The sequence below is a fragment of the Rhinopithecus roxellana genome, chromosome 7, assembly GCF_007565055.1.
Source record: "Rhinopithecus roxellana isolate Shanxi Qingling chromosome 7, ASM756505v1, whole genome shotgun sequence".
Lineage (NCBI taxonomy): Eukaryota > Metazoa > Chordata > Mammalia > Primates > Cercopithecidae > Rhinopithecus > Rhinopithecus roxellana.
In genome coordinates this window covers 10,297,142-10,368,586 of record NC_044555.1, presented here as the reverse complement: position 1 = coordinate 10,368,586, position 71,445 = coordinate 10,297,142, and the positions used below count along the sequence as shown (strand labels likewise).

Here is a 71,445-nt window from a genome sequence, read left to right as displayed (position 1 = left end):
AGAAGGCACCCGCTGGGCATGGTGGCTCACGCCTGTAATCCCAGCACTTTGGGAGGCCGAGGTGGGCAGATCACCTGAGGTCAGGAGTTCGAGAGCAGCCTGGCCAACATGGGAAAATCCCATCTCTAATAAAAATACAAAAATTAGCTGGGTGTGGTGGTGCAAACCTGTAATCTCAGCTACTCAGGAGGCTGATGCAGTAGAATCACTTAAAACCAGGAGGTGGAGGTTTCAGTAAGATGAGATCACACCACTGTACTCTGGCCTGGGTAACAGAATGAGACTCCATCTGAGGGAAAAAAAGCAAGAAGGGGCACCATCTATGAGGAAGTAGGCCTCACTAGACACTGAATCTGCTGGCACTTTAATCTTGTGCTACCTAGCCTCTAGAACTGTGAGACATAAATTTCAGTTGTTTATAAGCTACTGAGTATGTTATAACAGGCCAAATGGACTAAGACAGAGCTGAAGCTAGTTAGGCATGGAAAAGACACTTCTACAGGTGACTTGAGTCAGCTCATGTCACTGCTCCCACCTCAGGAGTCTTTACAATGTACTTACAATTATCTACAAGGCCCTGTTTCATCTCCCTAGCCCCAACACTACCTCTATGATATCGTCTCCTAGCATTGTCCCCCTCACTCACTCTACTTCAGCCATACTGGGCTTATGTTTGTTCCTCCAATACATTATATGCTCTCACCTCAGAGCCTTAGCTCTTCTCTCAAATGTGACCTACTCAGTGAGTCTTCTCTAACCACTCTATTTTAAACTTCAACCCCTGTCTCTCCTCCCCTACTTAATTTTTCTCCTTTGTACCTATCATCATTTGACACACTATTTTATTTTCTGCCTCCCTACTCTCACAAAAGTAAGCTCTGTGAAGGTAAGGGTTTTATCTCTCCTGTTCACTTCCATATGCTTGGCATGGAGAACAGAGTCTGATACAAAACAGGCACTCTAATATTTATTGATCCAAAGAATACCACCTCTGCCTTCAGATCTGGAAGGGCTATGATGGGGTAGATAGCAGACAAGATCTGTGTGGCACCCAAGGACTAAGCTAGGCCAATTCCAGCTCAATATAAGAAGGGGCATCTCAGGTATTAAAACTTCTCCAGGAGTCTATGCCAGCTGCAGTGAGCAGGCAGAGGACACATGGTGTACGAGGGGACTTCAAGCATCAAAAGGGGCAGGGTGAGAAAAGAACTGCAGCTCAAAATTCTATATTCTCCAACCCCCACTCCCCACATTTACAGTGAGGAAACTGAGACTGAGAAATCACCCAAGTTCCCAAGAATTATAGGAAGAGCAATGACTAAAATCTTAGGGTCTTGAGTTCTAGGATAGTGAAATCACTTTTTTCCCCAATGAGAAAGTCTTCTGTGGCAGAGTAATTTCTAGAAATATTTATGTTTGTGTATGTTGTCTCTCTATGTCCCCATTCCCCATTTTTCTGCTCCATGGAGGTAATCAGGCCCTTGACAGACCTCTTACAAGAGGGATTTTGCAGTGTAGAAAGAAGAAGCAGACTGAAGCCACTAAATCTATCATTCTTTTATAAAACCCCCCAAACCACAGTGAAGACATAATATCCTACAGGCAAAGGAAAGATGGAAGAGACTTCTGAGAGCCCAGAGAGAGAAAAGAAGAAAGATTCCTACCATTCCCAGCCCCAGCTGGGAAGGGAGAGTTCCTGAGTCTGGGACTGTAGGAACCCTTAGCTGTAGAACCTCCTCCTCAAGGAGACGGTGGACATAGTCCTAAGGTGCTCAGAGGGAGGAAGAACCTAAGATCTCAGGGCTCTTACTACTATTAGTGTAAAAAATGAGGGTGTCAGTGACGACTGGAACAGATGGGAGATTAGTTGCCCTTGACCTGGTTTTTGAGCACCACAAATAGTCCCTGGATTCCAGTGGCACCCTTGAGGGAGTGGGGACTCCCAGTCATGACTGACATGGAATTTCCCACTTCCCTCTTTGGATGGGGAGTCTGGGGTCAGAATTCAGTTACTTCAAAGAAAACAAACAATGACTGTTTCTTGCCATGACACATCTGAGTCTGAAGATGCAGATGGATGCCCATTCCGTTTTCGGCCTCTTAAAGGACATAACATTACTTAGAGCATCCACTTCCTGTTGGTGATGGGTGCTACACAGGAGCCCTTGGAAAGCTGCATGAAGTGCCCCATGGGCTGGAAGGAGCAGAGAAAATGTGCTCGGGCATCCAGAGGGAGCAAGTGGGAAAGTAGGAGAGAAACTGAGGGAACAAAGAACAGCCTTCAAGAGCCCATCAGACAGCAATTATTCCCCCAAAGAAAGAGACTATTTCCCACTGTGGCTATTAAGTGATTTACAATTAAGTAGCTCCTCATGAGGCAGTGCTCCAATTGATGATAAAGGTCTGAGTGGCGAAAGCAGAGTGGTGGGAGGCCCTGTCTCCAGGCATGTAAGTGCTTATGTCTATTGACTCACTCTGCTATTCATCATCTTTCCCAGGCCACTTATCAGAAGATTTAAGTGAGAGTAGTGTTGAGCTCACCTGAAGGGAAACAATTCTCAGAGATCCAAGGCTGGGGGTTGGGAGGGGGATGGGAGTCCCACCCTGGACTCCACCAGGGCCACAGCCACCAAGCTCCCCTGCTGACTGGGGGTGGGGGCCTTGGAGCTTGGAGGCTGGGCTGGGCACAGTGGGATAGGGAGGCAGCTAGCAGTCCCTTTCAGCTTTCGGATGCTCTGACCTGAGGCCAGCTGCTGGGACCATTGCTGTGAGCCCTAATGTTCAGCTGACAGCTTCACTAAAAGTGCAATGGTAAAAGCACAAGATTTGGAGTCCAGTGAGCTAGTTGGGTGAATTTTGGAAAGGGTCTTCACCTCTCTGAGTCTCAGTTTTCTCATCTGAAAATAGGGATAACAACAAATGTCAACTTCATAGGGTTGAGGATTCACAAGAAAATGTAGTGTTTAGTGCCCCGCACATATCAATGATATTTTTCATTCTGTGCTTGGAGAATTATTAGCAGTAAACTTTCTCTTCTACCAACTCTTCTACCCCAGCCTGCCCTACCATCTTTTCCACACTGCCTTGCAGTCAGTATTCTGTATAATCATGAACAAGTCACTCTACTTCTCCATGACTCTATTTATTCATCTATAAAGTGGGGATGAAATTACCTGCTCTTTTCATCTACTTTGTAGGGCCATTTAGAAGATAACAAAGATGGAAGGAGTTTGCAAACTACAAAATGTCACCCTCAGGTCACTTGCTCTTACTGGCTAGTTTTGGCTCCCAGAAGCCAGGCAGCTCAGCTAAAGCCTAGGAGTTATTAAGCAAAGGAAGAACATGATCAGTAGGGCCCACAGCCCAGTCAACCTCCTTGGGAGTGGGGCAGTGGGAAACTAGCAGCTTGCCCACAGCAGTTTCCAAAAGGCTTACAAAAAGCTCTCTTATGTGTTGGATTTACGTCTGCTTTAAACATTAACTGGGAACAAGGGCAGACCACTTGCTAGGCACAACCCCAGCCCTCAAGCAGACCATAGAACAGTGCTGGAGCTGACCAAAGTGAATTTCTTGATGATAAAAGGAAATTCTTAAGAAATTCCCTCCATTAACACCACCCACCCCTCCGGCCCCCCACCCCAATAAGCACTGCAAAGCACTCCTCAGGGGACCACAGCAAAGGCAGCCATCTGTCATGGCAGAACAAGAAGAGCTCTTGTCTAGTAGGTTCAACACACCAGCATCATGTGGGTAAAACAATAAATACTCCCTCCCAGGCCACCTGAGTCAGAATCAGGGTGAGAAATCCTGCACTTAGGTTGTTGAAAACGTCCTGAGTCATTTGAGGTAGCCCAGTCTTCTGACTTACATATGGGAACTAGTCAAGTAAAGTCTAGCCCAAGATTTGCCAAAGATGAGATTTGCCCATGGCCCAGTTGATTAACTGGGGGCAAAAACTGGGCAGAAACCCAGGCCTCTCAGACTCCAGGACCCCTATGAATTTCTAATGGATATAATGAGATTTTATGGACTTTCCCAGAGGTTCTTGCTCCAAAAGTTCCTTTATCACCCATGCCTGCTCCTTCCCTCCCTGGACAGCCCAGGAGAGTTAATCCAATTTCTATGAAATATCAACTCCCCTCCCATAAGTTTCTCTTTTTTTGTCTTACTAACTTGCTTTTAATTGGCTTTGCTTGATTCATGAAATACCGAGGGCCACCAAGCTTCTTTGTCGGTCTGGGAAGGGGCCCTAAGGATCCCTTCAATTATATCCATGGCAGCACTGCCCACAGCACTTTCAAGCAACTGTGGCTTGCTTAGAGATTGCAGTTGGGGGGAACTCAGGAATGCATCTACAGCAGGTGCCAGATGCCCTTGCTTGCCAGGGACCAAGGGTAAGAATCTGGATTAGAGAAACCAAAGCCATGTGCACAATCACCTTCTCTTGGTTGGTGGCACAGGTAGGCATTTGTGTGGTAACAGAAAGTGGCAAGTGATTCCTACCTAGGCTAGGACAGGCCTGGAAATCAGCACATGTCCCCAAGGTGACTGATTGTTGCTGTGGTATACCACTGGTGCTCACTGGATAAGATGCCCTGCAGTAAGTGGCAGAAGCCACATTCCCCCACCCAGCCCAACAGCTGAATAGGTGGGGCAGGCAGCTATCTGGCCAGCATCTCTGCCCATAGGCCTGGATAAAAGATGCCATTCCTGCAGCTTGGCCTGCTGGTCCCACCATTAGACATAACCTTTTGATTGAGCCATCAGCAGGAGGTACACATCTTTGTCTCCTGGCTGGTAGGGAGACCGCATACTTGCAGAAATTGAGGCTAATTTTAGAAATGCTAGCCAGCCCCTGGCAGTGCACAGGGACTTAGGGGGCAGGTCTTAGGGCATAGAAGGTGTGATAGAGAGTTTACCAATATGGCATCTGACTGGGATGTAAGGCATGGCTTGGATGAAAAACTGCAATTTCCTCTACTTTCAATTTCAGCCCTGGCTTCTGTTTCCCCTGCTAGGTTCTCCCCACTCAACCTCCACCCACCACCTCCTTGGTTTCTCAATTTCTCTCCAAGGGCAATCTCAACAACCATGGGTTACAGGCACGCTACTGTGGAACAAACCACAAGAATGCACATTAGTGACTGAGGGGTTCCCTCTTGAACCCAGAAGTTTATTAGCATTCAGCAAAGAAGTATATGTTGTTACAAACAGGCAGTGCATCCAGATATCCAGATGTCAGTGAGAGCTAGAAGTGGAGAGGTCAGAACCCAGGTGATTCTGTGATGTCTCAGGGTTGGAGAAGAGGAAGCTCAGGTACAGCCAGGGGCCACACTCCCCTTTCTGCACTGGGAGAGAAATAACTCTTACACCTGGGGTGATGATGTACTGCAGTTCCTAATTTCTTCCCTCCTTCCTCCAGCCATTTTATTTAACATGACCTAAATATACATTCCTGTTTTATTCCCCCACCCCCACCCCCATATACAGCAGGAAAAATAAGCACCAATAATAATAACAATAATTAAAGTCCCACCTCTCAATAGATCCAACCCTCACACATATACATACCATGTGGATTTTCTTCTTTGGAGTGACTATAGGATTGGAAAGTTGGGGATCAGGCCAGCAAGCCATCACCCTGAAAGTCACTGTTCCCCAAAGTACCATCCACGTGTGAGCTGGAGCAGGGCAGGGGAGGGGGAATGGTGGTAGGGGAGGAGATTCCCCCAAAGCAGCAAGAGGGGTGAAGGAGTTCCCCAAAGCCTCTTCTGGGCAAATGTCACAATCAACTGAGCTCCTAGGAAGTCCTATGCAAGGGTTTCCTCAACAAGGTGGTAAATTCCTGATAGTGCAAGCATCATTGTCATCTGTCTCCCACAGCTTCTCGGGGAAAGGGGACATGGTTGAAACCCCCTGCCTTCCCCATTGGGTGGAGAATGTCCCCAGAATGCTCCTTTGGAGAAACTCAACAAGACAAATAGCACAACATGGGCAATCTGATTTCAAAACAAAAGCACAAAACATAAAGGGGGAAAAAAAAGGCACATGAGTACTCTCAGAAGGTCCAGACATGGGGAAGGAGGGTTCAAAAGAAAGAAAAACATAAAATAAAGCCAGAAAATGACAAGCTGTCTACCAGGTCCCACACGCCTGAGTCACCTGGCGTTTGTCTTCAGTACCTGGGCATCTTCTGCTGTCCCTATCATGAGGGGAGGGAATGGACAGTGTGATACAGCTAACGCAGGGAGAGGGGAAAGAGGGAGGGCCCTAGGCAGTTGAGATGCCAGCCCTCTGCACAAGCAGCAGCAATTTTTGTGTCATCTTTGTTTTGTTTAAAACTGTAAACAGCACCGCTTAAAAATAAATCAGAAAAGAACAATTGATAAACATTGTTTTCCATGAATATAAAATGCAAACAATATAAAAATAGATAATTGACTTTTGATATATATATATATTAAAAACAACTTGAATGCAACATACACATGGGTAAACTTGAAGTCTCCCTGCTAAACCCCATGCCTCCCTCTAGCAACTGGGCCTGGGGGCTGAGGGCAGGTGGGGTGGTGGCACTGGCACAGGTAAGGAAAGCTGCTGGCAGCAGGATGAAGGGTACATACCCAGCCTCCTGAGTGTGTGAAGCTACTTCCCTTCTTGGCATAGGACTAAGGAGGGAGAGAGACTGGTGTTTACTGAACCCATTATCCGGGCAGTCTTGTGGCCTGGTACCCAAGTTGAGGCCAGATAGGTAGGGCTGGCTTGAACTGGGCCCCAAGGCAGTGCTTCCTCGGAGACTCTAAAGCACCAAGAAACTGGCATCCTGGCCCTGGGAGAGGCCTACTAGGTAGCCTTCTCTAGCCACATTCACTAGTTCTCCAAGGATCAGTCTCATCTGGGAATTCTCAGGATCACAGCTGTCTGGCACTAGGCCTATTGGGTAACAAGATGAAGGCAGCTGCTTTCACTAAGTCCCATTTTCCCTTAAAGTCACATCCAAAAGCGTTATTCTAGGACCTTGCAATGGAGACATGGTGTTCATTTAGTCATAGTCTTGGAGGTGTGGACATGATATCAACAGTTTTAGTGGTCTGGGGCGTATTTGCTGCCAACCAAGTCAGCACTGGTCTGTGTTTGCAAACAGGCCTGAAGCTTGGCTGGCTCTCCCAATGTCACCCTGTGCTGTCATCACCATGGGTCCCCAGACAGGTCTTCCTTCCTCCTCTAGGCTGCAGTTGGATTTCAGCCATAAACTGCTTAGCTCTAGAGATTCAAAGGAACCTGCTTCTGTAGCCACATATCTTGGCTGCCCCACTTCAGGTGGTAAGGATCCTATCTCTGGGCTGGCTAGGGCAGTGAAGGGACTTGCAGGCAGCAAGGCTGTCCAAACCATGAACTCTCACTCAGCCCCAGGCCCTACTCTGTGGTGTGTGACCTTCCAAATCCCATCAAAGTGTGTCAGGGCTATGCCAGTGCCCCTCAGAGACAATGCCTCATGCTGCCTTCCTGACCCTGAGGGCAGCTCTCAGCCCTTAGCCAAAGGTTGACCACCTCCTTTTTCTCTTCCCAGATAGGCTGGTGGCCCTTCTCCAGCAGGGTCTGGAGGCTGGTGATGGCTCTACTGCCTGCTGTGGCTGGCACAATCCACATGTAGACAGGAGCTCAAGCTGCCCTGAAAGAAGAGGCAAGAGGTGGGTTTTTCCCTGTTGTAAAGGCATTTGGTGAGTGTTTACTTCCTGCCAAACAGCCAGGCCAATTTCAGCCCCACCATTCCAGAGCAGCTTTGGTAAGAGGCCAGAAAGTTGGAATTTGGGCACTTCTCTCTTGGAATGCTGTGCTTGGGGTACCCTCTCTCATTCTCCAGCTCCACAATAGATACATTTCTTCACAATGTATCTGTAGCCAAAGTCAGCTTGAAGAGCTGGTCTGGGTCCCTTGAGTGGTGGTGTTAGTGCCATGCAAATTCATGTGGTGCTTCCAGGGGTGCAGCTTCTACCAGCCAGGTCTGCTATTTGTGAGTAAGGGCCAACCCCAATCTGAGAAATGGTGACAAAGACCAGCATGGACACATCCCCTGGCCAAGAAACAGTTTGCCCACAAAGTCACCTTGACTTAGAGGGCAAACACCATCTGTTTCCAAGCTAAATTGCTGTATCTCAGGAATGGCAAGAACCCTGTTGACTTCTTCTCTCAACAGGCATGGAGATGGGGGGATGTGGGGGCGGGGGTGCAATAATCATAATTTGAGTGAACACAGCCAAGCAAAAAATGTTCCATATGCCATTTCCAATAAAGACATGTAAAAGGAACCCTCTCCTATAGGTGACTAATGAGAGGTTGGGCTTGGCAAGATTAGCCTGCTCCAGTGGCTTCCTGACAGCAAGCTCTTCCCCACCAGTATTTCCAACCTAGTTTAACATGAAAACTGCATGGATGCAGGAGAAGGGAGGGTGCCATTCATTCCATAAAGGGCTGCAACTGCCAAGAAGCCCTGTCCTTTGATGATGCTGAGGACTTGGCTAATTGGAAGATAAAAGCTCTTTAAAGGGCCCAGAACAGCAGCTGAGATGCCTTTGGTATCCTATCTTGGGAGTGCAAAGCTGGGGCCTTATTGCAGAGTTCAAATGATGGGGTGGGCAAGGCTTAAGGAACTTTTTGTGTTGGGAGGCTTGAGAAGGGAGTAGTTTTCCCTTTTAAGAAACTGAGATACCTCAAGCTCTGCAAAGTCTGAAATCCCCTCTCTTGCTGGCTGTGATAAAAGGACCCTCATTTTCTATCTTTCCCCTACACCCCACAAAAACCCCAGTCCCTATAGTCAAGCCTAATTTAGGTTGCTTCTCTTCCCTTATCTCAATTAAAAGACCAAGTTCCTTGTGATGAGATTATGAAAACTTCGTTTAGAGGAAAAAAGAGCAAAAATTCAAAAGTTTCTGCAACTCAGGTAGTCACAGGCTTAAAAGAAAGAAAAAAAAAAATCCTATCATTCCAGAGCTCAAGACTCTATGGCAGTGTCCACAACAGAACTTTGTTTTGTCTTCTGTTTGCAAATGGATGAATTTTATCGCTCCATCAAGGGGATTAGCGTTTTTGTCTTTAACCCAAGCTATGGCAGGACAGGTTAAAAGGCCCCCATCTGGTCATGATGCTGAAGTCCACAGCGATAGGCTATGAGACACATGCTACTTGATCCTAAGGACAGCTAGCTGGGATGAATAGCTTATAGTCATCTGATATAATGATGGCAGCTATGCCAAGGCTAGAAGGAATAGGGGTGGGGAGGAACTGTACCATAATTTCACATTGCTAATAGCAAATAAGCCCCACTTCCCCAAGTGGGAGGCAATGCAGACTTGGCTGCTAATTAGTGGTTCATCATTCACTGGGGGAAATGGGCAGGGGGCGCTAAAGGTTTAGCCTGTGTCAAGGATGCATGCTAAATATGTGTGCGTGTGTATGTTTGTGTGTGTGTGTGTATGTGTGTATATATATATATATATATACACACATACACACACACATATATATAATCACTAACTTGGCAACTGGAATAGGCACAAAATTACAGCATCCCAAACCTGGCATGGGGTCACAAGAAGAAACCTCAAAAGCAAAAACTGGAGTGCAGTAGCAGCAGCAGCCTCCCTGGGCAGACGCACTTGAGTTGAACGTGGCCATAGATGGCAGAAGAGGGAAGTGGGAAAACCAAGGTGAAAACTCATAGGAGTTTTCCTTAGCCCAAAGGGTTTTCAAGTTAAACAGCAACCCCCATCCCCCCACCCCTCTGCCCAACCCCTGATCCCCATTCACATGCTCAGGCCCCGTGCCCCTACTCCAGAACTGATGATAACTACTTGGCTAGGTTTCCATTCATGGCAGTGGAGGAGTAGCTGGTGGCAAGAGAGGTACCTTGCTCGGACCTCTCCTTTGACAGGTCAAGGCTGGAAAGTCCATAGTGAGTGGGCTGAGGCTGGGGGTGCTCAGGCTGGACCCTGGGCAGCTGAGGAATGCCATGGGTGATGCCCACAGGCTTGGCCTGTGGTAGAGGGCTGGGGCTGAAGCCTTCAGAACTGGAAGAGCAACTGGGCTCATCAACAGGCAGCAGCACATCTCGAGGCCTGGCCCTCACACTCTGGGAGGCCTGTGGCTGGAGGTTATAGCAAGGGCCCATGGGCAGGTGTAGGTGTGAGGGACGAGCTAGCTGAGGCCCGGATTCCCCAGGTGCCCTTGACTCTGGCACTGATAGTGACACTGACGTGGTCATAGGAGGTATGCAACAGGTTGCCTGCTCATATGGAGACTGGCTGGAAGGTCTGTCCAACTGGTTAGGGCTTACCCAGGCAGGACCTGGCCCCACTGGAATAGGGCAGGGAGCCCAAGCAGGCCAATCATAGGCCCCTGGGGGTTCAGTATAGAGGGAAAGGGGACTGTCTCGGCTCCATTCTCCTTCTTCCTCCTCTTCGTCTTCTTCATCTGAATCTTCCTGCTGGGCCTGCAGCTCATCAGACTCCAGGTAGCCCTGGGCCAAGTGGGAATTGGAGAGCTCCATCTCCAGGGTCTCTGCAGTGTCGAGAGAGCGGCTTCTCCTGTTGAGGGCCATAGCAGCAGGTGGAGGTCGAGGGTGCAGGCCAGGCAGTCCCAAGTGTCGAGGGAGGCTGCTCACACCCCAGGGCAGGCCTTGGTAGAATCGACTATGGTAGTTGTTGAAGGCATGTTTGTGATAGTAGCCCAGCTCAAAGGCTTCCAAGGAGGCTGCAAGATCTTCATCATTGTGGAACTCAGGATTCTCTTCACACTTGCCTTCCCCATCCCGTTCCACATCAGCGATGTCAAAGGTCACCATGGGAGGCAGCTCAGGGAGGTTTTGAGTGAAAGATGAGTCAGAGTCAGAGCTGTACGACATGCTGGAAAAGAGGTTCCCATTGCTGGTGAATTCTACCAGGGCCTGTGAGAAACTCACAGTGGCATTCCCTTCCTTCTCAACCTCCTCTTCCTCTGGATCTTCAGGGGGTGAATAAGTAGGGTAGGCCCTCCTGGGAGATCCTCCAAAATTTGCTTCTTGCATATCTGGCTCAAACATGGCATCACTCTGGAAGAGCTGCATCAGGCAGGTACTTTGATCTTTCTTGGAGCAGGTTCCTTCATAACGCTTCTCCAGAGGACGGAAGTCCCTCCAGTCTGGCTCACTGCTCGCAGTGGTGGGAAAAGCTGAGGTAATTCCCCGGTGGGAAATCTGAGAGGTCCCTGATAGCCCTGCTGCCAGGCCCATCACTGATGGGCCTAAGGGCCTCATCTGATACTCTAAGACGGGCTTCTCCTGCCGGGCCTGGGCCTCTCGGACTTGAGTCTCTCTAGAACGAGCCTCTCGGGCCTGGGGTTCTCGGGTTCTGGCCTCCCTGCCACGAGCTTCCCAAGTGTGGGCCTCCCTGGCATAGGCTTCCCTGCCATGAGACTCTCGAGTATAGGCCTCCCTGGTGTGGGCCTCCCTGGCACGAGCTTCTCGGGCACGTGCCTCCTGGGCCTCAAGCTGCTCCCGCCGAAGCTCCCAATACAACAACTGTTTCTGGATGGTCACTAGCCGTTCTTCCTCTGTCTCCATTGCCCCAGGTGGCCGGGAGGAAGAAAAGGGCTCAAAGTTTAAGAAGGGGTCAAACATCTCAGAGCTTCGACCATGGAGGTCATAAAGGCAGTCATCTCCAGGTGGAGAGTTCTCAAGGCTGTCATCTGGCTCATAGAACTCATATAGGGCATCTCCACTGTAACTGTCTCGGGGTAGACAATCCCTGTGGACAAGCCCCAGGGCCTCACCTGAATCATCCTCAAATCCAGGTGTGGTGGAGTCATAATAACCTTCATCACTATTGGGGGCGGATTCTTGCTGGTCACTCTGAGGAGTCAAAAGTTCCCCAGGGGCTAGGCCAGGATAAGACCTAACTGGGTCAAGGAGCATGTAGCCGTGGTGGCCTGGGGATGTGGTGGGATGGTAGCCCAGGTTCATATCGGGCCTTGGATACATCTGAGCAGTTGCCCACAGATATTCTAAGTCATCATCTTCTTCCTCCTCCTTAACCTCCTCTTCTTCCTCCTCTAATTCTACCTCTTCTTCCTCTTCCTCTTCCTCCTCGTCATCATCATCTGGCAAGGCCATCTCCTCCCCACCTCCTTGGTAGGTCACCAGGCAGGAACTTCGCTTGGTCCCATCTCGGTTTGCTCTCTGGCCCCCAGAGGCCATGCTGTCTGTCATACTGTCCATGTCCTGTTCTGCTATAATGTCACCACAGCCTGTCAATGAGTCAAAGCTTTTCAGGGATGTCACATCCCCAAACAAGAGGCTCAGCTGGTCCCCCACAGGGCCATTGGGTGGGTTTACCTCTCCTGCTACTACCTTCTCCCCTGTTTCTGGGCTATGGGGTTCCTCTAGGCTACTGGATTCAGGGGCAGGTTTGGGTTGCACATGTGCTGAGGCACAGGCCTCCATGGGTTTTTCTGGATCTTTACAGGCCATTTTCTCAGTAGTTGGTGGAGAAGGCTCTGGTGTTGGAGAAACTTTTGGCCCAGAGGCATCTTGGGGGTTAGCATTTTCCTTTCTAGGGGCTTGGAAGGTCTCTTCAGAGCAGGGCACCTGAGGGGCTGCGCTCACGTGCTCATGAGGCCTGGCTTTGACCCTCTCAGGCCCCTTGGCCCCTGGCTCACTTTGTTCAGCCCCAGTGACCTTGCTCTTCCGGTGACGGCGGATACTGCTAAAAAAGCCTTTTAGGCCTTTCTTTGGCTTAGGCATAGAGGGAAACTTCTCAGCCACAGCTTTCTCTGTGGCTCCAGCCACAGACGTGTTACATCTGGAGCCTGTCTCCAAAGCCCCATGGGCACTCTGAGAGCTGGGAAATCGGCAGGGTAACTCAGGCAAAGGCAGGGAGAAGCCAGTTCCATCACTGACAACATCTTCAGGGCCATGGGCTGCTTCACTCAGCCCATCGTGGGTCTTGCTCTTGCTGAGACTTTTCTTGGAGCTGCCTTTCCCAGAACCTTTGCTCCGTCCCCCTCCAAAGAAACTAGGCAGAGTACAGATACCCTTCTTGCCACCAAAGAGTTTCATGGCAGTTTTCTTCAGCCTACCTGGGCCGGATGAGGATGGCTCTGATGTTGGTCCTTCTGTCGCCTTAGCTGCCTTGTTCTTGGCTCCTTTTTCTGTCGTTTGTTCATGGGTACTCCCAGAGGCTGCAGCTCCTTTGGCCTGAGCAGCTTCATCCTTTTGGGTCTCCATGATGATGGGGACAACTGAGGTACGTCCAGCTGGAAATTCAGCCTCAGGCTTCCAGGCACTGTTATAACATTATCAGTCAGGAAGCATCACAGTGGGGTCTGAAGGAGATAGGAGAGACAAAGACAGAGAGACAGATACTAGTGAGCAAGCATCCAGGCTGGGTTTGCTTTCACCGGACATCAGGCTTGAGTGGAACGAGAAAGAAAGTAAGGGAAAATGTGGGGCAAATCTTAATCCACTCGATATGCTTGGCTTGCTGGGCCAGCTCCCTCTGGGCCCCAAAGCAGTAAATCTCTACACTGAGCAACAAGAAGCCTTCCCTCACTACCTTCTTGTTGGGTCCACTCCCTTCAGACCATCCTAAGCTCAGGGGACCACTGGCAGGGGGACCTGCAGTTGTGTGAAAGGCCTAGTGGTGCTATTGGTTGTGGGAGGTATTATCAATTATCAAAGGGGATGAGGATAGGGAGAAACAAGAAAGGAAAAAGGGATGTTGGCTCCAACATCACCGAATTTTTGAAAAGTATCTGGCAAAACAGTCTATTGAGTCCTCACAGGGTTCTGTTGGATTCAAGCTTCAGTTTCATATTAGTCTGGGCTCTCACTGACATTTCATCTGAGACTGAGAAGTGGCCCTGAAGTTTCACCTTCCATCCATAGCTTCCTAAATTGCCTACAGAACCATGCTCAGGCTTCAGAATCTCAGAATAGGAGTCTCACAGATCCGAAAACTAGGTTTGCAATCTAGGATCTGCTAAGACAATGAAATGGGAGCCTCAAGAAAGGTACTCTCTGGGCTTCAATATTCGCCATCCAAGAGGCCTACCAACATCTCTCCCTCAGAGAGGTGATATGAGCATGGGTCTAAGCCAGACCCTCTATTGGCTGTCCTGTTGGGAAGATATTTTAATGTGGTCATCAATGGAACCCCAAATTCCCCTTGAGAACCATGAAGTGGACTGTTTCTCCTCTACTCTCCTCCTCTTATTATTTTTGTCCCCATCTAGCTCCCTATCTAGGAAGGGAACTTCTTGAAGGCCTTACGTGATTCATATTCCTGGTGTGTGAGATAGGTTCCCAATAGCTTTTTAAATAAATAAATCTGGTGCAAGCCACACCCTTCTGGTTAAGGCTCTCAATCCTCCAAATGCCCAAATACCAACAAAGATGGAATAAAAACAAGACCTAGCCACTACCCACCACAATATACCTCTGCACCTCTGGTCATCGGCTAGCTCAGTGACCAGCCTGCTAAAACCCAATGACCCCTCCCTGGGAAGTCCCTCACCAATGTGTCCCCTCTCTGTAGAGTGGCACCAGGAGATGGGGGATCTGGGAGGAGAGGAGAGAGGGGAAGGGGAAGGAGAGGGAAGGAAGAGGAAGAGAGGGGGAGAGAAGCAAGCACCCTTGGTCCAGGAACAGCTGGACAGTACACCAGGCCTGTGATTGCTTGCCACAGTAATAAGATTCACACATTCACCTGAAGTGGAAGATTGTGGACCAGCACTGAGCGTGGAAAGAGGCTGGCAGCTACACTCTAGCCTTGGAGCTCCTGCTTCTGTCTGGCAAACATTAATTTTGTGCCGGCTACCTTGCTTGGCTTGACACTTGAATCATCAGTGTGATAAAGAACACGCTACATAACTGAATATTAAAATTGGAGCAAGATAACAGCTGGTTATCCAGAAAAGAAAAGAGCAGGTGAAAAGGAAAGTTCATTTGAACCTCTCTCTGCAGAGATCTGCATTGCCATTTGCTCTGGTTAGAGATTTTTCTGTGACATATTTTGACATCACACTATTCCAACTCAGCCCTGCAACTGATAGTCCCACAATAGACAGCGCCCCCTCCCACCTCCAAATACACACACAATCATACCTAAACACACAATCACCCAGTTTCCTGCCCCTGGGTCTAGTGGGAATAGGGGTCCTATCATGTCTGAATGCCCCACTTTACACAGCACATTTTTACCTCAGCCTTAAAAATTACTGGTAAGGTTATCGTCACGGTGATGGGGATAGGGGAGTTGGGGTGGCAGTACTGGAGTTGTTTGTGAAATTCTATTCCTCTCTGGAATTCAGTGCTGCAGGGCAGGCCAAGAAGGGAGAACTCCCAGCCTTTGCTTCTAGGGAGCTCCTAGGCTAACAGGGAGAGTCCTACATGTAACAGTCTGTTAGAAACTGGACCACACAACAGGAAGTGACCAGCAGGCAGGAGAGCGAGGTGAGCATTACCTGAGCTCCACCTTCTGTCAGATCAGCGGAGGCAGATTCTCACAGCAGCGTGAACCCTATTGCAAACTGCACATGCAAGGATCTAGGTTGCACTCTCCTTATGAGAATCTAACAAATGCCTGATGATCTGAGATGGAACAGTTTTATCCCAAAACCTTCCCCCTCTCCATCCGTGGAAAAACTGTCTTCCACAAAACAGGTCCCTGGTTCCAAAAAGGTTGGGGACTGCTGCCTTAAAGAATAGCCCGTTATTTCTTAAGCTGGTTGGTGGAGTATCATTCTTTATACCTTGTAAACATATTCAAAGATAAATGTGAAAGGGAGAAAGACACTTCTTGGGCAGTAAGGCTGGACCTCAAGGAAAACCTCAGAGTCAAGTGAGAAACTTTATGGACCTAGACATCCTTGTGAATCAAAGGCTGACTTGTCCTGCTGGGTTTGGGGCTGGAGTTCCTGGGAACAGAGTGAGTAGGCAAATTGAATCACAAAGAAGGCTGCTTTCTGGAGCCTTGATGCCCCAGTTGGAGGACAGTCTCTTTGGGCTTTCCCTTGCCCTTGCTCCTATGCTCTGTGGAGTAGAGGCCAGCCCACCCACCTCTCTCTGTATTGTCCCCTTTCCTGCCACAGGGAGCTGCAGTTTGTTGTGGAAGGAGCCATGGACCACAGGGCTGGGGTCCAGGCCATGTCAGCCTCCCATCTGCCAAGGGACCCTGAATGTGCCAACGTAGCCTGCTGAAACTCAGGTACTTGTGAGCTATTTTGGGATCAAAACAGCTCCTCTACCTATCCTTCTACCTGCCCACTACAGTGGTGTGACGATTTGATGTGATAATAGGCACAAAAAAAGCACTTTATAAACTGTATAGTATAGTGCAAATGAGAAAGGCTGTCATTACTGTTATTATTACTCCTTCTAGGTCAGATCCCAGTTTCTTAGGAAGCAACTGACCATGTGTTAAAGGCTGTTCATTTGGGAAAGCTATTCACTCACTGTGGGAAGCTCAGGGACTTGCTGCCTTGGTCCACGCTGAGAGGGAGACACATATGAGGGGATTTTAAAGAGGTGGGTGTATCTACACAAACTCCTCTGCTAAGAGGTTTGAAAAGTCCTCTGTGTGTGTTGTGGGAGATAGATGAATTAGGCAGGGTGTCCCTGGGATGGAGTTTCTCTCCCTCCAGTTCAGGCCCTTCTCCTAACCAAGTCCAGGGTCATCTTTGCTGGCAGGTACCAGCCTTAAACTGGTACTCTGCGTTCTCTCTCCCAGAGCCATGTACCCCTATAGCCATTCACAGTGTCTGCCTATGTTACCCAGAACACTGGGAAGGAAGGTAGCAGGGTCACCCATAGCTGGTAGCTCCCTGGCCTAGCCCCACCTAGCTACCTCTGCCCTAGGCCTCTTCTCCATACTCTGTGCTATCCAAACAGGTGCCAAAGCTATCCTTCCTCAATGGGTTATGCTGCCTTTACTTAGGACCACAAGAGTTCACCAGGAGAGTCAGGTGGGGCAGAAAGCAAAGGAAACAGCAAAGGACAGACTCTGCAGATCCCCTAGGCTGGGACTGGTTTTCCCTGGGGGTGCTGACAAGAAAGTGACACTGCCAAATGCAGGGCCCCACAACCCTTATGTTCCTTAACCAGTGTGGCTGAGTTTCAAGTGGGTTGGGGGTTAAGAGAACCCTCCCAAGCCACTCTGTGGTCCCTTGCAGGGGCTGCCTGCTGTAGTTGCTGCTATCATGGCAGAAGGCAGACTGTGGTAGAAAGTGCTGGGGCCATTCCAGCTCCCTGAGCCAGATTTAGCCCATTCTGGGGCCAGTGGAAGGCTGGCTACAAAGGAAGAGCTTCTTCCTTCTCCTCTCCACTTAAAACATAGGCAGGAGGCCAACCACATACCCGCCCTAGAGACCCTTCTCAAGGAGAAGGGACAGCTGCAACATGAGCCTTGCACATTCTGCTCCAAATCAGCTTCCTGGGGCCAGCTTGGCCAACTTAGAGAGGGCTGAATTGGGGGAAGAAACAGAAGCATGTGGATTTATGCAGTAGCTCCAGAGACATGGCCTTGACTAGTCATAGTTCCTCAGGCCTGTTCTAAGCAGTCTTCCTGAAAGCAAACCCACTTCAGGCCTACCTGCCCTTCTGTATGTTGGGGAGGGTTGGTTAAAGAAAAAATGGTGAGGATGACCCTCCAGAGAGCTGGCCAGTTCTGCGCTGGAATCAACTCTGCCCAGCTAGGGAAAATCCAGGAAGTTTTTTTTTTCCCATGTTTATGCCTCAGTTTCCTTAACTGCAAGATGAGGCCATTGAGAGTGCCTACCTCTTAAGGCTATTGTAAGAAGTAAAACCAATCCACATAATGTACCAAATCAAGTGCATTACATAGCAGAAGCTCAAAACATTATAGTAACTAAATTTTATTCATATTTTATTCAAATTATGGTAGAACAATTTCTAGAAGTAAAATCATCTCAGTCAGGTTCAGCAGGGTGCTCCCTCGGGCTCTGAGGGTAAGTCACCAAACCTCCTTGGGGCTCAGTTTCCCCAAATGGCAAATGGTAAATGAGGATAACTGTATGGTCATGTCATAGGAGGCTTTACTTGCTCATTTAGCCAACTTTCAATATTCAGGAACCTAAAAGAGTCAGCTAGCTACTGGCTAGCAGCCCAGGATTATGTGGGACTTTCAACTAGCCAGGTTCTCTAGCCCAGGTCAAACTCATCTAAAAGTACCAGCATCAAAGGAAATGCAAATCAACAGATATTCTTCACACTCAGGGTATTTACCACTTTATAAAGCACTTCCTACTCCCACACCCCCCATTTGCCCTCCTCAACCACCCCATTAATCAGGCCTGGTGGGGGATGGCAACTCCTTGTCACAGAGAAGGAAACTGTGCCTAGACTTGGGAAAAGACTTGTCCAAGGTCACATAGTGAAATGGTGACAGAGCCACACTAGCTCCCAGGACTGTTGAGTCTCAATTTCATGCCATTCTGCTGCACCGTGCAGGCCACCAATCAAAGGAGGAAGACTGAGTGAGAGAACTGCAAAGATTCCCCTCACACCAGCAAGAACTATAATCTCCCACTCCCATCCCACCTCTGTCCCAGCCCTGCTAAGCCTTCTTTGCCACATTTCCAGTCCTCACTGGTTGCCACTGTTTGGATCCTACCAAACACCTTCCAGAAAGCCTGGTGACATCAGAATCTAGGGGCCAACAACCCAGCCTGTGGCTGCTCTCCTCATCAGCAACCCTACTACCACTCCTCTCAAACTACAGGACATGTCACTCTACTCCCCTTTTCCTTAAGAGATAGGTTTGAGTGGCCCAAAAACCAGAAACCTGCCAACATGGACAAAGATGCAGAATTTGAGCTATTTAAAGAAAATGACTTATCAGATCATCTGGAACTTGAATGATCCATTTCTAACACCCATAGCCAAGTACTGCTCTCAAAGCTATTTGGTCAGAGCCTGAAGGAAGGGCTGCTTGGCTTGGTACCCTCTGATGGAGTTGCAGAGGCAGCTGGCAGAGCCCCCTCAGCTACCCCTTCATTCACTCCTCCCCTACTTTGCAGCCTTCCTGCTGAGGGGCACCTCCTGCCCAGGGGGCATCTCACCAACTCCAGATTCAGCAAGACCCCAAACTGGGACTTCTCTCTCCTGTCCCTATTCCCCCACCAGCCCCCCTCAACTGACTTGTTCACATACTGAGAGCTTTGTGTAATTCATCCTGACAGGCTTTGGTCTGTTCATTCATCTCTCTCAAATGGACCCTCCTTCATCTTACAGTCACTACATCTAGCACATAGCAAGAGCTCAAACAATGCTGATTCAACTGAATTCTAATTCAGCTGAAGTTTCTTGGTCCAGAACTGGAATGCCAGTCTCACCTTCTATAGGCTGTGTGGTTTGAGAAAGTGACCTAACCTCTCTGACACTCAAATGCCTTATCGGCAAAATGAAGAAAATGCTATGTACCATGCAGGATTTGGTAAGGATTAGAGATGACCAATGTAAAAGCAAACTGGTAACTACATACTAAGCAGATATTCAATAAAGGACTCTTGTGATGAGGCCACTTGCAGGCACCTTTTCCCCTCCAGCTCCTCAATTGCCACCCCACATTCTCCGAAGATGACACAAGCCTCTTAGCAGAGCTCCCTCTAGTCCCTCCCTGTCGTAACACCCCCTGGCTCCCCTCTCCCATCTCATTCATCCTGTACATTGTTGCCAGGTTCATTTTCTTACAACTCCTATTTCAGCACATCACTCCTCCACTTACCAAATTATTCTGCACTGCCTATAGGATAAGGGCCAAACCCCTATGTCTGACATTCAAGACTTGCTCTCCCTGAGTACCCCTTGGAAGTTTCTCAGCCTTGTTTCTCTGCCTCTTGGCCCCAGCCCCAAATACACAGAGGTTTGCCCAGTCTGGGAGATGTGGTCACCCAGATACCACCTCTCCCTAGAAATGGGCTTTCCTGGTGAGTCCTCTCAGTGCCCCAGGTTTGTCCTCAGGCTCTTGAGGTCCCCTCCCTGCCCAGCTTGCCTTGAATGACAAGGGCTTTGGGAGCCACTTACTTGCCACTTCCGCGCCCAAACTTTCTTAGAGAGAAGTGTATCTGAAGTGGGTACCATGCCTGCCTGCATAGGCTTCCACTAAGTCAGTACTAGCCCAGCTAGAGTGAGATCAGACAGGCACCAACCCTTCCCCAACCCCTGTTCAAATGAAGAACAGGAGAGGAGTTAACTCCAGAGAAACAGATGTGACAGAGCAGCCAAGGAAAGCCTACAGAGGAGCAGCTGGGTCAAGTGAACAACAGATACCTCTGACTTTCCTATGTGTCCACTCCCTTCTACTAACCATGCCCTGTATGAGAGGCCAAGTGAGGAAACTGAGGCTTGGGAGGGGACTAGGAGAGTGTAATTTGAGGAAGAACTCTGGAACTGAATTGGGGACCAGGAGCTTTGGACTTCTGAGTAAACTTGAGCAAATCCTTTCCCTGTTCTGGACCTCAGTTTCTTCATCTAGAAATGGGAGACTGGACCAGGCAGTCTGCTTGCTCCAGGTTGCTCTGAGAGGCTGGGGGAGGAGTGGTCCTGTGCCCAGTTTTCTAATGGCTGCTGAGTCAGAAGGCATAGCAGGGGGCACTGGATTGGCTTTGGGGGTCCTCGGTCTTACTGGTAGGCCTGGTTACCTAGCTGGTTGGACCTAGTTCACCACTTCAGGACAGAGGTGCACTGTGGCCCAGCCTCACTCCTTGCACCACCCCTCAACATTTTGCTCTTTCAAAATGCACTGAGTCTGGCCTGTGAATATTTCCAACATATCCAGAAAGGAGGGGGCCCAGAACTGATCATGCCGTTCCTCATTCCCCTGAAAAGAGCCACAGCCCCCAGCAAGAAGGACTGAGCAGATGGAGAGGGAGGCTTGAGGCATGCTCACTAGGGATGGAGGGTTAGTATCCACTTGGAAGCCCAGCAGGGGGAAAAACTGTAGTAGATGAAACTTGGGAGCTTCATAAGGGGAACCTTTCACTCGTTTCATGTCTCTTTTGCCTTTTGGTCTTGGTCTGCAGCTTTGCCAGGACTGAATATTTCAAAAGGAGAGGAGGTAGTTGGAAGAATTTGGCAGTCTAATGATCCCCTCCTAGTATAGTGGAGGTGTTAAAAATTCCTTAAGGGCCAGGCATGGTGGCTCACACCTGCAATTCCGGCACTTTGGGAGGCCTAGCCAGGTGGATCACTTAACCCCAGGAGTTCGAGACCAGCCCTAGCAACATGGCAAAACCTCATCTCTACAAAAAATACAAAAAATTAACTGGGTGTGGTGGTGTGTACCTGTAGTCCCAGCTACATGGAAGGCTGAGGCAGGAGGATCTCTTGGGCCTGAGACATCAAGGCTGCAATGAGCCATGGCCACGCCACTGCACTCCAGACTGGGCCGCAGAGCAAGACCATGTCTCAAAGAAACAAAATTCCCTCAAGAACTGTTACATCTCCACTCGTAGATAGTGTGTATGGAAGAAACAACCCTGCTCTAGCAGTGAAATCTCTATTTCAAAATGCAGATCAAAAGGTCACAAAGGCCACTGCAGCACAGTATGCCTTCCTATGACCACACCAAGTCCCTCAGGTCATTTTTCCATTGTTCATATTTTCTCCTGATTCCAAAAGGGGAGGTGGAGGGAGCAACGTACTCTTACTGGGCTAGCACCTGTACCTCTGTAGTGGTTCTGATTTCCCTGCCTGCCTTTGCTAGAAATACACTTATACATGCACAGGTTTGAAAAATAAGACAAAGCAGAGCAGACGGAAGACTTTGAGATTACTTAATTCAGAGAACAGAAGTTGGGGGTGGAGAGAAAGTTTAATGCCTATGAAATCTCCAATAGATTGTGAAGCAGAAGAGCAATGGAGGCCAGCTATTCGCAGCTCCTTCCCCCAACACACACACACACACACACACACACACACACACACACACACATGCAAGGTTTAACTACAGCATGACAGGCTCAGATTAGCCCTGAGAAAGAACTGGGCAATGAGGCAGGTGACCCAGGAATCAGTGACACAGAAAGGCTATGAAATATTGCCTCAGGGGCTTAACCCTTTATCACCCACACTGTATCTTCCCAGACAGGATTCAGGCAGGGAAACTGAAATAACATTGGACATTCTTCTAGCCTCAGATAGCCTATCTGTTAAGCAAGGGGGCTGGAAACCCCTTCTCCCTCTTGGTTCTACCTGCCAGGCTTGCTGCTGTTTCCTAGTGGAGCAGGGTTGTTTCTCCCATACACACTATCTACGAGTGGAGATGTAACAGTTCTTGAGGGAATTTTGTTTCTTTGAGACATGGTCTTGCTCTGCTACCCAATCTGGAGTGCAGTGGCGTGACCATGGCTCATTGCAGCCTTGATGTCTCGGGCCCAAGAGATCCTCCTGCCTCAGCCTTCCATGTAGCTGGGACTATAGGTGCACACCACCACACCGGTTAATTTTTTGTATTTTTTGTAGAGATGAGGTTTTGCCACGTTGCCAGGGCTGGTCTCGAACTCCTGGGGTCAAGTGATCCATCTGGCTAGGCCTCCCAAAGTACTGGAATTGCAAGTGTGAGCCACCATGCCTGGCCCTTAAGGAATTTTTAACACCTCCACTATACTAGGAGGGGATCATTAGACTGCCAAATTCTTCCAACTACCTCCTCTCCTTTTGAAATGTTCAGTCCTGGCAGAGCTGTAGACCAACACCAAGAGACAAAAGAGTCATGAAACTAGTGAAAGGTTCCCCTTATGAAGCTCCCAAGTTAACTCAGTCCCCATTTCCTCTTAGGGAATGAGGGAGGTAAGATGAGGGGGATGGTTAATGAAATCTGCATTGATTGGAAGCTGCTGGTTCCATGGGACACAGTGGAAAGAGCCACTGCACAGGAAGCAGGAGCCTATCCTTAAATAGTTGTGTGATCTTAAGCAAGCCCCTGATGCTTTCCAAGGCTCAGGATTCTCATCTGTAAGCATAGCAGTTCAAACTGGTGCTCCCCAAGGACTGCCCATCTTAGAGGAAGGTGTTCAGCAGAGGCCTGGGGAATACTTCTCCGCACCAACCATGTTGGTATTTAGGCCCCACTTCCCATGTCTTCCTGCCCTTTCCCCTGCAATGCCAAAGGGAGGCTGACATAGTAAAACTTTGCTTTGGAGGTAGGCTGCCCACAGCTCTACTTCCAGATCCAAAGGTGGCCTCTTAACTGGCTGACTTTGCAGCATGCTTCTGATCCCTTTCTAAGACCCCATTCTAACACTCATTCAAAAACCTTGTTTGTATTACAGCATATTTATATACAAAAATAGCAACTCCCTGCCAATTCCCTACTCTTTGATGCCCCCTTCCCCTAAAAGGATCAGGTTCCCATTCCACAGCCTGTCATCTGGGAAACCCCATCACTGAGCCTCAACCTCTTCTCTACCTCTGAGCCACACCATCTCAACCAGAATAGACTCATTCACTCCCCTCACCCTGCCTGTCAATCACTTTCTCTTCTCCCATTCCTGGGTCTGCTTACCCTTTGCCTACCAAACCCCTCTACTTTCTGGCAGCTTCCAAGGATGATCCCCCTGCTTATACAGATCTTTCATCTCTCTTCACATAGTCTGTCTCTAGGCTCACGAATCGGCAACCAAAGATATGCACGGTCTGGGATCTGAGCATTCCAAATCCTGAGCCTGTTGTTGGGGGAGGATATATCATTATTTTTTTTTCTTGTAGTTGCAATCATCCCCCTTCTAATCCATCCTCATTAGGCACACTCAATACAATACATATCTGAGCCTTGAGTACCATTTCTCTAGTCACTTTCATATGAATCAGGACAAGCACAAGTTGGAAAGGTAAAGGTCTACTCGAAAACTCTACAAAGAAAGCAAGTCCTTCCGGAACAATTGTTAACTGCTCTGCACTGCTTGGCTTTGAGACGGTTGTGGCTGAGGTCCAGGTTTTATTTACTCCTCCAAAGGGTTCTGAGAGAACCCAGACATCCATGATATCAGACAAAACAGAGGCAGGCCAACTTAATTATAGTCTGCATCCTATTATAATTTAAGCCTGAATATGCCCAGGAGAAGTAGGCAGCCCTGGAGGAGTTCCAAGAAGAAAGAAGTCATCATGGGTGGGCAAGAGCCAGGCAGGAAAGGCACCAAGGAAAAGGTAGGCCCAGAACTGAGGTCTGAGAAGGAAGAAGATTTGGACAGGTGTAGGCTGAGTGGGTTTGGGTGTGGGCAAGGGAGTTACATAGAGCAGATACATTAGGTGCCTGTTGGCCTGAGACAAGGCAGAGGGCAGGTCCAGCCCTGGGCTAGAGATGCCCAGCCACAAGTACAGGTTTGTGTTGGGGCCTAATCAAGGTGGGAGGAGGTGACTATAGTGTGATATCTGTGGTCCTGGCTCCTGTCATAAAGATCCAGAGCTAGCCTTCCTCCAAGTGAGGAATTTACTGGGTCTCATTGCCCCTCTTCAAAGTGCCCAAGCTTTGCTTGGGCCCTGCAGCCCACAGGACTCTCCACACCAGAGATTAATCAAAGGTCCAAGAAGAGCCTACCAAGTCCCTCAGTGGCTTCCTCTGTCCTATTCCTCAAAAAGGCCTAGAGAGCCCACTGCCAGAGGTGCACCGTGGTGCAGTGACTGTGCAGTGGGTGGGGCCGAATGAGGGGAACCGCACTGGGGGAGGGGGTTCTGCTGGAATCCTGGTGGGGCAGGGAGTCCAACAGTGCAGTGCCCTCCGCCTTGCCCATGCCCATGCCGCTGCAGCAGGCAGGCAGGCAGAGCCGCAGAGGGAGGTATTTGTGTGTTGAACAAGGCTCGCCTTGACCCCGCGGCCCTTGCCAAGAGGAGCCTGGCCAAACGGAGACCAGCTCTGAGGGACCAGTCCAGCTGCCGCCTAGGCGCTTGGGCTGTGACGCATGTAGCGGGCGCAGCCCCTCACCACTGGGGGAGCCAAGCAAAGTCCAGCGTTCGGGCGGTCACCAGTGTCAGAAGTGTCTCCAGCAGACAATGACAGTGGCCTAGAGGGCTGGGTATGTTAAGTAACTGCGAAGTTGGAGGGCTTGGCCACCTCGATAGCTCTCCTGTACACACAGAGACTGTATGATATGTTCCGTACTACAATGAGGGCTCCTTCGGCCTCAGGCAAGGAAATGCCCCCCAAACACCGTGCCTATCGCTATTTTTAAACGGGGGCTGGAGAGAAAAACGCGGCCAGTATCCTCCAAGGGAAAAGGAGGTGAGGCGAGGCGGGAGACAAAGCGGCCTTGCAGCTCTAACTCAAGGACTAGCTTGCGCCGCTGCTCTAACCCAAGGACCAGCAAGAGCCCGGCTGCCAGCCAGCCTGCCCGACCGCGGGGGCGGGCGCCAGATGCGCCAGGAGGCCCAGGAGGAGGGGCGCGGCTAGTTGGGGCCGCAAGGCCAAGGTTCTGAAGGGAAGTGTGCGACTGAGCTCAGCCCACAGGCCCAACTGAGCTCCTCTGGGGAGGGGGCAGTCTGTGGATGTCCTAATCCACGCCAAAGCCGGTTTCCGTCGGGCCCAAGCCAGCACTCCAGCTTGAGTCCGCAGAAAGGGGGGAGAGGCTGGAGATGCACAGGGGAGGGGAGGGGCGGCAGCCAGGCAGCCGAGGTGAGGGGTGAGCGGTACCCGCGTTACACAGCTGTTCCAGCAAATGTGCTACAACAAAGCTGCAGACCTCCCGGCCTACAAATGCATGGCTTGGGGTGCTGGCTGGCGGCGCCCTTCCCGGGACTGTGCGGCAGCACGTGCGGGCCCATCCCCGCCCCCCCGAAAGCCGGGAGGCATGGCCCAGGCTAGCCTGCCTTCCTACCCTCCCTCCCCAACCTCCCCCCGCTCCCCAGCCTTGGTCGCATGTGCCCAGGAGACTCAAGGCCGCTGGGCCTCTCCACCCGACACTCCGCAAAGCGGGTTCCAAAGGAGAGGGGCGAGCGACCAGGACTCCGACCCGCCCAGTCCTTAGCGCCCTTCTCCAGTTCGTAGGAGCAGAGCACGAGGGAAAGCACCCGACCGCGGGCAGGCGGAGGCTCCTGGCTGTACGCAACGCTTACCCGGCCGGGTCAGGTTCCTAGCGCGGTTATTGTCCGCTGAGCCGCCCTGGGCCGGGCTGCAGCCTCGGCTGCCGCGGCTGAGAGCGCCGCCACCGCAGCTGCTGCTGCCGCCGCCGCCGCGGCTCCAGTCACCTCCAGCACGGACTCCCCTTCCCCAGGCTTTGGGTAGCTCCCCCATACCCCCTCCCCCAGTACTCCAAGGCCACCGGGTGGGGCAGCTGCGTCTTGATTGGCAGGCGTGTGGTCCAATCGCTATGGTTGGAAGGCGTGCCCCGGCCCGCCCACTGTTTTCCTTGGTGCGTTTCTCTTTAAATGCAAATAAGTGCAGGCGTGGTGTTGGCAGGGGGCGGAGAGGGTGCGGAACCACTGGCTGGGGCTCCCCACTCCCGCCCCCACGCCGCGCTGGTAGTGGCGTGGCTGCACTGTGGCTTCAAGGAGCCGGTCCTGCCCAGATGGGGCTCGCAGGATCCCTGGAGCTCGGTTTCGGTTTTCACGCACTGCCATTTCCCTGGTCGCTGTGCATTCGCGTGTGCCCTGCCCGCCAGCAGGCCGTTTATTCCTGAGCTAGAGGGCGGCGGGGAGTAACGAGGCAGAGAGGTTGAGAAACCTGGGGAGACTGCAGAAACCCTTAGCACCTCCCCGGCCCTTCCTTAGTCGTAGAGACAAGGCCCTGCGGATCGCGCCGCCAGGCCACCCAGAGGAGGGACTCACCTGCCAGGAAAGCCAGCTGCAGCGCCTGCGCCCTAACTTCGTCCGCCTCTCTGGCACACCAGTGCCCCTAAGACCATAGAGGCCAACTTCCACCCATTACTGACGGGCCCTCTGCTGCCCTGAGTAGGGAAAGCCCCTCCCCACAGTTACCCAGCCGGCCTGCGACATGGGCCAATTTGGAATACAGAGCCCCGGGCTCCCCTTCCAGGATTACTTTCACTTTTCTTCTCTGAGATGATACCTGTTTTCCATAGTTTGACCCTCACCCAAATTTGCCACCTTCTATGGAATGTGGAGGGAATCCCCAAAGTCTTCAGAGTCCCCCTTCCCCCATCCTTTGTGAGCCTGGCTTTGTGCAGGCCTTTTTTCCTGAAAAATCTAAATATCGAGAGGAAAATCTTGTCTGGGCCCAAACCGGAGGTCAAGCTGAGGACAAAATGAGGAGGCCTGTACCAGCCTTGTCTGCTACTGTGTGTGGGATGTGGCAGGGAGCCAGCCGAACTTGGGTCTCTAGCCTAAGGACATTAAGTGGCATCAGGGGCTGCCAGGGCCGGGTGAGCGGAGGCAACAAAGAATCTAGTTCCACCTCTAGTTCAAGAATATCCAGAAGGCCCAGCCCTAAAACTCTGTGCTTGTCTAAAAAGGGAGGTGGGTGGATTAAAGTTGAGGATAGAGAGAAGGATTAGAGAACAATGCCTGCTATTTTTGCATTGCAGGAGTGTTCTCTGCTGCTTCTGGGTCCTGACAGTCTTGAAAAGATCCAGCTGCTGAACTGGTAAGAGGTGGACTTCTGCCTCTGCATGTGTAGAGCACAGGAACTGACATGGCTGCTAGGGATCTGACTCTAGCTCTACCTCAGACTTGCTGGACACCTTGGCCAGTTAGTTTTTTTTTTCCTCTGGGCCAGTCCATCACCCCGCCTCCACAAGGAGAGGGTAAGCACCATCAGGCTCCCTTGATATCTTTGAGATCTGACAGTTCAACTCTTTTTGTTTCTATAGTATTCCATGACCTTCCACAGAATATTATAGAAAATATAGATGTTCCATGACCTTCCATGACATTCTATACATTGCCAACAAAAATCAATATTGAACATCAGACTCCCTTCCTAGTACCGAGTCTAAATAAATGGTGAGGAGTAGGGAGCTGCTGCTGGCTCGTTATGTAATTTTTTTCCCATCTGAATGGCTGGACTATAAAAGTTTCCCTGAGGCTATGCTTTCCTGCTTTGCAAAGTCCTGATTCTCATTTGTAGGCCTGATTTGGAAGTTTATATAGTTTTCCAGAATCTCCATTATAGACTCCCTCCCTACCTCGTGCCTCTGGTCACTGCCACTTGCTCACATTTCACTCAGAACCTTGATTTTCTGAATTAGACCAAGATTATGATTTGGAGAAGGCAGTTTGCAAACCTGGGGTCCACGGAAACAAAGGGTGAGAGCAGTCTCAGTTGTGGAAGCAGGGAGAGAGGAGGTGTGCAAAGTAGTCAGGTGGCAGGCTTGAAATAGTCCCAGGCACTATTGTGCTTCTCCTGTCACAGGGACTAGTCTTCTATGCCTTCTGCCCAGTCACCAAACATTCTGTCACACCAGGATGGTCTCTATCTCCTGGCCTCGTGATCCGCCCGCCTCAGTCTCCCAAAGTGCTGGGATTACAGGTGTGAGCCACCACGCCCGTCCGAAACCAGTTTTTAATATAAATACACATGAGCCTATGATTTCTTATGCACAGATTCACTTTATTGTGCAGACCTAGACCCAGTTTTCCAGGGCAAAATATTTTATTCTTCTTCATATCCTCGGCACTCAACAGAGAGTCTGGCACAAACTTGTCATGAGCATGTATTTACTGAACATAGTCAAATGAGGCATTTCAGGCCTACTATCAAGCTTAAGTGCCAGCATCCACCAGTGAAGTGTGATGTTACCACTCACTGGGCATCTCCTTTGTGCCAGGCCCTGTGTTAAGTGACACACTCATTACCCAGAATGATGGACTACACACAGCTTCTGGTCTCAAGGGCAATCAGTCTAGTGGAAGAGGAAGAAAACTCCTGAGTTTCTTGCTTGGGCAAGGGACTGCTGGATGGTGTTGTCATCAACTGAACTGAGGAATATAAGAACACAATTAGGAAAATGTAATGATTCTGTTTAGGACATACTGAATTTGACTTGTCAGAAATCCCACCTCAGGGCCTTTGCACTGGCTGTTCCTTCTGCCTAAAGTGTTTGTCCTCTGAATATTGGCATAGTTTGCACCTCATTTCCTTCAGGTGGCTGCTCAAATGTCATTAATAATGACACCTTCACTGAACAGTTGATGTATAAAATAGCAATTCCCATTTCCACCCCCTTCACTCTCCAATTCTTTAATTGGCCTTTGTTTTTTATCCATAGCATTTACCACCTCTTGGTATATTTCTTATTGTTATTTATTTTAGAGTCATTTTTAAATTTTCTGTTTCTTATCATGAAAATGGAAGCTCTGTGAGGGATAGACAATGAACAAATAAATACATAAAGTATACAATAGGTCAGATGGCAATAAATGTGATGGAGATCCTGCGGCAGTGGCACATGCCTGTAGTCCCAGCTACTTGGGAGGCTGAAGCAGGAGGATAGCTTAAGTCCAGGAGTTCTGGGCTGTAGTGCACTATGCTGATAGGGTGTCTGCACTAAGTTCAGCCTCAACATGGTGACCTCCCAGGAACAGGGGACCACCAAACTGCCTAAGGAGGTATGAACTGACCGAGATCAGAAACGGAGCGCATGAAAGCTTCCATCTTGATCAGTAGTGGGATTGCACGTACGAATAGCCACTGCACTGCAGACTGGGCAACATAGTGAGACCTTGTATCTTGAAAAAATAATGCGATGGAGAAAAATAGAGCAGGGAATGGGTACAGGGAGTACTGAGGGGTGCTGTTTTAAACAAGGAAGTTGAAGAAGGTGATATTCTAGCAAAGACCTAGAGGAACTGAGAGAACAAACCATGAGGATATCTGGAGGAAGAGCATTCCAGGTAGAGAGGCCAGTAAATACAAAGTCCCTGAGATGGTGACATGCTGAAATGTTAGAGGAGCATCTAGGCAAGCCAGTGCACCTGGAACACAGTGAGTGAGGAGGAAAGTGGTCAGAGGAGGTCAGAGAGGACATAGGGAAACAGACAATGTATAGTTTTGTGAGTCATTTTAAATACTTTAGATTTTGCAGGATTTTGAGCTGAGGAGTTACATGACCTCAGTAAAGCATTTAGGGTGCTATGGCAACAAAGGAAGAAGCAGAGAGGCCAGGAAGGAGGCTCTGATAGTGATCCATAGCAGAATAGAGGCAGTGGAGGTGGTGGAAACTGATTGGGCTCTGGATGTATTTGGAAGATAGAACTGGCTGGACTTGGTGTTGATAACTTAGATGAATGATGTGAGGGAAAGAGAAGAGTGAGGAATAGAAGCCCACAAAGCCCTGAGAAAGAGGGATTGGCAATGTGAAACCAGAGCAAAGAGAACTGGCTCTCCTAGAAGCCAAGTAAAGTACTGGGATTTTGTACAAGACAGAGTTACCAAGAGTGTATGTGTCAGATGCTGCCCAGAAACCCAGCAAGACACAGGCAGAAAAGATGCCACCGGATGGGCAAGTCACTGGTGATATGGGCAAGACCAGTTCAGGACAGAGCTGTAGATATACACCAGACTGCGCTGGGGTGTCAAGAGAATGGTCTGTGAGAAAAGGGAGAATGTATACAGCTTCCTTGTTCTAGAAGTTTGACCGCAAAGATGTGGTAGCTAGAGGGGGCCCTGGTGTTCAGGTTTGTTTTTACAAGATGGAAGGATGTGAGTTTGTTTATGTGCTGAGAGGAAAAGAAATCAATCAAGTAGAAGATACAGGAAACAAGATAATTGATGGGTGGGGGCTGCAGGTGGGAGTGGGGAATGGAATCCAGAGCCCTTACAGATGAATCAACCTTTGCTGGGACGAGGGATCAAGACAAGAGGGAAAAATGGGTGGATTCAGTAGAGTTTGTTGTTACGGAAGGTTGAAGATGTCACTCCTTATGACGTGTGCCTGCTCTGGGAGGAAGGATGCAAAATTCCTAGTTGACAGTGAGAGGAAAAGCAGTTCTGGAGGGAGGTTCAAGGAAGTCTGTCAATATTGGACATGGTTCGAAATAGCCACTGCAGACAGTGGGCTAGTTGGTAAAGGTCCAGCTAGGCTGTCACCCAGGAATGTATAGCCACCCCATTCTGTAGTTTTGTGACATCCTGCTTCCTAGCTATGTGACCTAGAGCAACTTCACTTAGCCTACTTAACTTCACTGCACCTCGCTTTCCTCATCTATAAAATGGGCATGAGTAAAACAAAGCGAAATAAATGAGTTAATCCATGTGAAGTGATTACTGAGGACACTGCCTGGAACATATAAGTGCTTGATGGAAATCAACTCTTTAGAGTTATTTTTATTTTTTATTGACAAATCATAATTGTATGCACTTATGGGATATAATATGATGTTTTAATATATGTATACAATGTGGCATGATTAAATCAAGCTAATTAACATATCCATCACCTTGTTTACCTGTCATTGTTTTATGTTGAGACATTTGAAATTTACTCTCTTAGTTACTTTGAAATAGATCATGCATTCTTATTGACTGTAGTCACCCTACTGTGCAATTGATCTCAAAACTTATTTCTCCTGTGTATTAGTCAGTGTTCTCTAGAGGGACAAGACTAATAGGATATATGTATATATGAAAGGGAGTTTATTAAGGAGAATTGACTCACCCGATCACAAGGTAAAGTCCCACAATAGGCCTTGTGCAAGCTGAGGAGCAAGGAAGCCAGTCCAAGTTGCAACACCTCAAAGGTAGGGAAGCTGACATTGCAGCCTTTAGTCAGTGGTGAAGGCCCCAGAGCACCTGGCAAACCACTGGTGTAAATCCAAGAGTCCAAAAGCTGGAGAACTTGGAGTCCGATGTTCCAGGGCAGGAAACATCCAGCACAGGAGAATGATGAAGGCTGGAAGATTCAGCCAGCCTATTCCTTCCACGTTCTTCTGCCTGCTATATTCTAGCCCAGCTGGCAGCTGATTAGATGGTGCCCACCCAGATTGAGGGTGGGTCTGTCTCTCCCAGTCTACTGACTCAAATGTTAATCTCCTTTGGCAACACCCTCACAGACACACCCAGGAACAATACTTTGCATTCTTCAATCTGATTAAGTGGACACTCGATTTTAACCATGATAAGTCCACCCTTTGTCGACTTGAACCCATACACATCTCCTGAAATCATATACAATCTTTAAATAAAGACAATAATAAGGTCAAAATTAAGCCTAACATAACACAGCTATCCTTTGTACAACCGGAAGCTGACTAATCCTTAGCCTAAATGCTATTACATAAAGATAACAACACTTAAATGCTGATAGGAAGTCAATAAATCTTATGTCACATGATGAAGGAAAAAGAAAGGAAATAAAATGGATATTCTCTTAGTGCAAGTGTATACTTGCACAAACATGTTCTTAATGAAATAAGGAGGAAATACACATGACAATTACAGTCCTTATTTCTGCAACTGATCTGAGCTGTTATTGATGACTATAATCTTCTAATACCCATTTGGCATCCCCTTTGCCTTCAGCAAGCACCTCAGCAAGTCGTGGTTTTTTACCTGATGGAGTGACCCAAACTTCCATTCCTGAAGGGTCTGGGCTCTTTGTAGTCCTGCCTGGATTGTGTTGTTGTAGTTTCTCATTGACCTTAATCACAGGATATGGTAATACTAAGAGATGCCCGAAGGGACCTCCCATATTCCACACATACTCTTCCTTACCTCCACTGTGGAGTAGTAGACTGATTTCATCTTGATGGTCCAGGTCATTCACACCAGCCAACATTGGAACTCCCTTCTTAGCCTGTTGACTTAGAGGTAGGAGGAGCCCAAAGTGTCCAGGTGGCAATCTTAACTTCCAGTTTAATGGAGTCATTGTTGTGCCTCCTGGTGGCAGTATTCCTCCTTCTGGAACCAAGACCTCTAGGCCAGTAGAAAGTAATGAACAGGAAGCAAAAATTTTGTTAGTGGGTCACTAGGGGTAATGGTGAGTGGTGCCACCCATTGATGACTGGACCTGTGAATCCTGGCTATGAGAGGAACAGTACCATATACTGGACACTGATTTAGAGCATACACAGCCTTCTGGAGAATTTAGCCCCAGCCCTCCAAAGTATTGTCACCTAGTTCACATTGTACTTGTGACTTCAAAAGGCCATTCCACTGTTCTATCATTCCAACTGCTTCAGGATGATGGGAAACATGGTAAGAAGAGTGAATTCCATGAGCATGAGCCCACTGCTGCGCTTCTTTAGCCATAAAGTGAGTGCCTTGGTCAGAGGCAATGCTGTGTGGAATACCATGACTGTAGATAAGGCATTCTGTGAGTCCACAGATGGTAGTCTTTGCAGAATCATTGCACACAGGATATGCAAACCCATATCCAGAATAAGTGTCTGTCCTGGGGAGGACAAACCACTGCCCTTTCCATGATGGAAGAGGTGCAATATAATCAACCTGCCACAAAGTAGCTGGCTGATCACCCAGAGGAATGGTGTCATATGGAGGGCTCAGTGTTGATCTCTGCTGCTGGCAAATTGGGCACTCAGTGGTGACTGTAGCCAGGTCAGCCTTGGTGAGTGGAAGTTCTTATTGGAGAGCCTATGCATAACCTCCATCCTTGGCACCATGGACAATTTGTTCATGGGCTCATTGGGCTATGACAGTGGTGGCTGGGGAAAGAGGCTGAGTGGCATCCACAGAATGAGTCATCCTATCCACTTGATCATTAAAATCCTCCTCTGCTGGGGTCACCCTTTGGTGAGCACTCACATGAGATAAAAACATCTTCTTAATTTTAGACCACTTGGAGAGGTCCATCCACATACCTCTTCCTCAAATTTCTTTGTCACCAATTTTCCAATCATGCTTATTCCAAGTCCCTGACCATTTAACCAAATTATTGGCTATAGCTCATGAAACAGTAAAAAATCACACATCTGGCTATTCCTCCTTCCAAGCAAAGTGCGCAACCAGGTGCACTGCTCCAAGTTCTGCCCACTGGGAAAATTTCCCTTCACGGCTGTCCTTCAGGGCTGTCCTAGAAAGGGGCTGAAGCTGTTCACTTTTGGGTGGTGCCTGCGTATCATGCAGAACCGTCTGTGAACCAGGCCCTAGTTTTCTCTTCCTCTGTTAACTGATCATAAGAAACTCCCCATGAGGCCACTGGTGCAGGCTCGAGGAGAGAAGGCAGGGTGGCAGAAGTGGGCACCTTGGACATTTGAGTCATTTCTTCATGTAACTTACTTGTGCCCTCAGGACCTGCTCAAGCCCAATCATGTATATACTACCACTTTCATTTGATGATGCATGCCCCACTTTATGGCTAGATGGGTCAGAAAGCACCCAGTTCATGACAGGCAGTTCAGGTCGCATGGTGACTTGATGACCCAGAGTCAAACCTTCAGTTTCCACCAAAGCCCAGTAACAGGCCAGGAGCTGTCTTTCAAAAGCAGAGTAGTTATCTGCAGAAGATTGCAGGGCCTTGCTCCAAAATCCTGGAGGGCTCCACTGTGGCTCACCTGTGGGGGCCTGTCAAAGGCTCCAAACAGCATCTCTATCTGCCACTGACACCTCGAGCATCATTGGATCTGTTGGGTCATATGGCCCAAGTGGCAGAGCAGCTTGCACAGCAGCCTGGACCTATTTCAGAGCCTTCTCCTGTTCTGGACCCCACTCAAAACTGCCAGCCTTTCAGGTCACTCAATAAATGGGCCAGAGTAACACACTCAAATGAGGACTGTGTTGTCTCCAAAATCCAAATAGGTCCACTAGGCATCGTGCCTCTTTCTTGGTTGTAGGAGAGGCCAAATGCAGCAACTTATCTTTCACCTTAGAAGGAATATCTCTACAGACCTCACACCACTGGACCCCTAGGAATTTTACTGAGGTAGAAGGTCCCTGAATTTTAGTTGGATTTATTTCCCATCCCCTGGCATGCAAATGTCTCACCAATAAGTCTAGTGTGTTTGCTACTTCTTGCTCAGTGGATCTAATCAGCATAATGTCATCAATGTAATGGACCAGTGTGATATTTTGTGGAGCAGAAATGTGATCAAGATCTCTGTGAAAAAGATTATAGCATGAAGCTGGAGAGTAGGTATACCCCAGGGGCAAGACAGTGAAGGTATATTTCTGGCCTTGCCAGCTAAAGGCAAATTGCTTCATATGGTCCTTATGGATAAGAATGAAGAAAAAGGCATTTGCTACATCAGTGGCTGCATACCAGGTGCCAGGAGATGTGTTAATTTGCTCAAGCAATGAAACCGCATCTAGTATAGCAGCTGCAATTGGAGTCACCATTTGGCTAAGCTTATGACAATTTGCTGTCAGTCTCCAAGGTTCATCTGTCTTCTGTAAAGGCCAATTAAGAGAGCTGAATGGGGTTGTGGTGGGAATCACCACCCCTGCATCTTTTAAGTTCTTGATGGTAGCACTAATCTCTGCAATCTCTCCAGGCATGTGATATTGTTTTTGATTTACAGCCCTCACCCTATCACCCAAGGAACCAGTGTGGGGATTCTGCCAGCTGCTAAGTATGTCTATGCCAATTATGCATTCATGCACTGGGAAGATGATCATAGGATGAGTCTGGGGACCCACTGGACCCACTGTAAGTCAGACCTGGCCTAAAACTCCATTAATTACCTGACCTCCATAAGCCCCTACTTTAACTGGAGAGCCACAATGATGTTTTGGGACCCCTGGAATCAATGTCAGCTCAGAGCCAGTGTCCAGTAGTCCCCCAAAAATCTGGTCATTCCCTTTTCCCCAATGCAATTATTCTGGTAAAAGGCTGGAGGTCTCCTTGGGGAAGGATGGGAGAAAGATTAACAGCATAAATTGTTGGTATTGTAGTTGGGTCTTTCTTCAAGGGGATTCGGCTTCCCCTTCATTCAAGGGATTCTGGGTCTGTAAACTGGTTCAAGTATGGAAATTGATTGAGGGGCTGTGATTCTGTATTTTACAATTCAAATTAGTCTTTTGTCCACTTGACGTTGAAGTTTTCTGCTCATACAAATTAAGAAAGAATGCAGTAGGCTTTCTATCAATTTCACTTCCAGGAACACCGCGTTTCCACGCAGAGCCAGAGCTCTGCACAAGTCAGACTATTCTGATGGCTGCTTTGCCTCTGCTGTCCATTACGGTAACTACACCCATCTTGCCTTTGACGGTTGAGAGTCACCACTTGACTCCTGCTACCTCAGGATCCAATTATTCCCACTGCATTTAAATTTTTCTAATTTAGTTACTGCAGTTCCCAGTGTGAGTTCTGGCATACAGAGAAGAGCAATCACAGAGCTCTTCAAGGATGCAGGTGCTCCCATCACAAATCTGTTTCACAAACTACTGGTGAAGGGTGTGTCTTCTGGATCCTCCCAGCTGGGATGAGTAGGTCGAAAGTGATTAATCCACTCTAGCATTCCAATCCCCCTAAGCCTTTGGATCCCTTCCTCTATAGTAAAACAGGGGAGATCAGGCATTTCCAGCTTGCTCACAGTAGGCCATCTTTTGATCCATGTTTCAGCTAACCAAGCAAATAAACTATTAGAATGTTTATTAACTCCCCAAGCTGCAACGTTAAATGCAGGATCCCTGCTTAGTGGGACCAGATCAATAAATGCAGCCTGATCCAACTTTATATTCCTTCCACCCTTATCCCACACCATTAATATCCATTCTCATGCCTGTTCTCCAGATTTCTGCTTATATAAATTAGAAAACACAAGCAGTTCTTTTGGAGTATGTAGTACACCTCCTTGTGTGTCACACTCTAAACCTCATCTCTAGGGTCCTGCCAGGACTTAAGTCTAGTTATAGTTCTAGAAGCAAACAGTGGTATTGCAGGTGGGTCTTGGGAGAATCAGCATTGTCTTGCCTGGCAACTGCCTCAAAGCAGGACATTACTGTTGCCTCAGGCAGTTCATGGTTAATCTCCTCAGACAAAAGTGGAAAGGCTGATGGCAGCGTGGGTAGGGAGGGGATCTTGCCACCACTGGGGATAGGGAGGCTGTTTTCTCTGGCAAAAAATGGCTCATCACAATTTAGGGGCTCAGTGTCTGCAGTCTCATCAGTGTCCTCCCGCATGTCCTCATTCCAAATTGCAGGGTCCCACTCTTTTCTAATCAATGTCCTCACTTTAACAGTAGACACCTGGTGAGGCTGTGCATGCACCTTTCATTGTAGGTCAGCCACTCGCATGACAAGAACTTGTGTCTGATTTTACACAATTTCAGCTGTTTCTCTATAGGAGATAAGACTCTCACTCAAGGCAATCTTAGAAGATTTGAGGATCAGTATGTACTTCTGGAGCTGGGAGTTAGAATCCCTGAGTTCATCATTTTCTTTCATCATTTTGTCCAATTAACTTAGGAGCAACCAACCAACATTATTATATTACTTGGTTCTCCACATATGGTCAAAGGTATTATGTATAGTCACTAAACTCCTTGCCTCGCACAAGCAGTGAATCAGGAGTATCAAATGTGTTTATTTTTGCGTAACTCTCCAAACAGTTCACACCAAGGACTATCAATCTTCTCCATACTATTAGAAGTAGAGTCCTTAGCATTTGGGGGTCTAATCATATTAAGCAACCAACTCCAGAAACTCCCAAACCACCTAAAGAACTCCATCCTTAACATTCTGTTTCTCTAGAACTACCCCACATCTGGTACCAAAATCTGTAATAGGGTTCTCTAGAGGGACAGGACTAATAGGATATATGTATGTATAAAAGGGAGTTTATTAAGGAATATTATTGACTCCCACAATCACAAGGTGAAGTCCCACAGTAGACCTTGTGCAAGCTGAGGAGAAAGAAAACCAGTCTGAGTCGCAACACCACAAATGTAGGGAAGCCAACATTGCAGCCTTCAGTCAGTGGCTGAAGGCCTGAGAGACCCTGGCAAACCACTGGTGTAAGTTCAAGAGTCCAAAAGCTGAAGAACTTGGAGTTTGATGATTGAGGGCAGGAAGCATCCAGCACATGAGAATGATGAAGGCTGGAAGGCTCAGACAGTCTATTCCTTCCATGTTCTTCTGCCTGCTTTATTCTAGCTGAGCAGGCAGCTGATTAGATTGTGCCCACCCAGACTGTGTGAGGCTGGGTCTGCCTCTCCCAGTCCACTGACTCAGATTTTAATAATCTTTTTTGGGAACAACCTCACAGACACACCCAGGAATGATACTTTGCATCCTTCAATCCAATCAAGTTGACACTCAATATTAACCATCATATCCTGTTTATCTGAAACTTTGTACCCTTTGATGAATAATTCCCCATTTCTTTTCCCCCAAAGTCCCTCAGCCTCTGGTGACCATCACTCTTCTATTGATTCTTTAGATTTCTATGATGATTAGTCATTTCTATTTCTTCGATGGTATTCCTTAGACCAGGCTTAGGAGAGGACAACGGCTTGATCCAAAGTTAGTGTGGAGAATGAAGTGATTGAAGACAGAGTCAAAGATGGACAGTGAGGGAAGGGAAGACAGGGGAGAGGGGAAATGCAGATAAATTAGGTTATGTGGTTCCTGAAATGCAGTTCCTGACACAGAATAGGTACTCAGTACATATCTGTTGAACTGATTCTGTGGAATCAAACCATAGAGTTCCAGGAATGTAACTTCTGGGAAAGCAAGCAAATCTGACTAGAAAGGGGAACCTGGATTTCCAGGTAAGGCTAAGGATACAAAAATGGAGAGTGAGGGGTGGTGTGAGAGTCAAGGAGGTGAAGGAACTGCAAGCCAGAGCATTGGAGGTATCAATGGACCAGATTCTGCGACTAGCCTAGCCTCTGCTTTTCTCCTGGGAAGAAGCAGCCTACTTGGAGACTGGCAAAGTAGGAGCTAGCAAGTAGTCTAGTAGCTGGAAGCTAATGTCTTCTGTGCCTATAGGTGGATAGAGCTCAGAAGATACCAGCATGAAGCAGATGGTCATTTGCTTGACTGTTTAGGAACAGGGTTTCCTCAGGGTTGAGGGAACAATGAAACCCCTTTAGAGTTTGGAAATTACCAGTAAAGTAGGATCGGAGCCCCTCTGAGCCCTGGGCAGGGAGAGGGAGGCCTCTGATCTTCCCATATGCCCAGCCTCTCACTGCAGGCTTACCCCAGCCCCTTTAGCTTATCCCCAGTCACTGGGGCTGCCACCTTTTCCTACTTTGCTACATCACTCGTTAGTGCCAAGCTCTGTCGGCGGGAGGGTGGGGACCCAGGCCTGCAAAATGAAGTCAGAGCTTGCAAACTCCATGCACCACCCCTGCCTCAGTGCTAACATTCACACGTGAGGCAAAGCAGCATCTTGGGAAAGGACAGTGACTTGGGTATCAGGAGTCTTGTGGGTTCAGTCCTGGCTCTGCCACTGCCTCACTGTGTCAAGTCCCCTCCCTTCTCTGGGCTTTAGTTGCGACATCTGTACAAAAACTGTTCTGCTTACTTCACAGAATTGTTCTAAGAAGTAAATGAAATTATAGGTGTGCAAATAACTTGTAAGTAGTAAATTGATATGTGCACACAAGACAATGGTTTAGTTAATGCTAGCAGATATGTTCTGGGAAATCAGGGAACATGTTCTCCATATGCTCAGGAAGTCATTCCTGCGACTGTAAGTGTCCCATTCTAAGAACTGAAACCTTCAACTCTAAAAAACTAAGGCATTCATGGCTCTCTTCAGTCTAGTCCGCAACCTAGCTCCTGTTCAAATTCACTGAACTGAAACCAAGCTGCACTGCATTTTCCCACTTCTATGCTTTTGCTCATTGAGTTCCCTCCACTAATACCTTTTGCTTCCTCTCTGCTGATTAAATGTTTTTGCACCTTTCAAAGCAAATATCAAATACTACCTTCTCCATCAGGCTTTCTGTCAAGTTAGTAGCTGAATGGAGATCTCTCTGGTTTCTGGAGTCCCATGGGCCATTTTACACTTTGGATCTAGTCCTTGGGGGCCATCATTTTGAATAAAGAAAAATAATTTTCCCATTGCAGGAGAGAGTGCAGACTGATAGTGGCACGTAGAAAGCAGAGCCAAGATGTAGGATAATGGCAATGTCAGGAAGGAAGAAAGGGAGGTGTCTTAGTCTGCTTGCACTGCTATAACAGAATGCTTTAGACTGGGCAATTTATAAACAACAGAAATTTGTTTCTCTCAGTTTGGGGGGCTGGAAAGTCCAAGATCAAAGTGCCAGCAGATTTGGTGTCTGGTGAGGGCCCACTTTCTAGTTTATTAACAGCATCTTCTTGCTGTGTCCTCACATGGTGAAAGGGGTGAGGGGTGTCTTTGGGGCCTCGTTTATAAGGTCACTAATCCCATTCATGAAACCGGAGCCTTCATGATTTAATCACTTCCCAAAGGCCTCACCACCTATTACTGTCACATTGGGGATTAGGTTCCAACACATGAATTCGGGAAGTACTACATTAAGATGACAGCAGGAGGAGGGGCGGAGCAAAGATGGACGAATAGGAACAGCTCCAGTCTCCAACTCCCAGCACGAGCGACACAGAAGACCGGTGATTTCTGCCTTTTCAACTGAGGTACTGGGGTCATCTCACTAGGGAGTGCCGCACAATAGGTGCTGGTAAGCTGCTGCAGCCCGACCAGCGACAGCTGAAGCAGGGCGAGGCATCACCTCACCTGGGAAGCGCAAGGGGGAAGGGAATCCCTTTTCCTAGCCAGGGGAACTGAGACACACAACACGTGGAAAATCGGGTGACTCCCACTCCAATACTGCGCTTTAAGCAAACGGGCACACCAGGAGAATATATCGCACACCTGGTCGGGAGGGTCCCATGCCCACGGAGCCTCCCTCATTCCTAACACAGCAGTCTGTGATCTAACCACAAGGCAGCAGCGAGGCTGGGGGAGGGGCGCCTGCCATTGCTGAGGCTTAAGTAGGTAAACAAAGCCGCTGGGAAGCTCAAACTGGGTGGAGCTCACAGCAGCTCAAGGAAACCTGCCTGTCTCTGCAGACTCCACCTCTGGGGACAGGGCACAGTTAACAACAACAACAACAAAAGCAGCAGGAAACTCTGCAGACGCAAACGACTCTGTCTGAGAGCTTTGAAGAGAACAGTGGATCTCCCAACAAGGAGGCTGAGATCTGAGAATGGACAGACTGCCTGCTCAAGTGGGTCCCTGACCCCTGAGTAGCCTAACTGGGAGAAATCCCCCACTAGGGGCAGTCTGACACCCCACACCTCACAGGGTGGAGTACACCCCTGAGAGGAAGCTTCCAAAGTAAGAATCAGACAGGTACACTGGCTGTTCAGCAATATTCTATCTTCTGCAACCTCTGCTGCTGATACCCAGGCAAACAGGGTCTGGAGTGGACCTCAAGCAATCTCCAACAGACCTACAGCTTAGGGTCCTGACTGTTAGAAGGAAAATTATTAAACAGGAAGGACACCTATACCAAAACCCTATCAGTACGGCACCATCATCAAAGACCAGAGGCAGATAAAACCACAAAGATGGGGAAAAAGCAGGGCAGAAGAGCTGGAAACTCAAAAAATAAGAGCGCATCACCCCCTGCAAAGGAGCGCAGCCCATCGCCAGCAAAGGATCAAAGCTGGTCAGAGAACGACTTTGACGAGATGAGAGAAGAAGGCTTCAGTCCATCAAACTTCTCAGAGCTAAAGGAGGAATTACATACCCAGCGCAAAGAAACTAAAAATCTTGAAAAAGGAGTGGAACAATTGACAGCTAGACTAATTAATGCAGAGAAGGTCATAAACGAAATGACAGAGATAAAAACCATGACATGAGAAATACGTGACAAATGCACAAGCTTCAGTAACCGACTCGATCAACTGGAAGAAAGAGTATCAGCGATTGAGGATCAAATGAATGAAATGAAGCCAGAAGAGAAGCCAAAAGAAAAAAGAAGAAAAAGAAATGAACAAAGCCCGCAAGAAGTATGGGATTATGTAAAAAGGCCACATCTACGTCTGATTAGGGTGCCTGAAAGTGAGGGGGAAAATGGAACCAAGTTGGAAAACACTCTTCAGGATATCATCCAGGAGAACTTCCCCAACCTAGTAGGGCAGGCCAACATTCAAATTCAGGAAATACAGAGAACGCCACAAAGATACTCCTCCAGAAGAGCAACTCCAAGACACATAATTGCCAGATTCACCAAAGTTGAAATGAAGGAAAGAATCTTAAGGGCAGCCAGAGAGAAAGGTCAGGTTACCCACAAAGGGAAGCCCATCAGACTAACAGCAGATTTCTCGGCAGAAACTCTACAAGCCAGAAGAGAGTGGGGGCCAATATTCAACGTTCTTAAAGAAAAGAATTTTAAACCCAGAATTTCATATCCAGCCAAACTAAGTTTCATAAGTGAAGGAGAAATAAAATCCTTTACAGATAAGCAAATGCTTAGAGATTTTGTCACTACAAGGCCTGCCTTACAAGAGACCCTGAAGGAAGCCCTAAACATGGAAAGGAACAACCAGTACCAGCCATTGCAAAAACATGCCAAAATGTAAAGACCATCGAGGCTAGGAAGAAACTGCATCAACTAACGAGCAAAATAACCAGTTAATATCATAAGGGCAGGATCAAGTTCACACATAACAATATTAACCTTAAATGTTAAAGGACTAAACGGTCCAATTAAAAGACACAGACTGGCAAACTAGATAAGGAGTCAAGACCCATCAGTCGGCTGTATTCAGGAGACCCATCTCACAGGCAGAGACATACACAGGCTCAAAATAAAGTGATGGAGGAAGATCTACCAAGCAAATGGAAAACAAAAAAACACCAGGGGTTGCAAGCCTAGTCTCAGATGAAACAGACTTTAAAATATCAAATATCAAAAGAGACAAAGAAGGCCATTACATAATGGTAAAGGGATCAATTCAACAGGAAGAGCTAACTCTCCTAAATATATATGCACCCAATACAGGAGCACCCAGATTCATAAAGCAAGTCCTTAGAGACTTACAAAGAGACTTAGACTCCCATACAATAATAATGGCAGACTTCAACACTCCACTGTCAACATTAGACAGATCAACGAGACAGAAAGTTAACAAGGATATCCAGGAATTGAACTCATCTCTGCACCAATCAGACCTAACAGACATCTATAGAACTCTCCACCCCAAATCAACAGAATATACATTCTTCTCAGCACCACATAGCACTTATTCCAAAATTGACCACATAATTGGAAGTAAAGCACTCCTCAGCAAATGTACAAGAACAGAAATGATAACAAACTGTCTCTCAGACCACAGTGCAATCAAACTAGAACTCAGGACTAAGAAACTCAATCAAAACCGCTCAACTACATGGAAACTGAACAACCTGCTCCTGAATGACTACTGGGTACATAACGAAATGAAGGCAGAAATAAAGATGTTCTTTGAAACCAATGAGAACAAAGATACAACATACCAGAATCTCTGGGACACATTTAAAGCAATGTGTAGATGGAAATTTATAGCACTAAATGCCCACAAGAGAAAGCAGGAAAGATGTAAAATTGACACTCTAACATCACAATTAAAAGAACTAGAGAGGCAAGAGCAAACACATTCAAAAGCTAGCAGAAGGCAACAAATAACTAAGATCAGAGCAGAACTGAAGGAGATAGAGACACAAAAAACCCTCCAAAAAATCAATGAATCCAGGAGTTGGTTTTTTGAAAAGATCAACAAAATTGACAGACCGCTAGCAAGACTAACAAAGAAGAAAAGAGAGAAGAATCAAATAGACGCCTTCAAAAATGATAAAGGGGATATCACCACCGACCCCACAGAAATACAAACTACCATCAGAGAATACTATAAACACCTCTATGCAAATCAACTAGAATATCTAGAAGAAATGGATAATTTCCTGGACACTTACACTCTTCCATGACTAAACCAGGAAGAAGTTGAATCCCTGAATAGACCAGGAGCAGGCTTTGAAATTGAGGCAATAAGTAATAGCCTACCAACCAAAGAAAGTCCAGGACCAGATGGATTCACAGCTGAATTCTACCAGAGGTACAAGGAGTTGCTGGTACCATTCCTTCTGAAACTATTCCAATCAATAGAAAAAGAGGGAATCCTCCCTAACTCATTTTATGAGGCCAACATCATCCTGATACCAAAGCCTGGCAGAGACACAAGAAAAAAAAGAGAATTTTAGACCAATATCCCTGATGAACATCGATGCAAAAATCCTCAATAAAATACTGGCAAACCGGATTCAGCAGCACATCAAAAAGCTTATCCACCATGATCAAGTGGGCTTCATTCCTGGGATGCAAGGCTAGTTCAACATTTGCAAATCAATAAATGTAATCCAACATATAAACAGAACCAAAGACAAGAACCACATGATTATCTCAATAGATGCAGAAAAGGCTTTTGATGAAATTCAACAGCCCTTCATGCTAAAAACTCTCAATAAATTCGGTATTGATGGAACGTACCTCAAAATAATAAGAGCTATTTATGACAAACCCACAGCTAATATCATACTGAATGGGCAAAAACTGGAAAAATTCCCTTTGAAAACTGGCACAAGACAGGGATGCCCTCTCTCACCACTCCTATTCAACATAGTGTTGGAAGTTCTGGCTAGGGCAATCAGGCAAGAGAAAGAAATCAAGGGTATCCAGTTAGGGAAAGAAGTCAAATTGTCCCTGTTTGCAGATGACATGATTGTATATTTAGAAAACCCCATTGTCTCAGCCCAAAATCTCCTTAAGCTGATAAGCAACTTCAGCAAAGTCTCAGGATATAAAATTAATGTGCAAAAATCACAAGCATTCTTATACACCAGTAACAGACAAACAGAGAGCCAAATCAGGAATGAACTTCCATTCACAATTGCTTCAAAGAGAATAAAATACCTAGGAATCCAACTTACAAGGGATGTAAAGGACCTCTTCAAGGAGAACTGCAAACCACTGCTCATTGAAATAAAAGAGGACACAAACAAGTGGAAGAACATACCATGCTCATGGATAGGAAGAATCAATATTGTGAAAACGGCCATACTGCCCAAGGTTATTTATAGATTCAATGCCATCCCCATCAACCTACCAATGAGTTTCTTCACAGAATTGGAAAAAACTGCTTTAAAGTTCATATGGAACCAAAAAAGAGCCCGCATTGCCAAGACAATCCTAAGTCAAAAGGACAAAGCTGGAGGTATCACGCTACCTGACTTCAAACTATACTACAAGGCTACAGTAACCAAAACAGCATGGTACTGGTACCAAAGCAGAGCTATAGACCAATGGAACAGAACAGAGTCCTCAGAAACAATACCACACATCTACAGCCATCTGATCTTTGACAAACCTGAGAGAAACAAGAAATGGGGAAAGGATTTCCTATTTAATAAACGGTGCTGGGAAAATTGGCTAGCCATAAGTAGAAAGCTGAAACTGGATCCTTTCCTTACTCCTTATACGAAGATTAATTCAAGATGGATTAGAGACTTAAATGTTAGACCTAATACCATAAAAACCCTAGAAGAAAACCTAGGTAGTACCATTCAGGACATAGGCATGGGCAAGGACTCCATGTCTAAAACACCAAAAGCAACAGCAGCAAAAGCCAAAATTGACAAATGGGATCTTATTAAACTAAGGAGCTTCTGTACAGCAAAAGAAACTACCATCAGAGTCAACAGGCAACCTACAGAATGGGAAAAAATTTTTGCAATCTACTCATCTGACAAAGGGCTAATATCCAGAACCTACAAAGAACTCAAACAAATATACAAGAAAAAAACAAACAACCCCATCAAAAAGTGGGCAAAGGATATGAACAGACATTTCTCAAAAGAAGACATTCATACAGCCAACAGACACATGAAAAAATGCTCATCACCACTCACCATCAGAGAAATGCAAATCAAAACCACAATGAGATACCATCTCACACCAGTTAGAATGGCAATCATTAAAAAGTCAGGAAACAACAGGTGTTGGAGAGGATGTGGAGAAACAGGAACACTTTTACACTGTTGGTGGGATTGTAAACTAGTTCAACCATTATGGAAAACAGTATGGCAATTCCTCAAGGATCTAGAACTAGATGTACCATATGACCCAGCCATCCCACTACTGGGTATGTACCCAAAGGATTAGAAATCATGCTGCTATAAAGACACATGCACACGTATGTTTATTGCAGCACTATTCACCATAGCAAAGACTTGGAATGAACCCAAATGTCCATCTGTGACAGGCTGGATTAAGAAAATGTGGCACATATACACCATGGAATACTATGCAGCCATAAAAAAGGATGAGTTTGCGTCCTTTGTAGGGACATGGATGCAGCTGGAAACCATCATTCTTAGCAAACTATCACAAGAACAGAAAACCAAACACCGCATGTTCTCACTCATAGGTGGGAACTGAACAATGAGATCACTTGGACTCTGGAAGGGGAACATCACACACTGGGGCCTATCATGGGGAGAGGGGAGGGGGGAGGGCTTGCGTTGGGAGTTATACCTGATATAAATAATGAATTGATGGGTGCTGACGAGTTGATGGGTGCAGCACACCAACATGGCACAAGTATACATATGGAACACACCTGCACCTTATGCACATGTACCCTAGAACTTAAAGTATAATAAAAAAAAAAATTAAAAAATTAAAATAAATAAAAAAAAGAAAAAGAAAGATGATAGCAGGAGGGAAGACAGGAGGGAGAGAGGAAGGAAGAAAGTCAGAAAGTAAAGGGAGGTCAGGAGGAGAGATAAAAGGGAGATAAGGGGCCTAGCTTACCTGAAGTAGTTAAAATTTGGCCTTCTGAAAGCTAGTGACTGTGCTGGGAGTAAGGGGGATTGAGGAAACTGAGCTTTCACCTGGACAAGACACTAAAGGCCAAGAGGAAGATTTCACTCGAGGTGCAGTAATAGCATCTCTGCTTTCTCCTCATACTTCCTAGGCAAAATTGCCTTGGAAAAGTCATCATCAGAATTTGAGGTGATTCATTCCAACTCCTGGCCCATTTACTGGATGGGAATGATGAGGCCTGGGGAGGGTAAAATATTAAGGCATCAGGCCTTAAAGTTGTCTCTTCTCACTAACAGCACAGGCAACCAGAGAAAGAACAGCTAGGAATGTTCTGAAGAGCTGGACCGTAAATAATAACATGGGCACTTTCCTTAGTTGGGTTCTCCATTCCCTCATCTGGGAAATTGAAGCTAAGAGTTTTGGCCCTTCCTCTTTACCTAGAATTTTGTACATTCTTATAACCTCCTCAAACACATGAACTTTGAAATGCCCAAAGTGTCCATGTGCCTTCATGAGTCAACCAGAATCTGTGTCCCAGATGCCACGGAGGAGGCCACCTTGCCCAGGCCCCATTCGAAGGGTGTACTTTCCTGGGGAACTATAGCAGATAGGGCTGCTGAGGTTGACTCAATCCCCAAGGGCCCTAAGGGAATCACAGGCAGGGCTAGGGGTGAGGTTTTGCACAAACTACCACTTAGGAGCCCAGATTGAAAGAAAGATAGAAGAGAGCTGAGGATGCCTACCCTGAAGCCCTGAGTTCTTTAGTTCTCATGCTCCTTGAAGAAAAACATTTGCACTGTTTCCCAAAGTGCCTAAGAATGAAAATCTGAAAGCTGGGTGGGGTGGGAGCATGGAGATAGATATCCAATTTTCTCACCTTCCTTCCTAAAGTCTCTCAGGCAGAAGTAGCTAGGGAGAATGGGGGAGGTGAGAGAAGTAGGGGGCAAATCAGATTAAGACTCCATGCTCTGCCTCCCTTTCCCAGTGATAGGGGAGCATGATGTAGGAGACCATCAAAGCAGCTCCCAGGAGGGGCTCTAAATATGTAAAGTGCTTCCTGGGTACAGATTATCTGGGCTCTCCTCCTCTACCCCTTAATCTTGTGTCCCTTTCACTGCTCACCCATGTTCTCACCCACAGTTGTACAGGAGAAATACAAGAAGGTCCTGTGGAGGGATTAAAATTTAGTAAAATGAATTTCCCTGGATTTAAGTGGATATCTGTGCTGGTCCAGGGTCTGTTTGCTTCCTTCCCCTGTTCTCCACATTATAGGGGGTCTGACCCCTACAGGCTGTGTTTCCCAGGCTCCCAAGTCAACTACCTTCTGACTGGGTTTAACCAATAGAAGGCACTGGTGGGAAGGCAGGGAAAATGGAGAAACCAGGGTACTTAGCCTCTGCCTTCTCTGCCTTGGGTGGTGCCCCTGCTGTGTCTCCTCTGTGGTTCCTGCTATCAGCATACTTCCAATTCTGCTGTGTGATTCCAGCTCCTGGTTTAGGTCATACTACCTCCTCCCATGGTCCCTCCATTCTTCACCACCCAAATCATGGGCAGGCCTGTGATTTCACTTTCAATCAGATGACCCCTGTCCCTCCTCCCTTACCCCTGAAGCCTAGAAGTTATGCTGGCTTCCTGGACTTGCTAATCTCTAGGTTATCTGCTTGTCTTACTTGAATTCTCAGCCTATCACCTATGTAACCAAATTATTTTTCACATTAGATATTCTGTCATAAATATTTGATAGTTTGCTTACCCAGGTAGATCTTGAACAGAAACTGGACTAGCAGAAATGCAGCCTATGATTCAAGGTGAGTGAATGGGAGGCTCCTCAGTCACTTAACTCAAAGTAATATGAGACTGGGGGACAGCCAATGAAAAGGTGTCTTGCAGCAGCCAGAGAATTGAAGGGAGGCACAGGGCTGGGCAAGCTGATGCTACCCTTCTACCCACTTGTATTATTCAGGACCTTGCTTCCAGGGCAACCCAGCTCCCAAAACTCTCTAAAGGATCTTGGTGTGGAGGTATAGGCCATTGGGTTAGTTTCCTCTTTTGCTCTTACAGACTCCGGTGCCTGTCAGATACCAGACCATTTGCTATCCTTCCCCATGGCCAATCATACCCCTTCCCTCAATAACACCCACGCCCCCATCCATGCCCACACACACCAGGCACAACAGACACTGGGACTTATTTTCTGGATAATTTTATTGTGGAGGATAATACAGGAGAGCAACTCCAGGTAAGTGGATGAGGCTGTAATGCCCTCCAGCTACCTGAGTCCCCAGGTGGTTTTTGGAGGCATCATAAGTTCCTGGGGAGACTGCAAGATTACAGTTGGTGTTTTAGATAGCTAATCAACATGGGAGGAATATCCAGCTGGTTGATGGCTTGTGGCTGGCCAGCCTGGCACAGGGCTCTGCGGATGACTAAACGGGCCTGTGATAGAAGTGACCGTGGAGTGGCTACAGCAAGAAGAAACAGGTCATGAGGAGCAATTATCAGCATAATTCTCCCACACAAGCCTACATCCACCCTCCCCTGGCTACTACAGCCCTAATGCTCTATCCTTTCCAAGAAATAAAACAGTCATTGGCAGAGCCAGAACCAGAAATTGGGCTAGTGCTCCCCACCCCCACCCAACCTTATCTTAGTGACCTTTCTCTAACATGGAATACATAACCTCTTCTCTACTGGGGCCCCAGGAGAGGGAGGAAAATGGAGTTTTCTCCAGTGCATCTCAGAGGATTGGCTTTTACAGTGATTTGGGGCCCTGAGACCTCCAAGCCTCGTGACCCAAGGCTGGCCTGTTCACCACTCACCTCGGGCCTGTAGCAGCAATGCAATGCCTTTATCATCTTGTGAGGTCAGGTCAAGGGAGAGAGATGGAAGGTAGATATTAGCACCAAAATCTATTAACAGCTGGATGTACTCTGGCTCACAGTTATGGTGTAGGCAGATTTCAAGGAGGGTGCGGGGTCGTGGGACACGAGCCAATAGGCCCTGGTCAGTGCAGTTGTAGTCAGGGTCTGCTCCGTGGAGCAAAAGCAGGCGGAAGCAGTCAAGGTGGCCGTAGACTGCAGCCAAATAGAGGGGGCCAGAACATGAAGCTATGTTTGATGCCCAGACTGGTAGTTTAGCTTTGACGTTGGCCTCTGCACCATGGCCTAGGAGCTCCTGCAGGATAGCAACAGCACCATCACGGGCAGCTGTGAGCACGGGAGAACAGTTGTTGTAGACGCTACCACCAGGGCAGGCACCAGCTTCCAAAAGCACACGTACACAGTCCAGATGGCCATGACTGACAGCAGTGAAAAGTGGCGTCTGTGCCTTGACATCCAAGCTGTCAACATCAGCGCCATGTGCTAAGAGGACCTGCAAACAGCTCAAGTGTCCATAAGAAGCAGCCAAGCGCAAGGGTGTCCCAGGAACGCCCCAGCCACTCCTGCTGTTGATGAAACGTTTGTAACGCTCCTGGCGCAAAAGCTGGTCCAAGGTATAGGAGTCGTTGTCATACACTGCTTGATTGAGAGCCTGCTTCTCCTCCATGTCGGTGTCCTCCTCCTCCTTGTCGGGCTGCAGGAGGGAGAAGATCTTGGTGATGTCCATGAGGTTCATCTTGGCTAACTGGAGAACTATTCTCATTATGAGCACAAGGAAATACCAGATCTGTGGGTGACAAACAAGTGGGAGAGAATGAGGGTACCCATCAAAAGCCTGACCACACACCCTCCTTGAAATCTGCCTCCATTTCAACCCCTTGCCCCCTGCCCTTCACCATCAGGCTACTCATTCATGGGTCTCCTACTTCTCACTCCCAATCCCACTGTCTTATTTCAGGCCCCAAAGACACTGCCAAAACAGGTCAGGGCATTTTATAGTTTGATGCCTTTGCATATACTCTTCTGCCTGCCCCTCAAACTCCTACTTCTAGGAAGCCTTCCCTAATCTCCTCTTCCTGCTCAGGGATTCTGAAGGATCACAAGTAAACTTCAGCTATGAACTTTCAAACCACATTTCTGCTTATCTATATTCCATTAGTGTATAAACTCCAGGGCAAGGACCCTGTATTCATTTTGTATTCCTCTACCCCTAGTAGGGTTGTATCATGGCTGGAAATTTGGTAGACGCATTTTCCTCAGATCAGAATGTGTGGATTAGTAAGGTGGCTCTGGCCTGGCACTGGCTAGGCCAATAGAACCATACTTTGTGGTGTCAAGCTGTCATCCCTGAGCTTTCTGACATCAGTCTTTTGGGGCAAGCCCTTAACTCCATTTTCAGATAGTTTAACTCTTCACAGCCCCTCATATATGACTAAAGCTCCCTCACCCGAGTGTTCTGTAACCTTCCCTCAGATGAAGGCCCCACATTTCAGGAATAGAAGTATTCAGGAAATTGGTATCGAATGATATTTACTGATTAAATGAAGAGGTGGCGTTACAAAGAACATATTTCAAGTAAAATGAAGACAGATGGCAGGAAACAGTCGAGGTTCCCAGGGCAAGTTTCCTCTCTGATTACAACTAGATTCTCCCCCAGGGCCAATTTAATCCAGGAGTCCCTTTGATTGCCAACACTGCCTCCCCATTCCTCTGGTTTAACCCTTTTTCCATCCTCTCTGTCTGACCCAGCCTAGAGCCTTTGACTCAACCTTCAACTCTTCTCTTCCCACAATCCTCAGGCCCTACAAAACCACTCATGGCTCAATGTCTGACTCAACCTAACTTCTGACCTTACCAGTCCTATTCCTAGTGCTTCAGTGTCAAGGTCACCCACCTCAGTTTCTAATGTCATCAGGGTGAGCTGGCAGGTTTCTCAGAGCTTAAGTTTCCCTACTCTCCCATATCCTGCAGCCGAGGTCTCAGGGCCTCATACCTCCTTTTATTCACTGTCTACCCCCACCCCTCTTTGTTAGTCTGGGACCTCAGGTAGCTACCTCATAGAAAGAAAATTATGAGGTGGGTGGGTAGGGTCACCCTAAACTTTAGGCCCCTCCCCACCCACCAGCATCAGCTCCATATATGGTCTTATTATTTATTTATTCTTGGGGTGCAATGGAAAGGACAGGAGTTTAGAAATCCAGCAGACCCAGATTTGCAGCTCAGCACTCTCAGTTCCTAGCTGAGTAACCTTGGGTAAGTCTCTTCCCTTCTTTGGGACTCAGTTTCCTCATCTATAAGACAGAAATGAAAGTCCCTTTCTCATGAAGTTGTTAGGAGTAAGAGGGCTACTACATACTCTGCACCTTCAGCCTCCTCACACTGGCTCCTCCCCCTCAACCATCTTAGGAGACAAAACAATAAACTTCTGTGGTCCTTTGTCCCACTCTAGCTATCTTTCTCTTCATCTCTCCCTTCTTAACCAAACATATCCAAAGAGTTTTCTACTATGTACTTCACCACCTTCCATTCACTTATCCAATCTCTGTAGTCTGGCTTCACCCACCCTCAAAGACACACCAAGAAAGCTCTTCAAAAGGTCATCTTTGTGGGTAAATCCAGTGGATGTCTTGAAGATCTTTTCTTCCCTGACTTTTCTGGAATATCTATCCCTACAGACCACTCCTCCCTACAAACTCCTCCATCTTCTTCCTTGCCAGCACACTCTCCTGAGTTTTCTCCCTTCTCATTCTCCCCTGAAATATGTATGTTCTCTTCTCCATCCTCTTCTCTCCAGTCATGCTCACCTTTATTCTGATTATTTTAAACCTCTCTGTCCAAGCCCCCAGCTCTCTCTTTAGCTCCAGGCATGTATCTACTGAGTTTCTTCAAGCACTTCAAAGACAGCAGTATCACATCACCACCACTACCACCATGATAAAACTTGATCCATATATCATTTCCTCACCATTTACCTGGTCAACCAAACCAAAAACCAAGACTCCTGTCAATCCTCTTGCGTGTTTATCTCTCTCTCATCAAATCCCATTAAGTCCTGTAGATTTTACCTACTAAAGACCTCTCCAGACCACCTGTCCTCTTCAGGGACCATTCTCATTGACCATGCTTTATCTAGGCCCCCACTGCCTTTTGCCTCAGCAGTTATAGTGGTCTCATAGGTAGTTTCTCTTTTCATTATTTTCTCAGCATTGTTGATAAAGTGGTAATTTTAAAATACATATCTGATCTCTGCCAATTGTCTGTTTTAAATACTTTAATGGCTCCCCTTTCTTTCCAGCTACATCCCAAATACTTTAGCCCAACTCAGAGGTCCTTCATGAACAAATCTTGGCCAATCTCTCCAGCCTCACTTCCTACTACTCCTTGACTTATACCCTGAGATCCAGTGACAAGAGACAAGAAATGATGGCTCTCCATATACACCATGTTTCTTTCTGCCACAAGCAACTCCTTCTGCCAAGTTAATTCCTCCAGAGAATTGTAACTCCTATATGGGGCTTTGTTTGCCCCCAGTGCAGATAAAGAGGGCATATGTGGTAGTGGCAAAACATGGGAGTTCTGCTTCTACCCCAGCTCCAGCATTTAGTAGCTGTGTGACCTAGGGCAGGTCACTTAATCTCTCTGTGCCCATTTCTTAATCTGTAAAGACAAAATAACAATAGTACCTGCCTTGGAAGGTTGTTAGGATTAAATGAGTTAGTACATAGTATGTGCTTAGAATAGTGCCTGAAGGTAGTTCTCGGTAACTATTTATACTATGAGGATGATTATTACTTATGTCTCCATTTTCTATGGCTATTGCTCCCTACTTAATGTTCTAGAACCTCAGAGCTGCAATGGACCTTGTAGATAATTTAATTTTTTCAATTTAGAGATGGGGAAACCAAGGTTCAGAGCAGAGCAGGGACTTTAGTAATGTCACATGGTTGTTATTGTTAGTTGTCTCATGAACAAGAACTCAGAACACACTTATAATCCTATACTTTTCAAAGCAATTTCATGTAACAAAATAGGTAATATTATCCCCATTTTTTGGATGGAGGAAACTGAGTCCAGAGAGGGTAAGGGGTTTGCCATATGCCTTACATCAAGGCAAGAACAGAGTCAGAAACAGAATCCAGGTTTCTCTACTCCTACTCCTGTTCTTTCTGTTACAAGATGAAACACAAACACATAACCCCCTCCCTTGACTCCAGCAGAGTCACATTGCAGCTCCCAGGATCTTCAGCTTTTCAGTGTCATGATGAATTCCAGGGTCTTCGGTAATGGAAGGTTCCTTTACAAATAATTTATTCTGAAAACTGGTAGGAATTCCCTCTTTAGTATTTTATTTTGGGGACTAGGGTCTGGGGAGATAATGTGGCAGGGAGTGGCAGAGGAAAATGCCAAAGCTCTTGCAAAAGTCATACCAAGAGCCCACAGCAGAGCTCATATAATGAGCCTCCAGAGGGAGACCAAGCCATGCTCTCCAGCTGGCTTTGGCACTGGAGTGAATTGTGCCTTCATTAGATAAGGACAAGAAAATCCAGCTAGCCTGTTGTCTAACCTCATTTTGCTGTAGTTTATTAATCAAATAGTTATTATGTGCCTCCTACGTGCACGGAGCTCCTTCCTGATCCTAAAGATGTAGGAATTTTAAACCTTTTTTTGTGAGACTGGTTCCAGTGACAAACTAGTGAAGTCTATAAACGCCTTTCAGAATGGTTTTTACTACATAAAACACATAAAATTAAAGGAAACCAATTATAATAAAATGCGACTGTCAAAATATTATTAAATGCATGATATAGTAAGAGATGTTCTTTAGTAACACATTAAATAAAAAGGTCTAGTAATAATTTCTAAGTGGTAATAAATGATATTTCAAGATATCTGCCACAACTGTAATATGATATGAAATATCTGTGGTTTCTTCTGGTAACCAAGTTACAGGAACTGGTTATGCTACTGCCATTTGCTACCTACATCCATCCTTGAAGGAAACAGTAAATTTTAGTTAGAGGTTAGGGGGAAAAAAGGTAATTGTCTACTCATCCAAGTTTCTGGACCCTTTGAATTCTATCTAAGGTCCTCTTGGTGTCTGTGAATACAGGTTAAGTACTCCTACAGGAAAGTGATTGGTTTCTGTGCCCTAGAGCACTCCTTCAGGCAGGAGTTCTGCCCTTATGCCCTTAAACCCACTCCAAGGCACCCATACACACAGACTAGCCAACACCACCACACAGGGACACAAAGACAAATCTCCACACTTCCTGTAGTGCATAATCTCAATTGCTCTCAAGAAGCAGGTCTGTTTAGACTCGAGGTCCTAGGCAGACATATCCTCTTGGGACACACAAGGCAGGGAGCTGGCATTATATCCCTCCTCCCTCCTCCTGGTGGGTTACCCTAACGACCTCCCAAGCGCCTCCCCCAACTCCCACCACGTCCCAGACCCAGTGGAAACAGCCTACAACGGGTAGTGGGTGATCACAGGTCTGCGGGACCGCGGTGGTCACCCTTCTCAAACCAGTCCTAGGCTCCAGGTACTCACCGAGCTTCAGCCTGAGGCCGTGCTGCCCGGGGTCGCTGCCCCCACCCGTCTGTGAAACATTGGGGCCTTGGTGTCCCCTCCTTAGGGAGCCTCTACGGCCCCAGCCTGGAGCAGCTGGGGCTCTCGGTTCCCACTGTTAACAATGCCGCTGAAAGACTAGGAGTCAGCCCCTAGTCTTGGTCCAAGGGGCTAATTTTAGGCTGCCCTCCACCCCCTCTTCCCAGGCCGTGTTATCTTACCAGTGCCATTCTGGGAGCGATTTCAGTAAGAGGAGGGGCTTGCCTGCGGGGAAGTCCTGGAAGGACTGACTGACAGATAGACAGGTGCCTGGCGAGGCTAGGGTTCCTGCTCCCAGCCTGTCCTCCTGTATCCCTCCCTGCCACTCAAATGGGAGGCAGGGTGAGGCCCCTGAGCTGTGGGTGTTCCCACACCTCCACCAGGAGGCACTGAGAAGGCCCAGCCTCAGCCTAGCATACATTTTTTTTTTTTTCTCTTCTGAACTGAGCCTCTCTGCATATCCTCCAACTCATTGCCCCTCCCCTTCCCCCACTGCTCAGAGTGAGGAGGAGGGTGGGAAGGAGAAGCCTTCATAACAGAATGTGTTCTCACTCAGCTTTTCTAAAGCTTAAGAAGGGCTTGGTCATTTATAAAGACCTTCCCAGTCCAGCAACCCACCAGGCTCAGCCTGAAGAAAATGCCCACAACCTCCCACTCTCCTCACCCTAAAGCATCACCATTAGTTTAATGTGTCCAGCACTGGGAACTTTGTCAAAAACTCAGCTCTCACTTTTTCTGCCCCCAAAACAGCCCTCTAGGGATCTGAACCCAGGTATTATATCCTCCATGTCACCTTGTTTCAGGGAAAACAGCCCCAGCTCCTTCATCTTTCTTTCAATCTGGTATCTATTTATTTCCCTCCCCAGTCTTGTCTACCTCACTCATGAAGTGGTCAAGCAACCTGCTTGCACATTGATAGTGCCAGGGAGCTCACAGAAGACCAGATCACTCCTCTGGGAAATGTTGGAATGTCCTAGTGTTATCAGTGACTCTGAAGATCAGAAATATCAAAAAGCATACCAGTTTCAGCTTAGCTTGAGCCAGTAGACTTTGTCTGAGGCCTCATGAAAGCCCATTTGCAGTCAACAAATAAGCTATTATGATCCTCAGGATGATAGAGTAAGGTGTTATTCTTGAAAAAAAAGATTTGGAGGATTTTTTAAAGTAAGTTTTTGTTGAGATAATTGTAATTCATATGTGGTTGTGGAATTAATACAGATTCCAAGTACACTTTACTGAGTTTCTCCCAAAGCTAACATCTTGCAATACTATAGTAATAATATAGTATAGGATATAGATTGATTTCTTTTATCAGCATTTTGTACTTTTCAGCATATGGATTGTATATTTTGTTAAGAAAATACCTAAATATTTCAATTTCTGTGGTGCAAATGTATTTTGATTTGGGTTTCCATGTATTTGGTTCTTCTTCTGTTCCAAATGTTTGTTTCTTCGTAGAAATGCAGTTGGTTCACATGCACTCGTGTTTATTGCAGCACTATTTGCAATAGCAAAGACATGGAACCAACACAAATGCCCACCAGTGATAGACTGGATAAATAAAATGTGGTACATATACACCATGGAATACTATGCAGCCATAAAAAAGAGTGAGATCATGTCCTTTGCAGGGACATGGATGAAGATAGAAGCCAAATTCTCAGCAAACACAGGAACAGAAAACCAAACACTGCATGTTCTCACTCATAAGTGGGAGTTGAACAATGAGAACACAGGGACACAGGGAGGGGAACAACACACACTGGGGCCTGCTAGGAGCTGGGGAGCAAGGGGAGGGAGAGCATGAGGACAAATATCTAATGCATGTGGGGTCTCAAACCTAGATAATGAGCTGATAGGTGCAGCAAACCACCATGGCACATGGAACAAACCTGCATATTCTGCACGTGTATCCTGGAACTTAAAGTAAAATTAAATTAGATTTTAAAAAAAGAAATGTGATTTTTTAGTGTGTGTGTTGATCTTGTATCCTAACTGAACTCCTTAGTTACAGGAAAGATTTTGTAGTTGTTGATTGTTTACTTTTGTTTTTTTTTTTTTTGCTAAGTTTATTGGGATTATCTACATAGCCAATCATGCCATCTGCAAATGAGGACACTTTTATTTTTCCTTTTCCAATCTGTATGCCTTATTGGTTTTCTTTGCCTTAATACAATAGTCAGAACATCCAGGACTATGTTGAAAAAGAGTTGTGAGAGTGGACATGTTTGCCTTTTCCCAGTCTTAGAGAATTAGCATTCAGTTGTTCACAATTAGGTATGATGTTAATTGTACTTGTTTCTTTATTTTTTTAAAATTATTTTTTATTTTTATTTTTTATTTTTCTCAATTTTTTCTTTTTTTTTTTCCTTTTTTTTCATTATACTTTAAGTTCTAGGGTACATGTGCATAACGTGCAGGTTTGTTACATATGTATACTTGTGCCATGTTGGTGTACTGCACCCATCAACTCGTCAGCACCCATCAATTCATCATTGATATCAGGTATAACTCCCAATGCAATCCCTCCCCCCCGCCCCCCATGATAGGCCCCGGGGTGCGATGTTCCCCTGCCCGAGTCCAAGTGATCTCATTATTCAGTTCCCACCTATGAGTGAGAACATGCGGTGTTTGGTTTTCTCTTCTTGTGAGAGTTTGCTAAGAATGATGGTTTCCAGCTGCATCCATGTCCCTACAAAGGATGCAAACTCATCCTTTTTTATGGCTGCATAATATTCCATGGTGTATATGTGCCACATTTTCTTAATCCAGTCTGTCACAGATGGACATTTGGGTTGATTCCAAGTCTTTGCTATTGTGAATAGTGCTGCAATAAACATACGTGTGCATGTGTCTTTATAGCAGCATGATTTATAATCCTTTGGGTATATACCTAGCAATGGGATGGCTGGGTCATATGGTACATCTAGTTCTAGATCCTTGAGGAATTGCCATACTGTTTTCCATAATGGTTGAACTAGTTTACAATCCCACCAACAGTGTAAAAGTGTTCCTGTTTCTCCACATCCTCTCCAACACCTGTTGTTTCCTGACTTTTTAATGATTGCCATTCTAACTGGTGTGAGATGGTATCTCATTGTGGTTTTGATTTGCATTTCTCTGATGGCCAGTGATGATGAGCATTTTTTCATGTGTCTGTTGGCTGTATGAATGTCTTCTTTTGAGAAATGTCTGTTCATATCCTTTGCCCACTTTTTGATGGGGTTGTTTGTTTTTTTCTTGTATATTTGTTTGAGTTCTTTGTAGATTCTGGATATTAGCCCTTTGTCAGATGAGTAGATTGCAAAATTTTTTTCCCATTCTGTAGGTTGTCTGTTCACTCTGATGGTAGTTTCTTTTGCTGTGCAGAAGCTCTGTAGTTTAATTAGATCCCATTTGTCAATTTTGGCTTTTGCTGCCATTGCTTTTGGTGTTTTAGACATGAAGTCCTTGCCCATGCCTATGTCCTGAATGGTACTACCTAGGTTTTCTTCTAGGGTTTTTATGGTATTAGGTCTAACATTTAAGTCTCTAATCCATCTTGAATTAATCTTCGTATAAGTAGTAAGGAAAGGATCTAGTTTCAGCTTTCTACTTATGGCTAGCCAATTTTCCCAGCACCATTTATTAAATAGGGAATCCTTTCCCCATTTCTTGTTTCTCTCAGGTTTGTCAAAGATGAGATGGCTATAGATGTGTGGTATTATTTCTGAGGACTCTGTTCTGTTCCATTGGTCTATATCTCTGTTTTGGTACCAGTACCATGCTGTTGTGGTTACTGTAGCCTTGTAGTATAGTTTGAAGTCAGGTAGCGTGATACCTCCAGCTTTGTCCTTTTGACTTAGGATTGTCTTGGCAATGCGGGCTCTTTTTTGGTTCCATATGAACTTTAAAGCAGTTTTTTCCAATTCTGTGAAGAAACTCATTGGTAGCTTGATGGGGATGGCATTGAATCTATAAATAACCTTGGGCAGTATGGCCATTTTCACAATACTGATTCTTCCTATCCATGAGCATGGTATGTTCTTCCATTTGTTTGTGTCCTCTTTTATTTCACTGAGCAGTGGTTTGTAGTTCTCCTTGATGAGGTCCTTTGCATCCCTTGTAAGTTGGATTCCTAGGTATTTCATTCTCTTTGAAGCAATTGTGAATGGAAGTTCATTCCTGATTTGGCTCTCTGCTTGTCTGTTACTGGTGTATAAGAATGCTTGTGACTTTTGCACATTAATTTTGTATCCTGAGATTTTGCTGAAGTTGCTTATCAGCTTAAGGAGATTTTGGGCTGAGACAATGGGGTTTTCTAAATATACAATCATGTCATCTGCTAACAGGGACAATTTGACTTCTTCTTTTCCTAACTGAATACATTTTATTTCTTTTTCTTGCCTGATTGCCTTAGCCAGAACTTCCAACACTATGTTGAATAGGAGTGGTGAGAGAGGGCATCCCTGTCTTGTGCCAGTTTTCAAAGGGAATTTTTCCAGTTTTTGCCCATTCAGTATGATATTAGCTGTGGGTTTGTCATAAATAGCTCTTATTATTTTGAGGTACGTTCCATCAATACCGAATTTATTGAGAGTTTTTAGCATGAAGGGCTGTTGAATTTTGTCAAAAGCCTTTTCTGCATCTATTGAGATGATCATGTGGTTCTTGTCTTTGGTTCTGTTTATATGCTGGATTACTTTTATTGATTTGTGAATGTTGAACCAGCCTTGCATCCCAGGGATGAAGCCCACTTGATCATGGTGGATAAGCTTTTTGATGTGCTGCTGAATCCGGTTTGCCAGTATTTTATTGAGGATTTTTGCATCGATGTTCATCAGGGATATTGGTCTAAAATTCTCTTTTTTTTTCTTGTGTCTCTGCGAGGCTTTGGTATCAGCATGATGTTGGCCTCATAAAATGAGTTAGGGAGGATTCCCTCTTTTTCTATTGATTGGAATAGCTTCAGAAGGGATGGTACAAGCAACTCCTTGTACCTCTGGTAGAATTAAGCTGTGAATCCATCTGGTCCTGGACTTTTTTTGGTTGGTAGGCTATTACTTATTGCCTCAATTTCAGACCCTGCTATTGGTCTATTCAGGAATTCAACTTCTTCCTGGTTTAGTCTTGGGAGAGTGTAAGTGTCCAGGAAATGATCCATTTCTTCTAGATTTTCTAGTTTATTTGTGTAGAGGTGTTTATAGTATTCTCTGATGGTAGTTTGTATTTCTGTGCGGTCGGTGGTGATATCCCCTTTATCATTTTTTATTGCGTCTATTTGATTCCTCTCTCTTTTCTTCTTTGTTAGTCTTTCTAGCAGTCTGTCAATTTTGTTGATCTTTTCAAAAAACCAACTCCTGGATTCATTGATTTTTTGGAGGGTTTTTTGTGTCTCTAACTCCTTCAGTTCTGCTCTGATCTTAGTTATTTGTTGCCTTCTGCTAGCTTTTGAATGTGTTTGCTCTTGCCTCTCTAGTTCTTTTAATTGTGATGTTAGAGTGTCCATTTTAGATCTTTCCAGCTTTCTCTTGTGGGCCTTTAGTGCTATATATTTCCCTCTACACACTACTTTAAATGTGTCCCAGAGATTCTGGTATGTTGTATCTTTGTTCTCATTGGTTTCAAAGAACATCTTTATTTCTGCCTTCATTTTGTTATGTACCCAGTAGTCATTCAGGAGCAGGTTGTTCAGTTTCCATGTAGTTGAGTGGTTTTGATTGAGTTTCTTAGTCCTGAGTTCTAGTTTGATTGCACTGTGGTCTGAGAGACAGTTTGTTATAATTTCTGTTCTTGTACATTTGCTGAGGAGTGCTTTACTTCCAATTATGTGGTCAATTTTGGAATAAGTGCGATGTGGTGCTGAGAAGAATGTATATTCTGTTGATTTTGGGTGGAGAGTACTATAGATGTTTATTAGGTCCGCTTGGTGCAGAGATGAGTTCAATTCCTGGATATTCTTGTTAACTTTCTGTCTTGTTGATATGTCTAATGTTGACAGTGGAGTGTTGAAGTCTGCCATTATTATTGTATGGGAGTCTAAGTCTCTTTGTAAGTCTCTAAGGACTTGCTTTATGAATCTGGGTGCTCCTGTATTGGGTGCATATATATTTAGGAGAGTTAGCTCTTCCTGTTGAATTGATCCTGTTACCATTATGTAATGGCCTTCTTTGTCTCTTTTGATCTTTGATGGTTTAAAGTCTGTTTTATCAGAGACTAGGATTGAAACCCCTGCTTTTTTTGGTTCTCCATTTGCTTGGTAGATCTTCCTCCATCCCTTTATTTTGAGCCTATGTATGTCTCTGCCTGTGAGATGGGTCTCCTGAATACAGCCGACTGATGGGTCTTGACTCCTTATCCAGTTTGCCAGTCTGTGTCTTTTAATTGGAGCATTTAGTCCATTTACATTTAAGGTTAATATTGTTATGTGTGAACTTGATCCTGCCATTATGATATTAACTGGTGATTTTGCTCGTTAGTTGATGCAGTTTCTTCCTAGCCTTGATGGTCTTTACATTTTGGCATGTTTTTGCAATGGCTGGTACCGGTTGTTCCTTTCCATGTTTAGGGCTTCCTTCAGGGTCTCTTGTAAGGCAGGCCTTGTAGTGACAAAATTTCTAAGCATTTGCTTATCTGTAAAGGATTTTATTTCTCCTTCACTTATGAAACTTAGTTTGGCTGGATATGAAATTCTGGGTTTAAAATTCTTTTCTTTAAGAATGTTGAATATTGGCCCCCACTCTCTTCTGGCTTGTAGAGTTTCTTCCGAGAGATCTGCTGTTAGTCTGATGGGCTTCCCTTTGTGGGTAACCCGACCTTTCTCTCTGGCTGCCCTTAAGATTCTTTCCTTCATTCCAACTTTGGTGAATCTGGCAATTATGTGTCTTGGAGTTGGTCTTCTCAAGGAGTATCTTTGTGGCGTTCTCTGTATTTCCTGAATTTGAATGTTGGCCTGCACTACTAGGTTGGGGAAGTTCTCCTGGATGATATCCTGAAGAGTGTTTTCCAACTTGGTTCCATTTTCCCCCTCACTTTCAGGCACCCCAATCAGACGTAGATGTGGACTTTTTACATAATCCCATACTTCTTGCAGGCTTTGTTCATTTCTTTTTCTTCTTTTTTCTTTTGGTTTCTCTTCTCGCTTCATTTCATTCATTTGATCCTCAATCGCTGATACTCATTCTTCCAGTTGATCGAGTCGGTTACTGAAGCTTGTGGATTTGTCACGTATTTCTCGTGTCATGGTTTTCATCTCTGTCATTTCGTGTATGACCTTCTCTGCATTAATTAGTCTAGCTGTCAATTCTTCCACTCTGTTTTCAAGATTATTAGTTTCTTTGTGCTGGGTACGTAATTCCTCCTTTAGCTCTGAGAAGTTTGAAGGTCTGAAGCCTTCTTCTCTCATCTCGTCACAGTCATTCTCTGACCAGTGTTGATCCGTTGCTGGCGATGGGCTGCGCTCCTTTGCAGGGGGAGATGCACTCTTAGTTTTTGAATTTCCAGCTTTTCTGCCCTGCTTTTTCCCCATCTTTGTGGTTTTATCTGTCTCTGGTCTTTGATGATGGTGACGTACTGAAGGGGTTTTGGTATAGGTGTCCTTCCTGTTTGATAGTTTTCCTTCTAATAGTCAGGACCCTCAGCTGTAGTTCTGTTGGAGATTGCTTGAGGTCCACTCCAGACCCTGTTTGCCTGGGTATCAGCAGCAGAGGTTGCAGAAGATAGAATATTGCTGAACAGCCAGTGTACCTGTCTGATTCTTACTTTGGAAGCTTCCTCTCAGGGGTGTACTCCACCCTGTGAGGTGTGGGGTGTCAGACTGCCCCTAGTGGGGGATGTCTCCCAGTTAGGCTACTCAGGGGTCAGGGACCCACTTGAGCAGGCAGTCTGTCCGTTCTCAGATCTCAACCTCCGTGTTGAGAGATCCACTGCTCTCTTCAAAGCTGTCAGACAGAGTCGTTTGTGTCTGCACTGGTTTTGCTACTTTTGTTGTTGTTGTTGTTAACTGTGCCCTGTCCCCAGAGGTGGAGTCAACAGAGACAGGCAGGTTTCCTTGAGCTGCTGTGGGCTCCACCCAGTTCGAGCTTCCCAGCGGCTTTGTTTACCTACTTAAGCATCAGCAATGGCAGGCGCCCCTCGCCCAGCCTCGCTGCTGCCTTGTGGTTAGATCGCAGATTGCTGTGTTAGCAATGAGGGAGGCTCCGTGGGCGTGGGACCCTCCTGGCCAGGTGTGCGATATATTCTCCTGGTGTGCCCGTTTGCTTAAAACGTAGTATTGGTGTGGGAGTTACCCGATTTTCCAGGTGTTGTGTGTCTCAGTTCCCCTGGCTAGGAAAAGGGATTCCCTTCCCCCTTGCGCTTCCCAGGTGAGGCGATGCCTCGCCCTGCTTCAGCTCTCGCTGGTCGGGCTGCAGCAACTGACCAGCACCTATTGTCCGGCACTCCCTAGTGAGATGACCCCAGTACCTCAGTTGAAAATGCAGAAATCACCGGTCTTCTGTGTCGCTGACGCTGGTAGTTGGAGACTGGAGCTGTTCTTATTCGGCCATCTTGCTCCGCCCTCGTACTTGTTTCAAAGATGCCCTTTATCAAGCTTATGAAATTCTCTTCATATTTTTCTGAGTTTATCAGGAATGAATGTTACATTTTGTTAAATGCTTTTTGTTCTCCATCAGCTGATGTGATCATTTCATTTTTCTTTCTTTAAACTCTTGACTGGTGGATTATGTTTGTTAGTTTCAAATGTTGAACCAGACTTGCATTATTGAAATGATTCACATTTGGTAATGGCATATAATTCTTTTTTTGCATTGTGGGATTTGGTTTGCTAATACTTTTGGTGAGGAATTTTGCGTCTGACTTGATGAGAAATATTGGTTTATAGTTTTCTTTTTTTGTTCTGTGTTCGGTTTTAGTATCAGAGTAATAATGGCCTCACAAAATGAATTGGGAAATGTTCTCTCCTTTTCTATTGCTGGAAGAAATTGTGTAAAATTGGTGTTAATTCTTCTTTAAATTCTTGGTAGACTTGTCCAGTGAAACTGCCTGGGCCTAGAGATTTCTTTTTCCGAAACCTTTAAATAATAAACTGCATTTCTTTAATGGGTATAGAATTATTCATATAACCTATTTCACCTCTTTTAAAGTTTTGATAGTTTGTGGTTTTTGAAAAATTGGTCCATTTTTCCTAAGTTGTTGAATTTATGATGGTAAAGTTATTCCTAGTATTCTTATTTGTAATTAATTATTTTATTATGGCTATATATGTACACACGCACATATATATTACCGATTTAACTATTTATAAGTGTACAATTCAGTGACACTAACTACATTCATGGTGCTGTACAAACACCATCATTATCCGTTTCCAGAATTTTTTTTTTTTTTTTTTTTTGAGACAGAGTCTTGCTCTGTTGCCTGGGCTGGAGTGCAGTGGCCGGATCTCAGCTCACTGCAAGCTCCGCCTCCCAGGTTTACGCCATTCTCCTGCCTCAGCCTCCCATGTAGCTGGGACTACAGGCGCCTGCCACCTCGCCCAGCTAGTTTTTTTATTTTTTAGTAGAGGCGGGGTTTCATCGTGTTAGCCAGGATGGTCTCGATCTCCTGACCTTGTGATCCGCCCGTCTCGGCCTCCCAAAGTGCTGGGATTACAGGCTTGAGCCACCGCGCCCGGCCAGAGTTTTTTTTTTAAATCTTCTCAAACAGAAACTTTAAATAAAAATTCCCCATTCCCCACCTCCTTTCAGCATCTTATAACTTTCTGTCTCTATGAATTCACCTATTCTAGGTACTTCATGTGAGTGGAATAATACAATAATTTGGTTGTGTGTGTGTGTGTGTGTGTGTGTGTGTGTGTGTAGCTTATTTCACATAGAATAATGCTTGCAAGCTTCATGCATGATGCAGCATATATCAGAACTTCATTCATTTTTAAGGCTGAATAGTGTTCCATTGTATGTATGTACCATATTTTGTTTATCCAATAATCTTTTGATGGACGCTCAGATTGTTTTTTTCTTTGGGGCTATTATGAATACTACTATGAACATTCATGTGTAAGTTTTTGTATGAACTCGTCTTCATACATTTATCTTTGTGTATACCTAGGAGTAGAACTGCAGGGTTATATAGTAGCTTTATAATTTTTTTGAGGAAAAGAGACACACTGTTTTTCCATTACAGGTGCACCATTTTATATTCCCACCAGCAATGTATGAGTTCCAATTTCTTCATATCCTAGCCAATATTTGTCATTTTCCTTGTTTTTATTATAGCCATCTCAGTAGGTGTGAGGTGGTATCTTGTGGTTTTGGTTTTCATTTCTCTAATTACTAATGATGTTGGCCTCTTTTAATGTGCTCATTGGTCATTTATACATCGTCTTTGGAAATATGTCTATTCAAGTACTTTGCCATATTTTTAAATTTTAGAACATACTCATGTTTATTAGCTGGTTTATACTTGAGAAAGCAAAGGTAGGTACACAAAGAGCTGTTTGACAAAGTCTCAGTTATCAAAAAATAGTATTTATCTGTCTGCCCTACTCAGAGGGCACTTACATCTACTCCTAGGTGACTGTCCTCTGGAATGCAACCATTCGGTTTATGACATTGCACTGCTGTTGTATTGCACACAGAATGCAGACCTGTGTGCATCTAGTGTCAAAGAAGTGGTCCATTAAACACACTAAAAGCACTAGTACTAAATGTCAAATTTAAATGTTAGTAACTACCAAACACTAATTATGTAATAGAATGGTCAGAAAAACAACAAGCTTTGAATACTGTGTAAACTACAGGCTCTTATAAAATATAGGCTTTCATCAGCTGCCTCCAACTTATTTCCTTCCTTGGCCAAAGCCTGTGCATTCATGCCAAATCAAGTACTTATAACACAATACTTTTATTTAAAAATTGTGATAAAAACAGATAACATAAAATTTACCATTTCAACCATTTTAAAGTATACAGTTCAGTAGTGTTAAGTATATTTACATGTTGGTGCAACAGATCTCCAGAACTTTTTCCCACTTGCAAAATTGAAACTCTATATTCATTAAACAACCCTCCAACTCTCCTTTCCCCCAAACCCTGGAAAGCACTATTTTACTTTTTATTTCTATGAATTTGGCTCCTGTAAATATGTAATATAAGTGCAACCATGTGATATTTGTCTTTTCGTGACTGACTTATTTCACTTAGCAGATGTCCTCAAGGTTCATCAAAGTTTTCATTAGTAGTATGTATTAGTCCATTCTCACATTGCTATAAGGAACTACGTGAGACTGGGTAATTTATAAAGAAAAAAGGTTTAATTGACTCACAGTTCCACAGACTGTACAGGAAGCATGGCTGGGGAGGCCTCAGGAAACTTACAATCATGCCAGAAGGCAAAGAGGAAGGAGTCACATCTTTCATGTCCAGAGTAGCAGGAAGAAAACAAAAGGGTAGGTGGTACACACTTTTAAATGATAAGATCTCATGACAACTCACTCACTATCATGGGAACAGAAAAAGGGAAATCCACCCCATGATCCAATCACTTCCCACTAGGCCCCTCCTCCAACACTGGTGTATTAGCCAGGGTTATCTAGAGGGACACAAGTAATTGAATATATATTCATAAATACATATATATATATATATATATATATAGAAGATAATATATGGAATATATATATATATATATATATATATATATATATATAGAGAGAGAGAGAGAGAGAGAGAGAGAGAGAGAGAGAGAGAGATTATTACTAAGTATTAACTCACACAATCACAAGATTCACACAATAGGCTGTCTGCAGTTTGAGGAGCAAGGAGAGTCAGTCTGAGTTCCAAAACTGAAGAACTTGGAGTCTGATGTTCGAGGGCAGAAAGGATCCAGCATGGGAGGAAGATGTAGGCCGAGAAACCAGGCCAGTCTCACATTTTCACGTTTTTCTGCCTGTTTTATATTTGCTGACAGCTGATTAGATTGTGCCCACCAGATTAAGGGTGGGTCTGCCTTCCCCAGCCCACTGACTCAAACGTTAATCTCCTTTGGCAACACCCTCACACACACACCCAGGATCAATACTTTGCATCCTTCAATCCAATCAAGTTGACACTCAGTATTAACCATCACAAGTCCACCCCTTGTCAACGTGAACACATACACATCTCCTGAGATCATACATAATTTTCAAATAAAGACAATAATAAGGTCATAATTATGCCTAACATAATATAACTATTCTTCCTATGGCCAGAAATGAACCAATCCCCAACCCAAATACGATTGTGTAAAGTTAACAATACTTAAATGCTGATATGATGTCAATAAAGCTTATATCACATGATAAAGGAAAAGGAAATAAAATGAAGATATTTTCTTAGTACAAATGTATACATGCACAAACATGTTTTTAGCAAAAGAAGGAGGAAATACTCATGACAGTTACAGTCTTTCTAGCTGCAGCTGGTCACGTGGTCATAGTTGGTATTGATGACTACCTTCTACTCCCCATTCTATATTCCCTTTTCCTTCAGCAAGCACCTCAGCAGGTGGTGGTTTTTTTCCTGGTGGGGTGACCCAAACCTTCATTCCTGAGGGATCGGGACCATTTGTAGTCCTGCCTGGATTGGGCTGTTGTAGTTTTCCATTGACCTTAATCACAGGGTATGGCAATACTAAGAGACACCCTAATGGATCTCCTGTATTCAATGACTCTTCCTTACCTCCATTATGGAGTAGTGACTGATTTCATCTTGATAGTCTGAGTCAATCACCCAAGCCAACACTGTAACTCTCTTCTTAACCTGTTGACTTTGAGATAGGAGGAGCCCAAAGTGTCTAGGTGGCAATCTTAACTTCCAGTTTAATGGAATCGTTGTCACATGATCTGGTGGCAGCCTTTCTTCCTCTGGTACTAAGTTATTTAGGCCAGCAGAACATTATATCGCAGGAACATGGAGCAAAAATTTTCCTAGTGGATCAAGAGGGGTAATGGTGAGTGGTGCCACTTCCACTTCCACTCCTTGATTCCTGGACCCATGAATCCTGGCTCTGGGAAAAACAGAACCATATACTGGATGCTGATTCAGAACGTACATAGCCTTCTTGAGAACTCTGCCCCACCTCTGCAAAGTATTGTCACTTAGTTAGCATTGTACTTGTGATTTCAAAAGGCCATTCTACCATTCTATCAATCCAGCTGCCTCAGGATGATGGAGAACATGAAAAGACCAGTGCATTCCATGAGCATGAGCCCACTGCCACACTTCTGTAGCTGTAAAGTGAGTGCCTTGGTCAGGGGCAATGGCAACGCTATGTGGAATACCATGTTGTTGGATAAGGCATTCCGTGAGTCCTTGGATGGTAGTCTTGGGAGAAGCATTGAGTGCAGGATAGGAAAACCCATATCCAGAGTAAGTGTCTATTCCAGTGAGGACAAACCTCTGCCCCTTCCATGATGGAAGAGGTCCAATATAATCAATGTGCCACCAGGTAGCTGGTTGATCACCTCGAGGAATGGTGCCATATCGAGGGATCAGTGTTGGTCTCTGCTGCTGGCAAACTGGGCACTCAGCAGTGGCCATAGCCAGGTCAGCCTTGATGAGTGAAAATCCATGTTGCTGACCCCATGTGTAACCTCAATGCCTGCCACCATGGCCACTTTGTTCATGGGCCCATTGGGCAATAACAGGGGTGGCTAGGGAAAGAGGCTGAGTGATGTCTACAAAACGGGTCATCCTATCCACTTGATTATTAAAATCCTCCTCTAGTGAAATCACCCATTGGTGACCGCTCACGTAGAATTCAAATATCTTCACAGTTTTTGACCACTCAGAGAGGTCCATCCACATACCTCTTCCCTAAATTTCCTTGTCACCAATTTTCTAATTATGCTTTTTCCAATTCCCTGACCATCCAGCCAAACCATTGGCTACAGCCAATGAGTCAGTATATAATCACACATCTGGCTATTTCTCCTTCCATGCAAAGTGCACAACAAGGTGCACCGCTCAAAGTTCTGCCCACTGGGAAGATTTACCTTCACCATTGTCCTTCAGTGATTTCCTAGAAAAAGGCTGTAGTGCTGCAGCTGTCCAGTTTTGGGTGTTGCCTGAATATCGTGCAGAACCATCTGGGAATCAGGCACTAGTCTTCTCTTCATCTGTCAACTGATCATAGGGAACTCCCCATGAGGCCATCAGTGCAGGCTGAGGGGTAGAAGGCAGGGTGGCAAGGGTGGAGACCATGGGCATTTGAGCCACTTCCTCATGTAACTTAGATGTGCCTTCGGGACCTGCTCGAGCCCGATCACGTATATACCACTTCCATTTGATGATGAAATGCTTCTGTGCATGACTCATTTTATGGCTAGATGGATCAGAAAGCACCCAGTTCACAAGAGGCAGTTCAGGTCACATGGAGACTTGATGACCCATAGTCAAACGTTCAGTTGTGGAAACTGAAAGCCCAGTAAAAAACCCAGTAAAAAGCCCAAGTATTAGAACTTAAAGTATAATAATAATAAAATAAAAAAAAAAAAAAAAGCCCAAGTAAAAAGCTCCACCAAAGCCCAGTAGAAAGCCAAGAGCTGTCTCTCAATAGGAGAGTGGTTATTTGCAGAAGATGGCAGGGTCTTGCTCCAAAATCCTAGAGGCCTCTGCTGTAATTCATCTATGGGTGCCGCCAAAGACTCCAAACAGCATCCCTACCTACCACTGACACCTCAAGCATCACTGGATCTGCTGAGTCATATGGCCCAAGTGGCAGAACAGGTTACACAGCACCCTGGACTTATTGCAGAGCCTTCCCCTGTTCTAGAACCTACTCAAGCTGGCAGCCTTTCAGGTCACTTAATAAATGGGCCAGAGTAACACACTCAAATATGGAATGTGTTGCCTCTGAAATTCAAATAAGCCCATGAGGTGTTATGCCTCTTGCTTGGTTGTAGGAGGGACCAAATGCAGAAACTTATTCTTCACCTTAGAAGGAATATGTCATCAGGCCCCACACCACTGGATCCCTAGAAATTTTACTGAGGTAGAAGGTCCCTGAGTTTTAGTTGGATTTATTTCCCATCCTCCAGCACATAAATGTCTCACCAATAAGTCCAATGTGTTTGCTACTTCTTACTCACTGGATCTAATCAGCATAATGTCATCAATGTAATAGATCAGTGTGATATCTTGTGGAAGCAACAAGCGATCAAGGTCTCTCCGAGTAAGATCATGACACAAAGCCGGAGAGTTGATATACTCCTGAGGTAAGACAGTGAAGGTATACTGTTGGCCTTGCCAGCTGAAGGTAAATTGCTTCAGATAGGACTAATGGACAGGAATGGAGAAAAAGGCATTTGCCAAATCAGTGGCTGCATACCAGGTACCAGGAGATGTGTTAATTTGCTCAAGCAATGAAACCGCATCTGGTACAGCAGCTGCAATTGGAGTCACTACTTAGTTAAGCTTACAGTAATCCACCGTCATTCCCCAAGGTCCGTCTGTCTTCTGCACAGCCAAATGGGAGAGTTGAATAGGGAAGTGGTGGGAATCACCACGCCTGTATCTTTCAAGTCTTTGATAGTGGCACTAATCTCCACAATCCCTCCAGGGATGAGATATTGTTTTTGATTTACTATTTTTCTAGGTAGAACCAGCTCTAATGGCTTCCATTTGGCCTTTCCCACTATAATAGTCCTCACCATACCAGTCAGGAAGCCAGTGTTGGAGTTCTGTCAGCTGCTAAGTATGTCTATGTCAATTATGCATTCTAGCACTGGGGAAATGACCACAGGATGAGTCCAGGGACCCACTAGACCCACTACAAGTCAGATCTGGGCTAAAACTCCATTAATTACTTGATCTCCATAAGTCCATACTTTAACTGGAGGACCACAGTGATGCTTTGGGTCCCCTGGAATCCACATCAGCTCAGAGCCAGTGTCCAGTAGTCCTCGAAATGTCCGATCATTTCCCTTTCCCCAGTGCACAATTCCTCTGGTAAAAGGCCCAAGATCTCCTTAGGGGAAGAATGGGAGAAAGACTAACAACATAAAGTTTGGTAATGTAGTGGAGTCCTTCCTAAAGGGTCCCAACCTCCCCTTCGTTCAAGGCATTCTGGGTCTGTAAACCGGCTGAAGTCTGGAAATTGATTGAGAGGCCATGATTCTCTGTTTTTATAATTCACATTAGTCTTTTATCCATTCGACCTAGAAATTTTCTACTTGTATAAATTATGTAAGAATTCAGTAGGCTTCCTATCAATTTCACTTCTAGGAATATGGTAATTAATTAGCCTAT

General features: G+C 46.0%; 2 protein-coding genes across 4 annotated transcripts; both read right to left on the bottom strand.

Moving 5' to 3' along the window:
* Positions 1 to 9,803: 9,803 nt before the first annotated feature.
* On the bottom strand, positions 9,804 to 26,907 carry AMER1 (APC membrane recruitment protein 1). 2 transcript variants are annotated; one of them, XM_030934532.1, is made up of 2 exons: positions 26,810 to 26,907; positions 9,804 to 13,356 (listed from the first exon to the last, which is right to left on the bottom strand). In XM_030934532.1, exon 2 carries the CDS (start codon positions 13,256 to 13,258, stop codon positions 9,848 to 9,850), a length of 3,411 nt encoding a protein of 1,136 aa, XP_030790392.1. In that variant the 5' UTR covers positions 13,259 to 13,356; positions 26,810 to 26,907; the 3' UTR covers positions 9,804 to 9,847. The 2 variants fall into 2 exon arrangements, with proteins under 2 accessions (XP_030790392.1, XP_010351693.1); XM_010353391.2 differs by lacking the exon at positions 26,810 to 26,907 and adding an exon at positions 26,099 to 26,276.
* Positions 26,908 to 48,877: 21,970 nt separating this feature from the next.
* On the bottom strand, positions 48,878 to 69,425 carry ASB12 (ankyrin repeat and SOCS box containing 12). Of its 2 annotated transcripts, none has more exons than XM_030934335.1 (3): positions 67,876 to 69,425; positions 49,510 to 50,356; positions 48,878 to 49,152 (listed from the first exon to the last, which is right to left on the bottom strand). In XM_030934335.1, exons 1-3 carry the CDS (start codon positions 67,879 to 67,881, stop codon positions 49,019 to 49,021), a joined length of 987 nt encoding a protein of 328 aa, XP_030790195.1. In that variant the 5' UTR covers positions 67,882 to 69,425; the 3' UTR covers positions 48,878 to 49,018. The 2 variants fall into 2 exon arrangements, with proteins under 2 accessions (XP_030790195.1, XP_010351694.1); XM_010353392.2 differs by lacking the exon at positions 67,876 to 69,425 and adding an exon at positions 55,121 to 55,287.
* Between the last annotated feature and the right edge of the window lie 2,020 nt (positions 69,426 to 71,445).

What these genes read in the sequence shown, in the direction of transcription:
- AMER1 (XM_030934532.1), bottom strand. Translation starts at nt 13,258, where the DNA reads ATGGAGACCCAAAAGGATGAAGCTGCTCAGGCCAAAGGAGCTGCAGCC.
- ASB12 (XM_030934335.1), bottom strand. An exon ending in ATTGCTGCTACAGGCCCGAG is followed by an intron (nt 49,153 to 49,509) that starts GTGAGTGGTGAA and finishes TTCTTGCTGTAG; the next exon opens with CCACTCCACGGTCACTTCTA.